At 37.6% G+C, this 72,089-nt stretch overlaps 6 protein-coding genes and 1 long non-coding RNA gene across 7 annotated transcripts; 3 read left to right on the top strand and 4 right to left on the bottom strand.

Moving 5' to 3' along the window:
- Nucleotides 1-9,271: 9,271 nt before the first annotated feature.
- LOC141648573 (uncharacterized) lies at nt 9,272-10,681 on the bottom strand. Its single transcript, XM_074457302.1, has one exon. It carries the CDS (start codon nt 10,679-10,681, stop codon nt 9,272-9,274), a length of 1,410 nt encoding a protein of 469 aa, XP_074313403.1.
- A 3,217-nt stretch (nt 10,682-13,898) lies between these two features.
- Nucleotides 13,899-18,037, top strand: LOC141646930 ((-)-drimenol synthase-like). Its single transcript, XM_074454935.1, has 7 exons — nt 13,899-14,112; nt 14,588-14,855; nt 15,656-16,028; nt 16,266-16,478; nt 16,728-16,869; nt 16,977-17,231; nt 17,325-18,037. Exons 1-7 carry the CDS (start codon nt 14,011-14,013, stop codon nt 17,619-17,621), a joined length of 1,650 nt encoding a protein of 549 aa, XP_074311036.1. The 5' UTR covers nt 13,899-14,010; the 3' UTR covers nt 17,622-18,037.
- A 13,415-nt stretch (nt 18,038-31,452) lies between these two features.
- Nucleotides 31,453-36,482, top strand: LOC141646929 (indole-3-acetic acid-amido synthetase GH3.6-like). The gene is made up of 3 exons (XM_074454934.1): nt 31,453-31,919; nt 33,867-34,798; nt 35,427-36,482. Exons 1-3 carry the CDS (start codon nt 31,600-31,602, stop codon nt 36,020-36,022), a joined length of 1,848 nt encoding a protein of 615 aa, XP_074311035.1. The 5' UTR covers nt 31,453-31,599; the 3' UTR covers nt 36,023-36,482.
- Nucleotides 36,483-40,721: 4,239 nt separating this feature from the next.
- LOC141646931 (uncharacterized) lies at nt 40,722-45,051 on the bottom strand. Its single transcript, XM_074454936.1, has 4 exons — nt 44,580-45,051; nt 42,834-42,981; nt 41,338-41,431; nt 40,722-41,264 (listed from the first exon to the last, which is right to left on the bottom strand). The coding sequence occupies exons 1-4, from the start codon at nt 44,954-44,956 to the stop codon at nt 40,960-40,962; spliced, it is 924 nt and encodes a 307-aa protein (XP_074311037.1). The 5' UTR covers nt 44,957-45,051; the 3' UTR covers nt 40,722-40,959.
- An 887-nt stretch (nt 45,052-45,938) lies between these two features.
- Nucleotides 45,939-51,913, bottom strand: LOC141646928 (mRNA cap guanine-N(7) methyltransferase 1). The gene is made up of 14 exons (XM_074454933.1): nt 51,770-51,913; nt 50,737-50,807; nt 50,463-50,602; nt 50,312-50,380; nt 50,145-50,216; nt 49,883-49,984; nt 49,721-49,777; nt 48,806-48,944; nt 48,647-48,711; nt 48,511-48,561; nt 47,800-47,862; nt 47,054-47,177; nt 46,546-46,607; nt 45,939-46,425 (listed from the first exon to the last, which is right to left on the bottom strand). The coding sequence occupies exons 2-14, from the start codon at nt 50,801-50,803 to the stop codon at nt 46,333-46,335; spliced, it is 1,104 nt and encodes a 367-aa protein (XP_074311034.1). The 5' UTR covers nt 50,804-50,807; nt 51,770-51,913; the 3' UTR covers nt 45,939-46,332.
- An 8,307-nt stretch (nt 51,914-60,220) lies between these two features.
- Nucleotides 60,221-63,227, top strand: LOC141646927 (uncharacterized). Its single transcript, XR_012545649.1, has 2 exons — nt 60,221-60,813; nt 62,819-63,227. It is a non-coding gene; the product is annotated as an uncharacterized LOC141646927 (long non-coding RNA).
- Nucleotides 63,228-63,860: 633 nt separating this feature from the next.
- LOC141646926 (chitin-inducible gibberellin-responsive protein 1-like) lies at nt 63,861-67,725 on the bottom strand. Its single transcript, XM_074454932.1, has 2 exons — nt 67,380-67,725; nt 63,861-65,950 (listed from the first exon to the last, which is right to left on the bottom strand). Exon 2 carries the CDS (start codon nt 65,875-65,877, stop codon nt 64,153-64,155), a length of 1,725 nt encoding a protein of 574 aa, XP_074311033.1. The 5' UTR covers nt 65,878-65,950; nt 67,380-67,725; the 3' UTR covers nt 63,861-64,152.
- Nucleotides 67,726-72,089: the final 4,364 nt, after the last annotated feature.

Here is a 72,089-nt window from a genome sequence, read left to right as displayed (position 1 = left end):
TGTAGAGTTGTTATGAGTATCTTGAGATCCTTCCTGATCTCTCATTCAGCTATGCAGAATTGTTAACAACTATACAATAATTGTACCCGAGAACAAGAGTTAAATGAAGTGGTAAAAGCTCTCTTACACCAACCAGAAAGTTGGTGATTCAATTCTCACCTGCGATATAGTGCGCTCATTTAAGATAAATAAAAAAAATTATCGTACGAAGTATTTGTATATTGATACTCCGTAATCTACCAGCTAGCACCAAAAAAAAAACAATACTAATACTCCACTGATAATTTTGGCATTAAAGCAAGGTCAAGGCCCAAAGACGAGGAAAACGAGAATAGATCGAGTTCCGTAAAGGTTTTCATGGTGTATTCCATATATCAAGTAATATGTATATCGGTTTTTCTAAAGTTTTCTTAGGGCACACGTCAATTTCTGATCCTAGTTTCTTGAAAATCCTTTTCTAATTAGCTTCTTATCGTGATTGTGTGCTACACGTTTGAAAAAACACATATATACTGTTAGAAACAGAAAGAGAACATATTGTTTGGAAATATTTTGTGGTCATTTTATTAGATCAATAAGCTGCCAATTTATAATACAAGCAATGGCCTAACAAATAGCTAAAACGTAGGACTAAATCAAGGAGCATATTCTAATTAAGGAATACAATAATTGACTAAATCAATTTAACAAATTAACAGCTGATTTGTAGGCTCGAGTATCTCGCCTAACACCCCCCCTCAAACTGGAGCATGAAGATCAAGAATGCCCAGTTTGCGGAGTAAGTAGGTAAATTGTCGTGCTCCCAAAGGCTTGGTAAACATATCGGCTATTTGTTCATTGGTGGACACATGAAAAGGCTGAACAAGTCCGTCTGTAATAGTGTCACGAACAAAGTGACAGTCAATGTCAACATGTTTAGTCCGCTCGTGAAAGACCGGATTTTGTGACAACTGGATTGCGGACTTGCTATCACAGTATAACTTCATAGGAGAGGTGAGTTCAACATCCAAACATGCCAGCAACCCTTTGAACCATTTAAGCTCACACACAATCGCGGCCATCGATCGATATTCGGCCTCAGCCGAGGATAACGAAACCGTTTGCTGCTTCTTCGTTTTCCAAGATACGGGCGAGTCACCCAAGAAAACGAACCATCCAGAGACTGACCGACGTGACAAGGGACATTTTCCCCAATCGGAATCACACCATCCAGATACGGTAAGCTGGCTGTCGGAGCGTAAGAAAATTCCCTGTCCCGGACAACCTTTTAAATAACGAACTACTCGCATAGCTGCCTCCATATGAGCTTCACGTGGTCCCTTAAGAAATTGGGAAAGCACATGGACAGAGAAAGCAACATCTGGCCGTGTTACACCAAGATAAACAAGTCTACCAACAAGACGTCGATAGCGCTCGGGGTCCGTCAAGTAAGGGCTCTCGGTTGTAGCTAGCTGATGATCAATTTCCATGGGCGTTGGACTTGGTTTAGCACCCAATAAGCCAACTTCACTGATAATATCAAGTGTATATTTACGTTGGCTAAGGCAAATACCATCACTATTTCGCGCAACTTCAATGCCAAGAAAATATTTTAATGGACCCAAATCTTTCATCTTAAAACATCGGTTCAAATAAGCTTTAAATTCACCAATGGCCGAATTATCATTACCCGCAATAACAAGATCGTCTACACTCTACATAAATTAAAACATGTAATCGTACCTTGTTATGAGAGTAAGAAAATAGTGAATAATCGGAATAAGAGTGATTAAAGCCATATTTTTTGAGTGCCCCGGCTAGCTTGGCAAACCAACACCGTGGTGCTTGACGGAGACCATATAGCGACTTTTTGAGGCGACAAACTTTACCATCCCGGCCATGACTGAAACCCGGGGGAAGTTTCATATAGACTTCTTCCTCCAAATCCCCGTGTAAAAAAGCATTGTGTACGTCCATTTGGTGTAATTCCCACTTCTTGATAGAGGCAACGGCAAGAAGAGTACGGATAGTAACCATTTTGACGACGGGAGCAAAAGTCTCACCATAGTCAATGCCTTCAACCTGATGATTCCCAAAGACAACCAGACGAGCTTTCAAACGCTCAATAGACCCATCAGATTTATGTTTAATCTTGTAAACCCAACGACAACCAAGAGCCTTTTTATCGGGAGGCAACTCAACCAACTCCCAAGTGCCGTTATCCTCAAGAGCGTTAATTTCATCTTGCATGGCCCGACACCATCCATCGTCGCGAACAGCAAATTTAAAAGATGGGGGTTCAACACCCGCTGTTATGGCTGCCAAAAAAGAACGATGCCGACGAGAAAATTTATCACAAGCTACATAATTAGCTAAAGAGTAGGGTGTACCTTCGGACGAAGACGAAGAGACCGGTGAACTTAGGGAAGATGGACTGTTTATTGTATCAAGAACATAGCCATTCAAACGGGAATTGGGAAATTTGAGCCGTTGTCCCCTACCAAGATCAGGAGGAGGGTCAACAACGGAGGTAGTGGCGTCGTCATCCGCGGGAGAAGAAGCATCAGTAGCGGCAGCGGCGGCTGAATCTGGGACAGAAGTGGATGCAGTAGGAGTCGAAACAGAGGAGCCAGAAGACCCATTAGGAACAGGGGTCGAAACAGTAGCTGGTGAGTCCGCATCAGACGCACATAAGTCATCAGTAATTAAAGGAGGAGAGGTCGAATCATCCTTGAGGGCCGTGTCAGCAAAAGGAAAAGAGTCCTCATAAAAAACAACATCACGAGAAATAAATATCTGCTTAGTTTCGAGATCGTAAACCCGCCATCCTTTCGTATTATGTGGGTAACCCAAAAATAGGCATTTTCGACTGCGGGGTTCCATTTTATCGCCCCGAGTTTTCTGATTGTGAGCAAAACAAAGGCAACCAAATACCCGTAAATTTGAATAAGATGGGGAAGTTCCAAATAAAATGTCATACGGAGTTTTATGATCCAAAATTGGTGAGGGCAAACGATTAATTAAGTGGGCAGCAGTAAGTACGCATTCGCCCCAAAACTGCTTAGGAAGACGGCCCTGAAAAAGCAAAGCGCGGGCCACATTAAGTATGTGACGATGTTTGCGCTCGACCCGCCCATTTTGTTGGGGCGTGCCTACACATGAGGTCTGAAATTGAATCCCATTCTGCAAAAAATAGTCAGCCATATGATGGAATTCACTACCATTGTCGCTCCGAACAATTTTCACCTGTTTAGAGAATTGAGTCCGAACCATGGACAAAAAATGCATAAAGAGATCTGTAACTTCAGTTTTAGCAAGCATGAGGTATACCCAAACAGACCTTGAACAATCATCAACGATAGTTAGGAAATATTTCGCACCACAAGTAGAAGGGGTACGATAAGGGCCCCAAAGATCGCAATGTATCAATTGAAAAAGTTCAGAAGCAATTTTATCACTAGTATGAAAACTAGATCGAGTTTGTTTGGCAAGAGGACATACATCACACACCATATTTTTATTAAAACAGATTGTTCGAGCTAAAGAAGTAAATTTGACCGCATTATCCCCCGGATGTCCAAGTCGACGGTGCCACAAATCATAATTCCCAGCCGTGCCAACTGTGTTCACCAAAGAGAGCGGCGTAGACGAAAGCAAAAATAGTCCATCATTGAGTTCACCAGCTCCAATCGTCGTCCTCATAGACCGGTCCTGAATAAGACACAAATCCTTAGTAAATTGAAATATATAATCATAATCAGCCGATAATTGGGAGACAGAGAGCAGATTGCAAGTTAAGTGAGGAACAAATAAAACCCGGCGAAGAGTTATTTTGTCGTCAATCCGAATAGTACCCATCTTGGAGGCTAAAACTTGTTTCCCATTCGGCAATCCCACTGGTCGTGGAGGAATCACCATGGTGTCGGAAAACAAAGAAAGATCACCTGTGACATGATTAGAAGCACCAGTGTCTATTATCCAAGAAGTATACGTACCAGACAACCGATCCGAAGGAGGCGTGTAAGCCACATTAGCATGAACTATAGGATCACCCCGAGAAGCAGACCCGGATGCATTAGTACTCGGTCCTGCCCCGCCCCTCTTGCTGCGACGAAGCTCCTCTAAGGTGCGAGGTCGACTACCCCACCAGTCCGGAAATTTGTTAGTTTTTATAAAGCAATTGTTGACTTCATGACCATTTACTTCACAATGAGTGCAAAACAGTTTATGTCTTCCCAATTTTTCATTTTCACGGATTGCTTTCCAATCAGTAGGGGTTCGGGAAGCCCCGGGGACAGCAAACGCCATGATAGTAGTAACATCAGAAGGGGTAGCATCGCCTTGAAGAAGGCGTTCAGATTGCAAAGCTGCGTGGTAACCTCGATTGAGGGTAGGCAGCGGTTCTAACTGAAATTGCTGGTTTCGAAGGTTGCCATATAAACTATGATCGAGACCCATGAAGAACTGATGGAGTCTCTCGTTATCAAGTCTTTTAGTCGATTGAGACGCTATATCACAAATACAGCGGCCACACTTACACGCAAAAGGAGGCTCGTGAATGGTTAAAGCATCCCAAAGAGTCTTTAATTTACCGTAGTATTCGGTGATAGACATACCTTTGAGTTGTTTGCAGTTTGCTAGATCCGTCTTAAGAGAATGGATGGAAGTTCCGTCAACAACCGCAAAACGTTCTTCCAAATCCCGCCAAAGTACTGCTGCATCTTCGACAAATGGAACACTGGCAATGACCGATGGATCAATCATGTTACGAATCCATCGAACAATTGTACAGTGTACCACTTCCCATTGCTCAAGCAAATTATTTTCAGTAGGTTTTTTAATAGTGCCATCGCAAAATCCGAATTTACGACGAGATTTTAGCGACATACGAATATCACGGCTCCAATCCTCATAATTAGAATGAGTTAGAGTAATGCTAGAAATTTTGATGCTCGGAATATCATGAGATCCGAGATAGAAAGGTGATAAAGGATCAATTTTGAAGGGAGAAGGAGGGTCGACGACTGTGTCATTTCCAGTCATGTCGATTGTAGGTGATGAAAAAAAAATTTGCTAGGGTTTGAGAGAATTAGCTTGGCTCGATACCATGTTAGAAACAGAAAGAGAACATATTGTTTGGAAATATTTTGTGGTCATTTTATTAGATCAATAAGCTGCCAATTTATAATACAAGCAATGGCCTAACAAATAGCTAAAACGTAGGACTAAATCAAGGAGCATATTCTAATTAAGGAATACAATAATTGACTAAATCAATTTAACAAATTAACAGCTGATTTGTAGGCTCGAGTATCTCGCCTAACATATACACAGTAGGAAATATCAAAAATATAGGGATAATATTACACATCACCTAAACAAAAGTTTTTTTATAAAAAACGGCTGGGAAACCGCAAATCCCGAAGATATCGTCATATGTACGAGTATTTATTAGGGAGTAATCAAAGCACATGCTAGAGGAATCATGCATAACTCTGATTTCGTTAAAAGCAGGGGCGGCCAATGAATTCGGGAGGTCCTGTTCCGAATATTAAGTTGAGGCCCCAAAATAAAAATTAAATAACCATTTATCCGAGTTCCTAAATGAAAATTATTGATCACCGTTCACTGAACTCATAGTAATTGATCATCATCGTACATTTATACGAGGTAAACGAATAAAAAAATTGAAAAAAGAAAATGCTAAGATTATTTAGGCATAAGTAAAATACAAATTATAAAATAAGGCGGTCTTACACTATGAAAGTATGAAACGGTACGATAGTAAGTACACTCTGTATTTATAATTGACCGTTTATAGGGAATTAGGCATTGGGCTCAAAATTTTGGGCCCTTTTTTGCCTTGGGCCCCGGTGCAGAGAGCTGAAATGCTCACTTCTTTGACCGCCCCTGGTTAAAAGGAGAAGTGATGAGACCCATGATGAGACACGGAATAGAACATAGGATCTGTACTGTAATTTACCAATTATTTGTGATAGAGGATCTGTACAGTAATTTATCAATTATTACACAATTGTAACATTTGAGAACGGAGTCGTTTGATTTGATCCATCTCTTAAACCTTATAGACAAGATCTATATTTACAGTAGTTGTGATGGCTTAGATAAACCATATAGACAAGATCCATATTTATAGTTGTGATGGCGTAGAGGGCAATCTAAAATAATATTCTAGAATATACTCCCTCCATACCACACCAATGGTAACATTGACTTTTTCACATTTGTCGAGACACGTTTTGCAACATAAATATCTTTTATTACACATTATTAAAAATTATAAAATTTTGATATTCTTATAACATTCATGACGATAAATCAAACAAGATCTCACATGACTATATTTTGTCTTATAGATTAAGAATAATATCGAAGATTACCTACGACCATGAATAGTGGCAAAACGTTTAATGTTACCATTGGTCTGGTATGGAGGGAGTATAAGATATCGTAAATACCAAAATATTAAATTTTATAAGGAATTGTCAGATCATGAGATTCCTAGGTTACAAGAATTTTTTTTCTTTGGTTTTTAATAGATTCGTTTTCGATTTTTCTTTTTTTTTTTGAAATAAACCCGCAAGGGCTTAATTTATAATATTATCAGAATCAGCACGAACTACATCAGAAATATCCACCGGAACGGACGCCAACCACCTACGAGAACCTATTGACCATGGTCTTAGATGAGCGAGCTCATGAGCGACCTTATTAGCATTCTTACGCGACCAATTAAACGTAACGTTGTCAAAAGAATTACATACAACAAAAATGCCATTGTAAATTAAATAAATACTACTGCGCCCCTTCCTTTTCTGCTGTAGATCTTGGATAATATTCAAGCAATCACCTTCCAGGATAACTCTTTGATTATTCATCCGACGTGCCTCTTTGAGACCAAACAAGATAGCAGCTGCTTCCGCTTCTTCTGGGTCCATTACCACCGTCCCTTGCTCCACACCACACCACACAACTTCCCCCCTGTCATCTCGACATACGGCCCCCACACCCACACCCTCCACAACTGCTGTATCCACGTTCACCTTTAGCACTCCACCTCCCGGCTTCCGCCATCCACCACCTCCATCCTCCCCCACCTCCCGAATCTCCCTAACCGTGTCCAAGCTCCCCCTCCCTGCCATCTCACATACCAAGTCCCTAACCCGTCTAATAACAAGGTCCGCCCTCCATTCCCCATCTTCAAAGATCGCCTTATTTCTCCTCTCCCAGATAGCCCAACAACCAGTCATAAATATCACCTGCTCTTGTACATCCAACTCTTTAAAAGTAACTTCAACCCAGTCCCTAACCCTCGCATACCCTGAGCATGACGGCACCTCAACATCCAACCCCTCCCAAACACCACCGACCCATCCACATCCACATACCAAATGTAAGCAAGTCTCCTCACAATCCCCACACCGAACACACTCATTACCAACCGACCCCAATCTCAACGAGATATTCCCTCTAGTAGCAATCGCCTTATTACACAGCTGCCAGAAAAACACTTTAATCCTTGGTAGGACAGGGGCTTTCCATACCTTATTCCACAACCAACTATCAGAAGCAACACTCGACGACCCCTCCATATCCTCATCCTGCTTCCCCATAAGCCTGTAAGCTGAACGAACTGAGTATACCCCATCCCTTTCCCCACTCCAATACCATTCGTCCTGAATCAGTTGATCACAAATCCGCATCCTAAGAATTCTCTCACACTCAAACGGAAGAAATAACGACTCAACCAACTCAGTATCCCATTCCCTGCCCCCATCCTTCATTAGGTCCACCACTCGCAAATCCGGATCAGACACCCCACGAGGCGAGATAATCTTCCTCGAATGAGCACCCCCCACCCACGGGTCCCGCCACACCGCCGTGCTCAATCCATCCCCCACCCTACGCCGAAGACCCAACAAAATCACCGACCGAGCTTCCCATATACTCCTCCACGAATAACTCGGATTATTCCCCACACTCGCCTCCAAAAAGGAAGTAAACGGAAAATATTTACCTTTCAGCAGACGTGTCATCAAGCTTTCCTCATCAGTAAGAAGTCTCCAGGCCTGCTTTCCCAACATCGCACTATTAAACTTCATAAAATCACGAAACCCGAGTCCCCCTCTGCATTTCGGCAAACAAAGCTTCTTCCACGCTACCCAAGGGATCTTCCTTCTACCATTCTCCGTACCCCACCAGAACCTCGAAACAAGAGACCGCATCTCGTCACAGAAACTAGCCGGAATTCTAAAAACACTCATCGCATAAGTTGGTATAGCTTGGGCCACTGCCTTTATAAGCACCTCCTTACGCGCTTTACTGAGTAACGAACCCTTCCATCCCTGCAACCTTTTGCTTAACTTGTCCCTAATCAGGTCAGTGAGACCCTTCTTAGATCTCCCCAAAACAGTAGGCAACCCCAGATACTTCTCCTGACACAGAACCTGTCTCACACCTAGCACCCCACTGATCAGCTGCCTCCGACCCGGACTCGTACCACGGCTAAACGATACAGAAGTCTTCGGCATACTCACCAACTGCCCCGACGCCTGCTGGTATCGATCAAGAATACGCATAACCTCCCTAGCCTCAGCCTCCTTAGCCTTAACAAAGATTATACTATCGTCTGCAAAGAATAAATGAGATACACTAGGAGCATGGGGAGCGATCTTAACCCCATTAATTGAACCCACCTCGGCCGCCCTTCTCAGCATCCCTGACAGCACTTCCGCACATAATATAAACAAGTATGGTGACAACGGATCACCTTGACGCAGACCTCGACCTGGCAAGAAAGAAACGGACCGTCGCCCATTTATAAGAACTGAATAACTTACTGACCGAACACACCTCATCACCGTACTCACCCACCTCTCATGAAAGCCCATCCGAACCAGCACAGCCTCCAAAAAATTCCACTCAACCCGATCGTACGCCTTCGCCATATCAAGCTTCAACGCCAAATGACCTCCCCTACTTCTCGTATTCTTCATGTGATGAAACAGCTCAAAAGCAACCAGAATATTATCACTAATTAATCTACCAGGGGTAAAAGCACTCTGATTCTCGGACACAATCTTACCCAAAAACCTCTTCGCCCTATTAGCTAGCACCTTAGAAACCAATTTATAAATCACATTGCACAAACTAATCGACCGAAAATCTACCATTTTATCAGGCGCCTTCTTCTTTGGTATTAGCACAATATTAGTCTCATTCAAGCTAGGTGGAAATGGGGCACCATTAAGAATATTTAACACTAACCTGATCACCGCAGGACCAACAATATGCCAATAAGTTTGTAAAAAAAACCATTCATACCGTCTGGACCCGACGCCTTTAGCGGATGCATCTGACTTAGCGCAACAACAACCTCCTCACCCGAATAATCTGCCGCCAACCCCTCATTCATCTCCCCCGTGACCTTCCCTTCCACCACAGCCAACAAATCTCCAAAACCCTCCGGTGCCCCCGACCCGAACAGCTCCCTAAAGTAATCCACATCACACCTTGAAACAGCCTCCGTACCCTCATACACCCTCCCCTGCTCATCACTAACCTTCGAGATAAAGTTTTTCTGCTTCCGCTCACTAGCAACCCTATGAAAGAACTTTGAATTCCTATCTCCATCCCGCAACCAAATAGCGCGAGAACGTTGTCTCCAGAACTTCTCTTCCTGGCGCAAAAGAGAAGCAATCTCCAACACCACCTTCTTCCTCTCTTGAACCCGCCTTGCACTCCTATCCCCCTCATTAAGCTCCTTCAACCTCTCCCGCTTCTTAGCAAGACACTTAAGAATCTTCCCTATACTAACCCCCTTCCACTCAAGCAGCTCCCTCGCACACCGCGCAAGACTCTCCGTGAAATCACCCCCCCCCATCGTTCCACCCACGCCGTATAGCCTCCTCACACCCATCCTCCCCCCCCCCCCCCATATATGCTCAAACCGGAACAATTTATCCCCCCGACCATCATGTCCCACTCTCCTATCCTCAATAACTTTGATCGGACAATGATCCGACCATTCCCTATTAAGATGAAGCAATCTAGCATAAGGATAAAGCTCAAACCATGCCTCATTAGCCATAGCCCTATCAATACGGGATTGCCTATTATCCTCACCAACTTGCCCATTATCAAAAGTAAACTCATAACCTTCCATCGGAATATCCCGAATACCAGCCTCATCCACAGCATCTCGAAAATTATTCATCTGCCACTGCGCCCTTGATCCCCCTTTCATCTCAGTAGAATACAGAATTTCATTAAAGTCGCCAATACACAACCACGGGCCACTTTCTTCTCCTGCCAACATCCTCAGCAGCCGCCATGATAAACGCCTATCTTGAACAGCCGGCCACCCATAAAACCCAGTAAAACGCCACTTCAACCCATCCAACTCAATATCAAAATCCATACAGTGGACCATTGCAGCCCGCAACACACACGACATCCCTTCCTTCCATAAAAAAGCAAGACCGCCTGAACGACCTACACTATCTACAGCCACACCAGTATAACCATCTACTCTATTTATAATCCTACTCATATCACGACTACTCAATTTCGTTTCACATAGAAAGATCATAGCCGGGGCCTCCCGTCGGATTAGGTTCCGTAGCCCGCCTACTGCATCGGGGTTGCCCAGCCCCCTGCAGTTAAGGCTCAAGCAACTCATTGGGCCCGGCGGGGTTGATTATTATCAACCTCCGCCTCAGATATCAACACATCCCTGTGTAAAGCAACCTTCTTAGTTATCATAGCACAAAACCGCTTATTAAATTCATTAAGCACTGGCTCCCCTCGAATTGAAGAATCAACCTTACATCCTCCCGCAACCTCACGGTCTAGCCGCGTCCACCTTTTACTTCCTCTCGCCCCCCCAACACCCCCTTGCACCCTCGAATTCACCACTGAATCAACTACATTACCCACACCTTGCCCCACAACCATACAACTCAACCCCTCAACAGTCAGCTCAGTGACCTCCCTCCTCTCTTGAACCACCTCTACAGCTTCCTGTCCCTCCTCGACATTCTGGGAATGCTGCCCAATCCCACAATTCTCCATAATACAGCCCCCCCCCCCCCCCAATCTCGCCTCCCTCATCCTCCTCCAACACACTCCTAACACCCACCACCTTGTTCCCCAACGTGGTCTTCACCTTACTAGCTAGGGCGAACCTCTGCAGCTTCTCGATCAACGCCTGCTCATCCCTCAAAAACTCCTCTTCAAATAATGGACGCAAATCCCTCGCCGTTCTCCTTCCCTCAGCCACCCCCACTCTACTCCCCTTACGAGGTGATGCCCTTAACCCGTCACCATACTGCAAATCATCCTCATCGTATGGACCACACTCACATTCCTTAACCCCATGCCCCAATATCCCACACCCATAGCAAAACAAAGGCAATCGCTCATACTTCACAGTGAACTTATCCACCCTTCCACTCGGCATTCGAATTTCCACCGCAGGTTTAAGGGCCTTCCGAACATCATGCAGTATACGTATACGAACCATACTCTCCAACTCAGGGACCGCAACCTCATCCCTCGCAACAAAATTCCCCAATTGCGCCCCAAGCTTGCTCAAATTCGCCAAGTTCGAACGCCCTTTCATGGGGAGATCATAAATACACGCCCACAAAGGTAGATGGTATAAAGGAGTATCCGTTATCTTACCTTCATCTTGCGGCTCATTAAAACACCAGACGAACTTATCGAAGTGCCATGGTTGTCCCTCCATAACCTTAGCCTTGTCTCGAATATCCTCGAACTTAAACATAAACAGCTTCTCCCTCGCATCCACCACACTCCCAATAATTATACCTTTCGGGTTCCATAATCTGAGCATCGTATCAACAGCAGCGCGGCCATTAATCACCTTCGATGCCCAAACCTTGCCCACCAAGATAAGGTCAGTCTTTACCGCATCATCCTCCGCTCCCCCGACCTCCCAATCGAACACCGTGCTACCCCTACTGCTCCCCTCATCCACCACTTCCTTACCCTTCCTACTCCCCATGTTACCACAAGAAAAACACCACGGATCGCTATAACCCCAGCTCGACAAAACCAGCCGTGCACAAACCCTAACCAAGAACCCTACACACCAAACGAAGCAAAAGACGAGAGAAAGGAAAGAAAACCGACCTACGAACACCACCGTAGAAGGATACCTTGAGCGGGAAGGAAAAGACAGAGATTAACCTAAGACGGGACTCACACAGGGAAACCCTAGAGAGACGTTTTTTGTCCAATAAGAAGTCTTTAGATTCGTTTTCGATTATAGTTATTCTTTGTAGGTGCCGAATGACATTCTATTAATGAAATTATTCTTCTATTTCAAAAAAGAAATAAGATAAAATTTTGGTGTCTACATCGAGACTAGTTGTATAGACTTTGATGTCAGTTGCAACTTGGTCTCGAACCCGTTCTTTTGAATTAAATATTTCATAATATCTTAAGATATTATCACAATTTTTTTTTCCAATAATTTTCTCATAATTTTAACAATACCATATATTAAATAGAAGCTAAAATATAAAATGATGCTAAAACGGAGTAAAATTTTAGTGTCTACAATTATAAGTTAAAACTTAAGGAGCTACTATTTCTACTCCTTGTTGATTTTAGGATACAACCTTTTTTAGATTTGTGAAATGAATTTCCTCTCCTAATTAGCGTGCGTTAGCCTATACATGTGTCCAGGGCCGGCCCTGGGCACGTGCAAGCGGTGCGGCCGCACATGGCCCCCGGATTTAAGGGGCCCAATTGCATGACATATCTGTAGTAGATAATAATTAATTTAGCGTGTTTATTAGCATAATACTCACCGTGGCTCAGTGGTAAGAGTTGGCAGAATATATCATCAAAGGTCTAGTGTTCGATTCTTGATCCTTGTTAACATTTTCTTAAATTTTAATTTTCGACAAAACAAAGCTATGAGGAATCGAACCTGGGTCTTCCAGCTTCTGTATTGTTAACCTAGACACTAAACCACTTAACTGTTGCTGCTCATTAAGAAGGCATTTGTATTTATATATCTGATTTCTTTTAGAAATGAAAAATAAGCTAAATTATAAACAATTCCTCTTTTAAGATTTGTTTTTTTTTATTTTTCCCAATTTTTTTTAAAATGATACGGGGCCTCTCTTGAAGATTTCGCACAGGGCCCCCAAAACTACAGGGACGGCCCTGCATGTGTCTAAGAAGAAAACTGAATTTTGCTAGACAATATTATTTGTACAATAATTCGCCATCAATCAATCTACCATTTCAAAATTCACAAAAAAATTGACCTTTCACTTTTACATTCCCAATAAATTTAAAAATGTTCTTATATCGACAGATAAAATCCACCTTATATAAAAAAACCTTTTACAAGAAAATATATAGAGATAATAATAACAATTATCTAACCATAAAACAAAACAATCAAATGTTAGCAACTACTCCATATTAAATTCATATTTGAAAGTGATTATTATCATTATCATTGAGTAAGCCTTGTGAGAGACAGTCTCTTAATAAGTCTATTAAGAAACTATTTTACAATTTTAAGAAAAAAATGGTAGTAGAGATAATAAATCAAGTACAAATCATGATTAATGATAAAATTGATACATTTATTATGCAAATAGGTATGAAATTACTATGTCACGATTAACAATAATAGAGCCACAAAAAATAAATAACCGGGATAAGATTGGTCTTAATAACTTAGTGAGAGATCGTCCCTCCCAAGTTTTGATGTATATCATCATCATTGTCTTGATGATAAGATTTTAATTGCTAGTGTCTTCTTACCAATAACATGGGGCCATATTTATTGCTTAAAAGAATACGAGACCTTTAATTCTTTAAATTAAATTTGTAACCCATACTTATGTTTCATGTGGTCTACGGATTCCTATATAAGGAATGGTGCACTTGGGAGCAAAATACAACTTCAACAAGCAAATAAAAAAAAAAAAATTAATTAACAAATACTAAGGTTGAACGACAATGGCTAATCAATCTTCAATAAATCAAAATTCTCGTAACATTGCCGGGTTTCACCCATGCCATTGGGGTGACCATTTCCTCAATATCACTCACCATGATGAAGTAATCTCGCTCTCATCCTTCCTCCAATACCGTTAATTTATTAATTGTAATTTTGTTAATTACGGAGTAGTTGTTATCGTTTTAATAAATGGAACCCGAATAACCTTGTACGTAATTTACTTAGGTGAAAAAGTTAAATGGTAAAATTTGACCTTTGAGTAAAAAATAGACATAATATATACTCCCTCCATACCACACCAATGGTAACATACTATAAATTGGTTGTTGTTTTTTTCAATAATACCCTTTTATCCTTCTTATATTTACACAAATACTCAGTAGTGGATCTCTCACCAACCCAACATTAATCCTTCTTATATTCAGCTTACTTTCCATATTTGCCCTTTCTTTTACCCTTTTTTTCTTAAAAACCCAATTTTTTACTATGTTACCATTGGTTTGGTATGAAGTGAGTATTTATCTATAGAAAATTGTTTAATTAATTTTTTTTTTCTCAATTCGATTTATTATTTAGGAAGTTCTCATGGAAAAGGAGAAAGAAATCTATCTACTTAAGGTGGAAGTTGGGAAGCTTCTAGAAGCGGCTCAGGCGTCACAAGAGGAGTTCACATTTATCGACACGCTTGAACGTCTAGGCGTGTCGTATCATTTTGAAAAAGAAATTGAGCAAGCTTTAGAGCAAGCCTATGAGAGATTTCATGGTGATTGTGAGAATGCTGATCTCAATCACGTATCCCTTCGATTTCGTATCTTTAGGCAACATGGTTTCCATGTCCCTTGTGGTAAGTCTAACATCAATTATAACTTACGTATATTTTTCCTAATCATGATGCACTATGTTAAGCTAGGGATCGGATAGAATAATTTAAAGATCGTTTTGAGTCCTCTAGACCCCGTTAATTTGATTCGATAAGAAAAAGTGGTACGAAGATTGTATTTTCAAATATTTGTATATGCTCGGAACTTCTAATCTTTAATCAGATCCTAATTGGACTCAGATCTAGACCGTACATCCATATTCTATTGGGATTCATCACGTCTGAATTATCTACACCTAGACCAAGAATCTTTATCTACAGTTGCCAAAAAAAAAAAAAAAAAAAAAAGAGGAATATTTTTTTTTTTTTTTTGGGTGTTGACGAGGAATATCCCCTACCGACAGCTGGGGCAATCTCCTTCGGGGTACTGGAGGCAATTTAATGGGTTGACCCCTTCCAAGTTTGGCTTTTTCATTCGCAAGAGTCAGAAATCGAACCCATGACCACTTGTTTAAGAGATGAGAGCTCTTACCACTCACACCAGCCAACTTTGGTAAAAAAAAAAAAAAAAAAAAAGAGAGAGGAATATTAACCACACCCATATGGGCCATATCCAACTCAAATCCGGCGGGGTAGGACGAATTTATGTTATATATCCAAGTTGATAATAAGGCTATTAAATGTAATGAATTGATTGAATTCTATAGGGCCCATAAGATCGGTTTTATACTCTAACAAAATATATTGGGTATGATCTAAATATCCGTCCTAAATCCCGCTGATTGATAACAAGGTTAACGAATGTTATGAGTTCATTATAACAGATGTTTTCAACAAGTTCAAGGACGGAAACGGATTATTCAAGGAGTCACTGATTAGTGATGTACAAGGAATGTTAAGCTTGTATGAGGCCTCACATGTTAGAGTTGATGATGACAAGATACTAGACGAAGCCCTCGCCTTCACAACCGCTCATCTTACTGCTGTGGCTAGCAACTTAAGCTCGCCGCTTGCTGAACAAGTGACTCATGCCCTCCATCAACCTCTCCACTTGGGCATGCCTCGAGTCGAGGCTCGATTTTACATCTCCATTTATGAGAAAGATCCTTCACATAACAAACTTGTTCTTCAATTTGCCAAGCTGGATTTCAATTTCCTACAATCATTGCACCAAAGGGAGCTGAAAGATCTAAAAAGGTAGTAGTAATATATAACTTGTTCTCTTGCATCTTATTTTCACATAAATTATAGAATAAGTTTTACCGTGTGAGACAGTCCTTTTATATACAAATCACTTATTCATTTGATGATGATAGAATAAGACTGTTTTACACAATAATTATCGTAAATTTAATATGTAGTTGTGAGCTGTATTTTAATATTTTGAGGTTATATATTAAAATAAAAATGTTATACTCTTATGTGGCATTGTAGTTGGTGGAAAGGACTACATTTGAAGGCATCATTCAGCAGAGACAGGATTACAGAGGCTTATTTTTGGATTGTAGGAGTCTATTTCGAACCTCAATTTTCTCTTGCAAGAAAGCTTTTTGGAAAAGTTTTCAAGTCAACAACACTAACAGATGATACATATGATGCTTATGGAACCCTCGAAGAACTTAGGGTCCTTACGGAAGCGTTTCAAAGGTATAAATTGATACTCGATAACGTAATTATATTAAATGGAAATGAGATAACGTTATCAGGTGGTACCGAACTGAGATAACTGAATCTTGGTACATACCACCCTGTCACATTCAATTATATGTAGGATCTATTAAAATATGGACCCTACATAAGAACATGTGAAGGAGCGGTATCAAGTGTCGGTAAGTATTACCTGGTGACAACCTATCGAATATGAAGTGTAACAATAACCAAGTAAATGAATTTCAGGCCATGGAATAAGGATTTTGCGGAAGAACTTCCGGAACATGTCAAGTGGGGTTACTATGCTTTTGTGGAAACATGTGAGGAGGTTGAGGAAGAACTTGCCAAGGAAGGAAGAGCCTTTTGCGCTGACTACCTTAGACAACATGTACAGTTTTAACTAGTTAATTCAAAAAGTATTTCGTTTAAGGTTCTGTTTGGTAAAACCATTTATTATTTCATTTTTGAGTGTCATGTAAAATTGTTCTGTTATAGGTGAAAGCGTTATCTAAGGAATATATGCAAGAAGCGGAATGGTGCCACCAAAATTATGTTCCGACATATGAGGAGTATATGAAGAATGCCATCGTAACATCTCCGTATCCTTTAGGAACAGTTGCCTCTTTCCTTGGCATGGGAGAGATTGCTTCCAAGGAGTGCTTTGAATGGGCAACTCAAAACCCTATCCCAGACGTTATAAAAGCCGCGTCCACAATATTACGACTCATGAATGACATGGGTGGTCATGAGGTAACTTGTTACAAAAACATAAAACTAACTTTTGGCAGCTGTAAAAAGAAAATGTGACCAGTTTATAATAAAACGATTTCTTTTCCCTCTCAGTTTGAGCAGAGTAGGAATCATGTTGCATCATCTGTACAATGTTTGATGGAGCATAACAAGGTGACGGAGAATGAAGCAAATGAGATCCTAAGCAAGCATGTCGAAGATGCATGGAAAGTTATAAACAAAGCAATGTTACCACCTTACGTCATACCAAGGCCATTAATAACTCGGATCCTTAACTTGGCTCGTTCCGCTCATGTCATTTACCATGGCACTGCTGATGGTTTTACTAATGTTAATCAAGTTCTCAAGGATAAAATCGATTTAGTCTTTGCTCGCCCCATCTCTATGTAAACCCTACAATCGGGTATCAGATCTGGATCGGATATGGGTATACATTTGCATGCATTTGGTTTTTATATTTCGTGTGTGTTATTATTATCGCGTTTTCTAAATAAGGACCAACCTGGAAACACTGGACCTCGGGTGAATTTAGCTTACAAGTCATATGTATGGATTTGTCTACTCTGATACAGGTTAGTCAGGTCTGGTCAACTCAGGTTGGCTCAATTAGATTGAGTTGATTTGTGAGTCTATCTCTAGATATTTTATTTCATTCCGGTTTCAAGTATTATGTTAATTGATTTGTGTATTTTATATACTTTCACTTGCTGTAGTGAAAGAAAAGTAATTGATTTTATGTTGTTGTTTGTTAGTTGATCAATTGATATTTAATAAAACTTCATTATTTAAATAAGTTCGAGAAAATATCTTTCATGTTTTCTAATTCACTATTGAACTATTTTTCATTTTGTAGTTGTGGTTTTGTTCTTTTTTCATCAATTGATTGCAGTGTGTTTGATTATTTTTGTATCTACTTTTTTTTTTGGTGAAAGAGGAACCCGCAGCCGCTACCTTTGGTGCGCACTTGGTAAAACAGGTAAGTCACCCAAGGGTGATAGGCTCGAAATCTATTAGGCATGGACTCAGGCCAATAATGTTTCACAAGATTTTTGCCTTCGGTGCGCACTGGGTAAAGTCTATTAGGTATAGATTCGGGCCAAGAATGCTCCACAAGATTTTTGCTCTTGGGGAGGCTTGAACCTGAGTCACCTGGAAATTTTACCCAAGTTTTAATCATTAGCCTCCACCCTTGCGGACAAATTTTGTCATACCCAAGTTTTATCAACTTTTTGTCTCAACGATATCTAATAATTTATAATTTATCGTCGACGATATTTAATAATTTGCCGTTGATGTATATCAATTGGGTAAAGGAATATGGGAGTGTTGGAGTCACTATTTTTAGGGAGTAACACGCTCAGTTGATGGTCATAGGCCCATTTCAAAAGTCCATCTTTTTGTATCATGCGAGCCCATATGAGTCTCAGTCCAATATCACACTGTCATGCAATGTGTCACGGTCCGCTACTTTTGCCGGACCGTGGCGCGCACCTTTGCCCCTTCTCTAGGCAAGATGCAAGCGACAAGGCTCTTCGTACTAGTGAGGGATCGCCCACTAGCACAATACTCGGGTCTCGGGGTGTGAGTCGGGATCCTAGTGTCGATCCCACAAACACGGCTTGTTAGTAAAGTGAAGGCTAAGAGTCGTTCACAACAAAGCAACAACAAGCAATACGAAGGCACAAGGTAGGAAGTAGATTTTCATTCACTAGTACTCCCTAAAGAGGGAAATTTGATATTTACATCCTGGTAGCAGGAAACATTGATTTTACAAGTTTAGTTCAGAATAGCGATATACCTATTTATGGAAACCTATTCTAAAACTACTAAGAAAATACTTACTACAAATGTACAAGGAAAATGAAATTACATAAGCATAAAATAAATCTAAGGGCTCAAGTGTGCGGATCGTCACACAATGTCACAGGCCCGTTAATAATAACAGCCACTTACCGAAAAAATAGCTTTCGGTGAATATATGAAAGTGCCGGTAAATGGAAATGGCGCATGCATGGTTCACGGCCCATTGGTGTGCAATGACACCGTCGTGTCTGAACAATTTCTCCACTTCGGTTTTAATTCTTTGTATTTTAGGCGTGTTAAGTGTGTAATATCGTGCTTAGGCTAGGTGTCACGGTCCGCTACTTTTGTCGGACCGTGGCGCGCACCCTTGCCCGTCTCAAGGCAAGATGCAAGCGGCAAGGATCTTCGTACTAGTGAGGGATCGCCCACTAGCACGATACTCGGGTCTCGGGGTGTGAGTCGGGATCCTAGTGTCGATCCCACAAACACGGCTTGTTAGTAAAGTGAAGGCTAAGAGTCGTTCACAACAAAGCAACAACAAGCAATACGAAGGCACAAGGTAGGAAGTAGATTTTCATTCACTAGTACTCCCTAAAGAGGGAAATATGATAGTTACATCCTGGTAGCAGGAAACATTGATTTTACAAGTTTAGTTCAGAATAGCTATATACCTATTTATGGAAACCTATTCTACAACTACTAAGAAAATACTTACTACAAATGTACAAGGGAAATGAAATTACATAAGCATAAATAAATCTAAGGGTTCAAGTGTGCGGATCGTCACACTCTCCCCCACCTAATCTGTTGCCGCCCTCGGCAACACAAAAAATCTTGAATGGTGCTTCAGTGAGACATCCTCGGTGAGCTCTGACTGTTCATGCAGTGTTGGGGATTGGCTTGTACAACTCGGCTTGAATGTGCGCTTCGTCCCAAACAATGACTGGTCTCTTCGTCCCCTCAAGGATAGGCTGGAGTTCCTTGACATAGAAGCTGCCGAACATCATGTTCTCCAAGTTCACCACGTGCTCCTTGTCTCTCGGGAACGTCCACTTTGCCGCTGCTTGAAAAGTCCTCTCTCGGGATTCCTTCAAGTACTGGCCCCAACGGACCTTCATATTGTCTCTCGTCACTTCAGCACCTGCATTCAAGGGAATGTGAGATCTCCAGGACGCCGAATCAGCATTTCGGCGCGGCCCCCTGATGGTACGAGGCCTTCTCTCTTGGGTCGAATGATCCGCAAACCAGGACGTTGATTCAGTACATCGACGCGGCCCCCTGATGGTACGAGGCCTTATCTCCTGGGTCGACTGACCCGCAAACCAGGACGTCGATTCAGCACATCGACGCGGCCCCCTGATGGTACGAGGCCTACTTCTTTGGGCATCTCGGCCCTCATTGTCTACTCCTCGGTGTGGGGGTAGACTCTTCTTTCGTCCCCCAGGCCACTTAGCATCGTAGTTATCCTGGGTCTTGTTCGCCCTCGGCTCCACCGAACCTTTAGGCATTCTCCAAGGTCGCATCCCTTGTTTCGGCGTCGGTATCACCCTCATAGCCGAAATTCGATGCTGCCCCTTGTCTTCGTCGCTATCTACCGTTTTCACTACGATAGACCCCATTAGTAGCATCGATCCGTCACTCGGTTTCAATACTACCAAGGCTTTCTGAAAGAACTGCATCCCGAGTACTAACTTGAAGTCATCCAGCGGAACGGTGGTGAAGTCGAGCTCCCCTGCCCACTCACCCACCTGGACCGCGACCTTCTTAGCCACTCCTTGGACGCGTCTCATTTTCCCATTGACCGGCTTCAGGCAGCCGTTAGCATCCCGCAGAACTAGCCCCAACCGATCCGCTTCCTCTTTCGTAACAAAGTTATGGGAGGCGCCCGAGTCGATCAAGGCTCGTGCTTGCTTCCCATTCACCATCAAGTCCACGTACATGAGCCCGTTGGATTTCTTGGTGGAGGAATCTTCGTACTTCCCCATCGCGCTGATCCTTTGAAGTGAGCCCATCCGTGGTTGGTCTTCACCATCACTCGAGTCTTCGTTACACTCTTGGTGATAGTCGGCCAACGCCCCATCAAGACGTTCTTGAGCCCCTTTCGGCATCTTCTTGAACATGGCATTGAACTCCGCGTTGTTCGGACAATCGACCATCTTGTGAGGACCCTTGCACACAAAACACGCGAATGGTCTCTTCGTTGTGGAAGCAGTAGAGTTTCCCGCCTTCGAAGACGAGCTTGAGGGCGAGTTTGTAGTGCTCGCCGATTGGGCTTGACTTCCTTGCGAGCGGAACCGACTGTTCCCAACTGAAATGGCGCTGTTTTGTGGCCTTTGTCCATTGTACCCACTTTGTGACACACCAGTATTCCCCGTTGGTGCCACAACTCTTGGTGCCTCTCGCTCCCCGTGAAAGTCGAGCAGGCGCTCCGCAGCCGATATGGCCGAAGACGAGTTTTGGGATTACGCCTCATGACCTCTGTTGTGCCCACCTCTTCAACCCATCAATGAATTCGAATGTCCTGTCCGTCTCGGACATTTCGGTAATCTCGAGCATGCACGCTGAGAATTCCCTCACATATTCCCGGATTGATTTGGTGTGCTTGATTTCCTTCAACTTCTTCCGAGCAACAAACTCCGTGTTCTCAGGGTAGAAGTGATCCTTCAAGATCTTCTTGAAGTCGGCCCACGATGTCACCGCAATCGTGCCCGCATCGATTTCCTTGTACCTAGCCCTCCACCACATCTTGGCATCGTCGACTAGATACATGCTTGCCGTGACAACTTCCGCGTCTTCGTCGAGCCCACTTACTCGGAAGTATTGCTCCATATCGAAGATAAAGTTATCGACCGCTTTCGAATCCCTCGCCCCATCGTAGGCACGAGGTGGAGGTGCCTTCACCTTATGGCTCCCCACAGATTTCCCGTCATTGGCCACCGCTTTCACGAGCGTGGCGCAAGTGTTCTCTAACATCTCGACCTTTCGATGCAGATGATTGATCTCTTCCTCCCGATCGTCGGGGATCGCACCACTGATCGCTTGGATACGGGTGTCCATCCCGTCCACCTTCGTCTCAAGGTCACAAACCGTCTTTTGCAACTCCTCGAGGCTTGCGGCCATCCGCATAACGATGTCCTCGAGTTTGGGAAGCTTGACGTCGATTGCGTCCTCTAAGGCATCCACTCGGTCCTCGATCTTTTCGCCCATTTTCTCGATCTCGATAAACAAATGCGGCTTGCAGACGCCCGTCCGAAGACCGGGCTCTGATACCAAATGTCACGGTCCGCTACTTTTGCCGGACCGTGGCGCGCACCCTTGCCCGTCTCAAGGCAAGATGCAAGCGGCAAGGATCTTCGTACTAGTGAGGGATCGCCCACTAGCACGATACTCGGGTCTCGGGATGTGAGTCGGGATCCTAGTGTCGATCCCACAAACACGGCTTGTTAGTAAAGTGAAGGCTAAGAGTCGTTCACAACAAAGCAACAACAAGCAATACGAAGGCACAAGGTAGGAAGTAGATTTTCATTCACTAGTACTCCCTAAAGAGGGAAATATGATAGTTACATCCTGGTAGCAGGAAACATTGATTTTACAAGTTTAGTTCAGAATAGCGATATACCTATTTATAGAAACCTATTCTACAACTACTAAGAAAATACTTACTACAAATGTACAAGGGAAATGAAATTACATAAGCATAAATAAATCTAAGGGTTCAAGTGTGCGGATCGTCACACTAGGCACGGTCTTCTCTCTCAAACTTCAGCCCATGGGCATGTTGTACTGTGTTGGGTCGTGTCAATCCTATGTCACGCTTAAATAGGACAGAGTCTTTTATGAGTGGGATTAAGACGCACTAGGAGGCACCAAACCAAAAAAAAAAAAAAACACACAAATTCTCATTTAAGACGGACAGTATTTGTCTTAAGGTTAAGACGGGTCAAATACATACCAAATTACATGACAAGTTGTCTAGGATATGTCAAAATATTTATCTTCATTACTCTCTATGTGATAGTATTAGATCCGTTTTTAAGATTTAGAACATATACTCCGTTTTAAGCCAGACAAAAAAAAAAGAGGGAGTATAGGCAAGAGCACACAAATCTAACTATCAAATGCTTAATCCTTCAATAATGGCACTCTTGATGGGGAGACGTTCAGACGGCCAGTGGTGGAGCTAGGGCGAGGGGGGGGGGGGGGGGTTAGCAGGGGCGGTCGTCCCCCCTGGCGGATGAAATTTTCGAAATTTTTAGTTAAATTTTTCGAAATTTTTTTGGGGTGCCTTATGAAATTAGTCGTTCGCCCCCTCTAAAATTTTTCGCCCCCCCTAAGTTCAAATCCTGGCTCCGCCAATCAGACCTAATTTCAGGGTCAAACACCTACAAATATGTAGAAATGGACCACAATACCATCAAAATTATAAAAATTGTGATTTAGCATGAATACAATATTCTCAGTCCATACTACTGTCTTTGTGTTATTTTATATATAGATGAATAAATAAAATAAAATAAAGGTGCATATGTACTCTAACAATTGAAGAATGATACACAATGATCTTGATTATATTTAAAGTTAATTTTAAATAGTTTAAATTGTATAAAATATATTTGATTTTTTCTCCTGTTATGACTATTTGACAGAGCGCATTTTAGCTAGCTTATTTAACTACGTGACTTATTTTAACCAATATTTTAGCTAACTTGTCATATTGTGGTTTAACTTTTACCGTTGATTAATTACCATGATAATAAGAACAACTAGTATTGGTGTCCGGCCCTATCAACGCTACCTCTATCTAGCATTAAAATTTATTTTTAATTAAATAAAATTACTTTAAAATTTCATAACTCATAAATTTTTATTATTATATTTTTCTATGACATATGTTAGCGATGAAATTAATTATGAGACAAATTCACTACTCCCGCTATTAATATTTTACTTAAATCGAGTGGTTAGCTAATTGTTCATATATATATTTTGTTTTGTTGTTAGTATTTGTTGCTTTTATCACATTCGTTATTACTATTGTTACTTTCACTACTTCCGCAGTATCGCATTAATATTAATAATTTAACTACTCTCGTTTTTACTTCTTTTACTTTCACTATATTTTTTGGAAATCTAGCTTGATTTATTTACTTTTTAATAGTTTCCAAAATATTACATACTTATATATATTTGTATATGTTAAATAATTATCATCTTTATACTAGCTAATACCATAAGTGGGGCATGTTTATTTGTTTATTTTAAGGAAATCAATGGTGTTCTCTAAATTTATATTTCAACCAAACTATATAATATTTACATTGAAATCCCTTAATCAGGTCTATCACACAACACTATCTATAAAAACTATATAGTATAATTAATTTGTATATATTTATTTAATTACATTAAAGTCTCTCGATTTCCGGATTATATATATATATATATATATATATATATATATATATATATATATATAATATTGATTGATGTACTTGTAAATTATTTTAGAGGTGATTTTACCAAACATTTTAGAGTTAATAAGTTATCTTATTAACTTTCATTTCCCATCTACATTTCCAACTATCTTTTTTTTCTTTTTACCAAACAAAACCAGTAGGTGGATTATACATCTGATGTATTACCACCAATTCTATAGTTTTTGAGTATTATTATAAAAATTTTGGAGTTTTGTTTTAAAAATTATGAGTTTTACTATAAAGTTTCTGAGTTTATTCACTTAAACATGAAGCTCTAAAAAATTACAATAAAATTCAAAAACATTACATATAAATTTATTAAAATTTGAGTTTTGATGGAAAAAAATTAAAATCTAATTTATAAATTTTAATAAGCTCAAAGAAAATATAAATATACTTAAAAACAAATATAGTTTGAGGTAAAAAGCTCAAAAAATATACATATATGCTCAAAAATAAAAAAAGTTGGAGGTAGTAATCCGATGTATGTTCCTTTTTCTCAAACAAAACCTATGATATTCTCTATGTTCTTATATGTCATTATCAATCAATACTACATATTAAATCAAGAAAACAAGGGACTTCAATGTAATTAAAGAAAGTTATACAAATTAATTATACTATATAGTTTTAAATCACTAGCACCATGTAATGGACCCGATTAAGGGATCTCAATGCAAATATTATATAGTTTGAGTTAAAGTTAAATTATATAGAAGCTTGGTAATTTTCCTAAACATTTGTAAGAGACTAAAACATGGTCAATTTCCTTAAAATAAAATAATTAATTAAGATGATCAATTTTCTTAAAATAAAATAAATAATTAAGATGTTCAATTTCAAGGAGACTGAAAGAAAAAAGATGCTTGGTAATTTTCCGAAATATTTATAGAAGATGATCAATTTCCTTAAAATAAAATAATTAATTAGTATATATGCACACTTATGGTATTAATTATCATCATCATAAAATTATATATTAAATTTAAAATCTATGCAATTTTATTAAACTTTATAGTTGATTAGATGTATAGAGATGTTAATTATTTAACATACAAAAATATAATATAAGTAGGTTATAAATATTTCAAGTTAGATTCTATAATATATAATATTGCATAATTCTTTCGATTTGATTTAATGTATATATGTAATATATTTATATAAATATATAATCCTCTTAAAATTGCATGCCTAAGTAGTAAAAATAATATTATAAGAATTGTAGTAACATTGGATATAGTTATATGATAGTAATAATCACTCATTTGAATAGTAAAAGTAACAATATTATTAGCGAGATTAGTGAAAGTGATAGAAACAACAACGGGAGTAATGAAATAATCAATATTAATGCGGCAATAGTGAAAGTAACAATAATTACGGCGGGAGCACTACTACAGATACAGGTTATAACAACGGTTAAAAACCGTTGTTATATAAAAAAGCGGACGTTGTTAAAGCGTCCGTTGTTAAAGGTTTTTAACAACGGTTGTTTTTTCTAAGTAACCCGTTGTGAAAACTATTAACAACGGTTTAAAGTAGAAAAAACCGTTGTGGAAAGTGTGAATAAATTTTGGTGGAAAAGTTATAACAACGGTTACAGTAGAAAAAACCGTTGTTATAACTAAAGACAACTAACGGTTTTTTTTTAAAAAACCGTTGTTGTTGATTTGTTTTTTTAAAAAAAAAAATTAAATTATATATTACTAGATGCATGCATTATTATTGCCAAATCTCTGCATATGAAAGGACAATATATGGAATGAGAAGGGTTTTAAGATTTGAAGCAGATATGATGGCACAACTTCCTAAACATATATTAATTAAAAAACAACTCAAACGACACATTACTAAGTATAAATTCATGCATTATCTCAATAACCATTCCATTATCTCACTATCTTCACGTCCTAAACTGCTCCAAACCCTAAATCTTTAAAACAAACTCCAAAGTTCCTTCAACAATGAATGATATCATCCGTAATACATGCATTATGACCGAGTACAACAAGAGTTTCATCCGCCGGTTGCTGGACATCGAGGGCAGGTTCAGGAGCTACCTTGAGGAAGCTAGGACCACACTCAAGGACGCCAAAAAAAAATGGCTTGACAGAGCAACAGATGTTGCAGCTATATGACGATATAGCAACTGCGGAACGAAACCTCCAAATAGCAAAGGAGGAGAGGATGGATATCATAGAAAAGAATAAGACTCTCTATGCATATCTAAGAATTGCATTTTTAGCAATGTAATTCGTTTTTTATGTATTTATATATTAGTTAATTAAGTTTATTATGCATTCCTCTCCATCACCTTCTTCTTTGTTTTATTTTATTTAATTTGTTTTACAAGCTAATAAACGCAGAAAAACAACAGTGACAAAGCTAATTAAGCGAATAATACTTAGATAAAGAACAATAATGATCGATAAAAACACATGCAAATGAAATAATTAGAGAAAGAAAATAATGATTGAGATGACAAAACCTAAAACCATGCATATAAAGCGATACCTGATAATTAGAGAAAGTAAGAGACGATGACAACAACAGTGACGGAGATGATAAAGCGACGATGAGAAAGAGAGAAAGAGACGATGAGAAAGTGTGTGTTTGTGTATGTTTGTGTTTGTGTTAGGTTTGTGTTTGTGGCTGTAGCTGATCTGTGTTTGTGTGGTTTATATTGTGGAAAGTATTGACAACGGTTTTTACACATAAACCCGTTGTCATTAGAGAATATATTAACAACGGGTCCTTAGAAAACCGTTGTTAAAAAGTATTAACAACGGGTTTATATATAACCGTTGTAATTACTTTCCACTAACTTTGCGCCAAATTATTAACTACGGTTATAATGTATTACAGAGTAAACTGTTGTTATTAGTTTTTATATTAACAACGGTTGTGCAAGTTTGACCCGTTGTTAAAACCTATAACAACGGTTATCAACACATAACCGTTGTAATTAAGTTCAGTAAAATTCGCGTCATCCATTCTACAACGTCTTATGGTGATTTTCGTGAATAAGCGTTGTTAAAGGGGCGTTGTAGTTGCCTGGATTTGTAGTAGTGGAGTAGTGAAATTATCAATATTAATGCGGCATTAGTGACAATAACAATTATTACGGCGGGAGTACTGATAGTAAAAATGATTACGGGCAAGTAGTGAAATGTTATTACTATTGTTTCATTAATAAAAGTGAAATAATAATAGCAGGAGTATTGAATTTGTCTCAAAATTTATTTTTATCGTAATTTTAGGATATGTCATAGAAAAATATATTAATGATAAATTTATGGGTTATGCAACTTTAAGTAATTTTATTTAATGAAAAAAAATTAATGATAAGTAGAGGTAGCCCGGGCGAAGTCGGGCACCAATACTAGTTGCTTTTAAAATAAGTTATTTACATATGTTTTTTCTCACCCTAATTCAGGTGAAGTTACAAAATTTACGAATGAAACTAAAGTACTTATGTTAAAACAAATTATTTATTTTCCTCTTTTAAAAGAGTATTACTATATCGTCCGACTAGACTTAGCCACAGGCCGGGCCGGACCTATAAACTCAAGCCTTGAACTGGCACGTCCCTTAGCATGGGCTGAGTCGGGCCAGGCTGACTTACGTTAGCCTTAACCCGACTGAGAAGCCTTTATTTTTATTTTTATTTTGTTTTAGTAGGCCTAGGCGAGTCGAGCCTCATATTGGAGACCTGGTTGAAGCCTGAAGATTTTACCACGGGATGCACTAGGATCTATGGCGGGTCGGGTGGGTCTTTGAATGTTCGTGCGGGCGCCAGACCAGGCTGATCCGTTTTGTTGGCCAACAATACATCCTGCTTTAGCCTTGTTCTTTTGGGTTGAAGCTAAGGAAGGTAAGTTGAATTGAATTGAGTTAAAGTGAGCTAAACTGAATTGAAATAAGCTGAATGAAGCTGATGTGAATCAAAATTTGTTGAGAAGAATAGAGCTGAACTAAGATGAGTTGAATGAGAGTTAAAAATAAGCCGAATAAAAGGGGGCTTTTATGAGGGAAATTAAGAATATTAAGGTGCACGAGAGGGGACAACCAAACCAAAAGAAAAGGACAAGTGCATACACATTCAACAAACCAAAACTTCATCTTTCAATAATGTGACTGTTGATAGGGAGAAGTTTACACATAAATTAAGGGTCATACACATAAATATATGTAGAAATGGACCACATAATCATCTTGTTACAAATTTACATGCTAATGCAAACTATAATTCTAGTATAATGTAATTGGCTACATTATCTAAGGGCTAGAGCCATTTAGCATTAGTGTAAACTCCACGAGTTGAGGAAAAAGTAGGATAATGGGAGACAAGATAGATAAAGGCTACGGATTTTGTTCATTATTTTAGTTAATAGTCCAATGCACTTCTTGTAACCTCATCTTAGTTTGTTAATTAATTATACTATAGTAAATGGGTTAGAACAATGAGCATTATTAGTGGTTAATTAATTATACTATATAGGAAATGGGTTAGAACAATGAGCACTATTTGGTTAATTAATTATAATTATACTATAGTGAATGGGAAATAACTCGGATATTTTATCAAATTTTTAGAATTAAGTAATTTTTCTAGTATAAATATAAGTGGAAACTGTTTCATATCTTACAGAAACGTCTTATATATCAAGTATATGACTAATTATGGACTTTATTCATTAGTTTAAACTTTTAATTGAAACTAGTCTTCTCATATTATATATAATCACACAAGAGCACTTATTTGAGCATGTCTTTGAATCAGTAAAACTCGTGCATTTTGCATATTACTACGGAGTATATTAGAGATGTAATGATCGTATATACCCGGTGTGACTTTAGCATCTATTGTGATGCTCTTCCACTTTTCTTAGTTATCAAATTTATGTTTTAAATATCAACCCTTTTTGTTTACCTAAACTTCAATGATTTTAAAACTTTCGAAATGAAAAAAATGTGTTATTTATTTTTCATAAACTATACCCATCTTCAAAAGTCTCTAATTTTCGAATTTATATATGTTAACTTTATAAAAAAAAAAAAAAAAACTATTATAAACACCGAAATTTTATATTTTGGTAGTTACTTATTAGATGGTATATTATTATTTAGAGATAATTATCATTAAAGATTGTGATACCTTAATATAGTTGTAGACACCGAAATTTTAAGTATGTGCCTTATGTATAAAACGAGCCAAATACTACTATTATAAGGGTAAATGAAACAAAAGCTTGTCTTTTTCTCGACATTTTATCTTTGTCTCATTCATTGTCTTTGTTTCATTTATTTGTTGACATATATTACTATTTAAGACTGATATATACGTCTTTTAAAAAATTGGGTGGATTCAGAATTCAGGCAAGTTCAACAAGAAATAAGAAGTGAGGATAGAATATGTCAATGGTCAAAGATTTGCCTTACTGTCTTTGTCTCCTACACAATGTACACATGCACTATGCGCATACTACACGCACAACATTCTTGCGTTCAACATTCCAATATTTATTGAGAGTAGAATTGCAATTAGGGAGAAGTAATAACAAATTCCGGTAAATATATGAATTAATTACAACTCCACAAATAAACTATAAAATCAATAATTCCTAGATCACGGATAATGTCTATAGTTCCACTTGTTTGTGGTCCTGTTCCACAAATATTTATTTCGTAATAAATTTATGAACGACTCTTTCGCTTTACCTAAGATATTTTAAAATGTAAAAAAAAAACATGACTATTAATGATTTAATCTTTATACTCCCTCACTTAAATGTCTTTTTGCTTGAAAATATATTATCGAATAATAGACAAGCCCCGCCACCTATATAGCTATATCATATTACCATGTACTAAAATTTTATATTATTTGTAAGACTTTGGATACTTTCAATATCTGAGCGTAAGCTGCCAAAAAAAAAAAAAAAAAAATATCTGAGCATAGAATCTAAAGATCATCATGTTCTGATACATTCTGAAAAGACCGTTTTAGTTGCAAATTTAAGTTTATGGTTGACTTCAAAAAATAGACATTAAGATAAAAAAAACTTAATATAAAACCAATGTCATAAGAGTAAATAACTTGATTCTCAAAGTTGATATCTAACAAACATCATCATATTGTCTAGCAAATTTAAGTACAATATATGGAGTGCTTTAGTACTTAACCTTTCTATGTTGGGTAATCATATTGCATAACATGTTAGACAAATGATAACTAATACACCATAAACTCTATTCTCTAAGAGTAATTGTAGGTTTGACCTTAATTAAAAGAGCATGGAACATACATGTGTTTGCCGGCCAAGTAAGCTAAGCCCCCTCATTATCACTTGTAAAAAGCTAGCTCTCATTCACAAACCACAAATATGAAAAAAAAAAAAAAAATAAAAAAAAAAAAAAAAGATTTCCTTAACTTAAAAATTAATTCTTAAATTATTATGCTAGTTTTTTTTTATGAAACGGATTTTCAGTTATTATCTGACTTCTTATGTGTTTTTATCAACCATTAATTCTATCGATAGAAAACCACTCGTACTAGTGACTATTTTATATCATTGGTGACTATTTTCCGACCTTTAATTTTTTATACACCTATAATTATGAAATAATTGCACACAAGCTTACTATAAACATGTTTTACAATAAATCTACTCAAATTATTGTACTTTAATTTCTCTTTTCATCATTTAGATTCATGGCATTTTCTTTTCAAGATATTCAAGTCACTATTTCTTCATTTTAGACAAAAAAATACTTCATATATCTGTTTCATTTATTTGTTTATAATTTTTAATTTTTATAAATAGTATTGAATGAAAGGCGTAATTAATTCAAGCAGGAATGCCACTAGCGCGGATATAGGGATACCACCTAAATTTTCTCTCATATATAAGCATTTCCTATGATATTTGTATCATATTCTATTTACATTTTTTACCTTTTTACCCTTTTCTTTCTTCCTATATAAACACACTTACTCCCTACCTTTTTCTTCATCAAAAACACCTCTCTTTATTTCTTTCTTTTACCTCTAATTTTTTCCCTCAATTTCCCAAGCAAAAAAAATGCCCGAGGCTCCGAAAAAAGCACCAAATGAACAAAACAATCTCTTTGAAAAGAACAAGAGGGCACTTGAGTTCATTGAAGAAGTAACACAAAATGTAGATGAAGTTCAAAATCGGATTCTTTCTGAAATCTTGACCCGTAATGCAAACGTCGAATATTTACAAAGGCATGGCCTTAATGGTGTCACTGACCGCGAAACCTTCAAGAAAACCATCCCTGTTAGTAAGTATGAAGACCTTGTACCCGACATTAATCGCATCGCGAATGGTGATCAATCTCGTATTCTTAGTTCTCATCCCATCTCTGAATTCCTTACAAGGTGAGTACTTCCTTTATAATAAGCTACATTTTCTTATAATATTTTTATGTGTATTTCGTAACTTTTTTTTTTTATTATTATTAAGATCATATTACTATACCCATATAATAAAGGGTTATGCTCTTTCATAGATATGATTTACTCAATTATAGACATAAATGACCATTATACCCTTGTAATTTCTACACTCTTATTTACCCTCTTATTTCAATCCAATAAAAATCTCTTAATTACTCTTTACAATCCCAACTTACATGATGTTCACATTCCCATAATGGCATAATCAGATTCAACACCAAGTGAATCCAAATCTCTTCTTTACACTAAAATTTGTCCCACATTTGTTCTAGCCCAGAAGATACTTTTGTAAATTTGTGTTTTATACTCCCTCCTATTCTAGATAAACCTCCCTATTCATGGAGGCACTAGAATTAAGGAGAGAGATTAAAATAAGGTAAAGTATTGTAGTGGGGTTTGATAATTGGAGAGAGGGAAGGTATTGTGGGGTATTATTGTGGGTGAAATGATTAAAATAATTATTATTGTGGGGTAAGTTGATTAAAATAAGTATTGTTGTGGGGTGAGGTGGGGTATTGTTGTGGGGTAAGTTGATTAAAATAAGTATTATTGTGGGGTGAGGTGGGGTATTGTTGTGGGATAAGGTGATTAAAATAAATATAAAAATTTATTAAATAAGAAAATAGGGAAGGTATTGTGAATAGATGAAAAAGGAAAGAGGGAAGTTTATGTAGAATAGGAGGGAGTACTTGTTTTCGTTTTGCAGTCAAATGAAAGGAGGAATTGGGTGATTCATTACAATACAACCAGTATACCGCCACCATTGTCCCCCTCCCCCGCCACCCTAGCCACCCCTTCCCCCATAAACCCTAATTTTAAAAATCTTAATTTTATCTAACCCTAATTTAATCACTGCATGATTATTTACATCTAATTTAATACACATAATGAATGATTAAAGTAATGGTGAAATAAGAATCATTATTTGATTATGAGAAGTGAGATTAATAATAGAGTAATTTGATGATAATTTGGTTAATTTTAAAAGATAAAAAAAGAGTGTTTTTTTGTTCATTAGAGTAAAAGGGTAAGATATGGAAACATTATGGCAAAAAGTCCACGGAAGAGTAAAACTCGTCCATGAATAAGCAACTACAATAATAAATACAGCCTTAAAGGATTGTAGTATATAGTTAAGGATTTAATAAATACACAAAAACTCTGAAGAGACGGTCTCTCAATAGCGTTATTGAGAGACCTCTCACATAATGAGGTGAGGGACCCGCTGAATTTCTTTTTTTCCTATTATGTCTCCCACTAAATTAGTGGGAGACGGTCTCTCATGAGACCTACTGTAATAAATATATATGATAAATTCACAATTATACTTGTGTAATCAATGTCTGATTAAGTTATTATTTTTTCTTTTAGATCGTTATATGTAGTTTTAAGGGCTGTATTTATCATTATCCTATAATTAAACGATGAATGTAAGAGATTTTATAAGAATTTGAGTTGGTCATACACTAAAACTGTCTTAATTACCAAAGACTTATTTGTAAGAAATATCCATCTAGGGTTAGGTTCTAACTCTTTTTCCACTATATACTACCTCCATTTTGATCAATACACAATAGTTCATGTTTGTTTTTATTTAATTTTGTTCTCCTAAAATAAAATGAACGTAAACTATTGACTATAACAGAGGAAACATTAAGCTGAATTGTTATGTCCTCATATATGTTTGTAAAATTTTTCCCTAGACAAAATGGCCTAGTGTTTGGTAAATTATGAGTAAAAGAATATAAAAATAATTAAAGTGGTAAAAGTCTATAATTTTACTATTTAATTAGATAAGGTAGCATATTATATAAAGTAATTTTCTATATTATAAATTTATAATGACCTTTTTATTTGATGTTGATGTAGTTCGGGTACATCCGGAGGAGAAAGGAAATTGATGCCGACAATTGAAGAGGATTTAGAAAGGAGGTCCTTGTTATATAGTTTACTTATGCCTGTTATGAGCCAATTCGTACCGGGTCTCGAAAAAGGCAAAGGCATGTACTTCTTATTTACAAAATCCGAGGCTAAGACACCAGGCGGGCTGGTAGCCCGCCCTGTCTTGACCAGTTACTACAAAAGCTCACATTTCAAGAATAGACCATATGACCCTTACACTAACTACACTAGTCCAAATGAGACCATCCTTTGTGTTGACTCTTACCAATCAATGTACTCTCAAATGTTATGTGGCCTATGCCAACACAAAGAAGTCCTCCGGGTCGGAGCGGTCTTCGCCTCGGGCTTCATCCGGGCGATTAAGTTTCTCGAGAAACACTGGCCCGACCTGGCTCACGACATCCGATCTGGCACCCTCAACGAGCAAATCACTGACCCCTCAGTCCGATCCTCTGTAATGCAGATCCTAAAACCCGACACAGAGTTAGCGGATTTTATCGAGGCCGAATGTGGGAAAAAGTCATGGAAAGGGATAATTACTAGGGTATGGCCTAACACAAAATATGTTGATGTTATAGTAACGGGTACTATGGCACAATATATACCAACCCTAGACTATTATAGCAATGGACTACCCTTAGTTTGTACTATGTATGCATCATCCGAGTGTTATTTTGGTGTTAATCTTAATCCATTATGCAAACCAAGTGAAGTTTCCTATACTATTATTCCGAGCATGGGTTACTTCGAGTTTTTACCGGTTCAACGTAACGTAAATGGTGTTACAAATTCAATCTCCATGCCTAAGGCTCTTACTGAGAAGGAACAAGAAGAGCTTGTTGATCTTGTTGATGTTAAGCTTGGCCAAGAATATGAACTAATAATCACCACCTATTCCGGTAATTTTTACTTTTTTAACGTTTTACTCTTTCTGTCTCATTCATTTGTTTACTTTAAATTAAAATACTTCTTGATCAAAAAAAAAAATCGTATGAAAGGTAAATAAATGTTGGAGACGGAGGAAGTATAGTCAATGTTAATTTGTTTACCTAGATATATAATTTTGTTTAAAATGGTTCTAATATTGCACATTTTAAATAATAAGTTTATTATCAAACCAAATCAAACCAAATAACATAATGTTAGTGAATGACTAGTAGTTAGTTGAGTTATTTTAATAATTTGTTCTTCAACGTGGTAGACTGTTTTACAAGAGACTTATGATACTTTTGCGTGATTAAGAAAGTGATTATAAATAACGAAGATGTGATTTTTAAGGAATAGAGAAAGTTGGTTAAATAGATGGAGGCCATTATTATTATTAAAAAGCTATCCATTCATTCTAAAGCAAAGCAAATTAAACCACTTTTAGCAAACTAAGTCAATGACCATCATAATTCATCATCTATTACTAAATTAAGTAAATTTATTGTGTTATTATAATCTACTCAAGATTAATGTACACGTATCGATTTTAGGATGCAACCTAGCTTATACAATTATACTTATCAATTGTTTATTTTACAGGATTGTACAGATACAGAGTTGGCGATATACTAAAAGTAGCTGGGTTTAAGAACAAGGCACCACAATTCAACTTCATATGTCGGAAAAACGTGGTTCTAAGCATAGACTCCGACAAGACGGACGAGGTGGAGCTCCAAAACGCGGTAAAAAATGCAATAACCCATTTACAACCGTTCGAAGCAACCCTCCTAGAGTACACAAGTTATGCTGAGACAACCAATATACCAGGACATTATGTACTCTTTTGGGAACTTAGCTTAAATGGTTCAACCTTCATACCACACTCAATCTTTGAGGATTGTTGTCTAGCCATTGAAGACTCCTTGAATAGTGTGTATCGACAAGGCCGGGTTTCCGACAAGTCGATTGGGCCATTGGAGATTAAGGTTGTGGAGAATGGGACATTTGATAAACTTATGGATTATGCAATTAGTTTAGGAGCATCTATTAATCAGTATAAGACTCCTAGGTGTGTCAAGTTTGCACCTATAATTGAGTTGATGAACTCTAGGGTTGTGTCTAGTTATTTTAGTCCTAAGTGTCCTAAGTGGGTCCCGGGTCATAAGCAATGGTGCAATGATAATGAAGAGAAATGAGAGAAAATTATTAAGGAATTAAGAGTATGATTAGAAATTGTTATGATTGTTCAAGCTAAGGTGGGATGGTAATGATTAATGAAGAAGGGTTAGTCGTTGGAGGACCTTAGTTATGTCGGGAGGGGAGCCGGTTCTCGCTGATTTTTCATATTTCTGTAAAAGTTTATTATCTGGCCCCCTTATCTCAATGACAGAGCTGGTAGATCGACTGTTTTCATCTTTTCGACCATATTTTCGTTTTTCACTTACCAAGTGATAATCGAAAAACGGTCCAAGTTAAATGGAGCCTCCTATGAGGTTTAGTTAATTTTCTTTTTCTTTTTTGTTTTTGACGTGTTTTAATGTACGTAGTTATTGTAAAACTTGTTCAGAAATGGCTAGGAAATGTTGAAACTAGTCTTCTTTTGTACAAAATTAGTTTTTTTTCCCTAATGAAAAATGTATTTCCGGTATTGTTTCAGATTTTTCATACATTCACATTATTGATTTTAGGGTAAATTGATAACTTATACCGATTATAACACAATTTTTCAAATTTTATACCTAAGATAATTTTCTTTCAAAACTTATACCAAAAATCCTATTTTTTCACAAACTCGATACCAAGTCTAAAAAAAGGTAATAATTGACGGTTTTACCCTTATTATTCAACCAATTACCACCCTTTTCCCACACCATTAATCCTTAATATCTCTCATCCACACATACACCCCCACCACCACCACCACCACCACCACGACCCACCTCCTCCCCTACCGAAACCACCGCCGCAATCCCCTGCCATAAACCCCTGCCGGCGAACCCTCCTAGTGTCTCCCAATTAAACACCTATAACTCAGGGAGACACTAGGAGGGTTCGCCGGCAGAGGAGTGGGCCGTGGGGTGGTCCGGTGGTCTGGCCATGTAGGGGAGGCAGCAGTGGAGGACAGCTGGTGGTTTGTTGGTGGAGGCCGATTGATAATTTGAGAGAATTTGTTAATAATGAAACAAAATGAAAAATTAGGGTGTAGAAATGGTAAGGGTATAATTGTCATTTATGTCTATGATTGAGTAAATCATGTCCATGATTGAGCATGACCCTAATTATAAATAGAAAGTAAAAGGTACTGAAATAACCAATATTTATATAGTAGTAAATATTAGACCTGGTAAATGGGTCATTCGGGTCGGGTCACATCGGATCGGGTCATTTTGGGGTCAATAACTTATTGGGTTAGTTTTGGGTCGGGTCATTTTTGGGTCGGATCATTTTAGGCCGGGTCAATCTGGGTCGTTTGGGTCATTTCGGATCATGATTTTGCCTTAATTAAGTCATTTTGGGTGTCAGGTCACTTTGGGTCGGGTCACTTTCGGGTGATACATTTCGGGTCATTTTCGGGTCTCGGATCAGCCTTATCGGGTCGGGTCAGCTTTGTCAGGTCTAACTAATAATATCTAAAGGGTTGAACTATATAAAACTGAAAAAAACTTAGAAACTATAACTAAAAGTTTCAATTTTTTCATTCAAGAACCGCACCTACTAACCTACTAATTAACCATTGATTTTTTATTTTCTCGCTAAAACGGTGGTTTGAGTTACCAATAGACATGGCAAACCGATCAATCCAAATAACCCGACCCGACACCAAAACTGCGGACCCGAGCATGACTCCTAATCAGAATTGACCCGAATCAATATGATCAAACACGAATGTTTATTGTTGCAAGCAGAACATTATGCATGAAGAACTTGGACACAAACTTGAAATGACCTGACTCAACGGATCTAACCTGAATTCTTATGACCCAAAAATAACCTGACCTAAACCTGGCCTGATTGACCCATTTGCCAATCTAGTTTTTTTTTGGTCTAAACCATCCGGTAATCCGAACCACATTGGGCCGACTAATCCGGATTTCGGGGCGTGTCCAAGGATTACGGTATTTAAACCCCTCCCAATCGCAGTTGTAGGGGATCGATCCGCAAACCTCCCTACCAAGTGCAGCCCCATGCTACCACTGTGCCAACCAACGATTGGTATTTGTCAGTCTAGTTGCCCTGAACAGAAAACTCTCATTTCATGGGACAAGGGCCACTTTTTCCTAAAACAGTTAAGCAAAGGTGTTCCTAAAAAGATCCTAAATTGTTTATCTTAGGCTAAACATTTCCAGTTTCCAAAAGACAATCAACTTTTATTTATGCATAATAAATTAAGCACTTCACTTTACTCGTACAATAATGCTGCTAACTGAATCTTTAACATCGGTTTTAAGCTCCTTTTTATGCAAATATTGCCTTAAAATCTGCTAAAAAGTAGTCATGCAACATGCGACTTTAGCTATTCATGACCACCAAAAGCTAGCTTTGCGTCTTTCATCTACGTCCCAAATACATACAAAAAGACCCGTGATTACTAGTTTATCTACAGGACACATAATAAAAAAAGCTTTATCGTCTTATCGACATGACCCGCTTCAAACCTAGTTAAGTCAGCTCATTACCAGTTGCCGAAAAAAGCATGTATTTAAGTTACCTGATAATAACGAAATGCAAGAAAACCTAAACCCAAACACAAATTCTTATTTCAGACGGACACTTTTCGTCTTATTTTTCAGACGGGCGTATGTGACCATTTTATAGTTAAATGTAATCACAATGGTATAGGCAGTGTTATAGCTTATGGTAACTGGTTTTCAATAGTGGTCACATTTAACTATAAAATGGTTACAAAATACCGTCTTATGATTTCAGACCAAAAAAGCCCGTTTGAAGCAAGACGCATTACCAAACACAAATTAGAACAACACGATTTTAACCCAGCTGAATTATTAGTTTGATTGTTCAGCTTAAACATTTTAAGGCCAAAAGAACAGGCCCCGATTAAATTTTAGATAGAACTCTGCTAAACTCTAACTCGTTTACACCTTATCAGTCATCGCCAACGTACAAATCAATAATTTGAACTGTACGAAATTGGCATAAACATCATAAGTGCACACATTCATGTTTGAGACGGGTTTATTCAAACAGGATAAATGGGACAAAAGCAGAATGCCTAGGAACTAAAACAAAAAGTTTTTTACATCTATCCAAGTAGAATGCTTCGACATGTTTTAATCTTAAAATGAATATGCTCGTCTTAGGAGAGAACCGCTTTTACAACAAAGTTGCTCCAAGAACAAATTCAAGTGTGTGTGAACAAATACTGTCTGAATGGATGTAATTATCCTGCAGTAACTCAACAGTAGAAATAACTGATCACTGTGCCCACCTTCCCGGAAGATGGGACCAGGTACCAGAATCCGAGGAAACCGGTCAAAATAAGAGATGATCACACCATAAAATGTTTCCACCAAATAACACAGTACTTTATGTCTTCAAGCTTTAAGTGGAGTAACATTTACCAGACAAACTGCTGAGCAGGTAATAGTGTTTCAGAGTTTAGTAAAGCTCTGAAAATTTGTTGCTCCATTATTAGCAGTTACTCAAATTCAGCTTTTTTCCCAATATTTTGACATCTGGTAATCTTGATAAGGTTACTGTTTATGGGTTTGGAGTTGTGTTGCTCTGGTGCATCAATTCATCAGCAAGATACCAGAATATTCTTGGCCCGATCGAAGTGATCGATGTTGAGAGATGAATCATGACTGAGATATTCTGAGGTGTTGGGTAGAGGAGGGGTGTTTAAAATAAACCGAACTGCAATAAATGAACCGAAAAACCGTGCATTTTTTAGGTTCGGTTAATCGAACCGTTTAGACAAGGCGGTTCGGTGAACCGAACCGTTAAATATGTCACGGAAACGGTTCGGTTTAGGTTTACTAGTTTAGAAAACCGGTTAACCGAATCGAACTGTTTGACTAAAAATTAAGCAAAAAATGAAAATACTATATAGAAAATTTGTTGTCTTGGTTTCATTTTCTTAGTGCATTCAAACTCATAAATTGATTAATAGTAAAGGTATATCTACCTAATTTTATGACTAGGTATAATATATATTGAAAATTTAATTAAATCACTTGAAAAAGTAAACGGAAATTGAAAAAAAAAAGTATACATAGAACGATTATCGGTTAAACCATTAACCGGACCGCTAATAACCGTTCAAAGCGGTTAACCGAACCGCTTATAACCACTAGAAACGGTGAGGTTTAGGCTCGAAGTTTGACTGAACCGAACCGCGCCCGAACCGAATTAAACTAGCGGTCGGTGAACCGAACCGCGAATAAACACCCCTAGTGGGGGGACGGGGAGTACGATCAACCTTATTCAAATGATGAGACTCTGGTCGACTCAATACGTGTTCACAAAATGACAAAAACCCAAATTGACTGAACTCGATTGAACAGAACTTTCTTGGTGCGCGCTTAACCATACCCTTAAATGGTTCGATAGTAACACGTTTAAACATTCTCAAACTCAACATGACCACAACCCAAATGTAGACATACACTGAAACAGCCTAAATCTGAACTAATCAGACCCATACTTAATCCGACCCAAAAGACAATATTAATGGTAACGACTCACGACTCACAAGTCATGACAGCTGGCTACAGTAAAATAGAAGGACGGGTTAGTTGTGGTTAACTTTGCCGGTAGTGTAGTTGAAGTTTAGTGACAAACTGGCAAACTTACTACTCCGTATCATTTCGTCTGTCCAATCCTTCATTCAATCTCAGCTTTAACGAAAGAAATCGATCGAACATAACAATATCATTGACGAGGTTAAGAGGCTATGGCATTTTAAACATTTATTCATCCCAAAAGTTTCACCAGTCTTCTTTCAAAATGACAAAGGTCTCACACTCTATATACAAAACCTTCAGTCATTCACTACACAAGAAAAACTTGGAACACGTCGAAAGATCTAAAATAACCACACTAAAGTGCTTGACACCCTATCTAAAGGTTTTCGAGTTTGAAGAGTCGACAAATTAAACAACTAGCATGGCATTTAGTTACGCTTCATTAGCACAATCATGATCACCATCATTGCCAAGGCCATGAACGTACCTCCCGCGAAAAAGGTTTTAGAGGAATCATGACAAGTTTCGTCTTTTTTCTCGACATCTGGGACGTTAAACAAGCTCTCAACAAAGCTCGACAGTCGACTAACCATATCCACTACAGTTACCTTCACATCTTGTAGTAAACCCATGAAACCATCCGATTTTCCTTGTTCTTCGGCAGCATCAATGTTTATAGAGCTCTTAGATGACGTGGCATCTACGGGAGTCTTGAAGGGTTCTTGAGTCCCATCTGTCACAATGAGCTTTGAATTAGGCTTGGAGCAAAGATGAGGAGAAAATGTGAATAAACCAAAGGTTCTTACACTTTTTCTCTGACTCCAAAAACTCCATTAAAGTTGGGTTTTGCAATACAGCAGTCCACACATTAGGATCACTTGCAATTGAAGCAACCACGGTCTGGAAGGGAGAAAGAAAAAGAAAAACAGCGGGTGATATTTTCACTTTGATGACAAAAAGTGTTGACATAAGTAAAAAATTATCACACAGACAAATAATTTACGCATATGAACTAGTGATTGTTTGCAAATTTATGGGAAAAGTCGTCTGAATAAGTACTATAATGTTTATATCAGCACTTTAACAAGTGAAAAACATCATTAATTAGAATAAAACTTGGCTGTTTCATATCGGAGGTTACCAAATTGAAAAACAGAAAAAATAACACTTCAGATCACCGAAATGAGAAATAGCCCAACCTCATGGCAACAAAGTAAAATAGTCAAACCTCGGGTCACGAAAGCGTGGCCTAAACATTAGGACACCAACGTGAAAAATTATTTTCCTATTATTTTAAGGAGAGAACATCTAAAATGCTGTCCTACACAAGATACATCCTTAGGCCTGAGTGGGGGCATCTGTCTGTCTAGTTGATCAAACCTCACGGCAACAGAAGAGAAAGGCAACTATTGAGCCAATGATACACCCCCTTTGGTCTTCGACTCTTTCCTACTTGAAAACCAAAATCACGCTCAGAGAAATGAGTGCAAGGGCCAGTAGCAGTCAATCCCTAAGAAACTGAAAATTGCAGAGCTCAATCTTGTTTTAATACAGCATAGCCTTACTAATTATATTTGGCAAAATTAAACCGATGTGATTGATGGAGCCCAAACCCAAATAGGACAAACCCAACATAACCCTGGATCCAGATTGACTAAAAAATGACCAACGCAAAGCTTTACAGGCACGACTGAACGAACAAAAAATAACTCGGTTGGCACGACTGAAAACTGAAATGAACAAAAAACAACTCGGTTGGCACAATTGAAACGACTAAAAAATAACTCGGTTGGCACAAGTTGTAAGTTGTAACAACTCAACTGAAAATAACCTGAACCTCCAAACCCGACTCCGTTTACCCTAAATTAAAAATAAAAATAGAAGGTTCCATTAGTCCATTACACAAGCAAGAAGTCCGACTGACTGAGCCACAGTTCAACAGTATCATGGGTCCCCGGCTATTCAGCACGTATTTTTTAAAGAATCATTCTAGAGCAGGGCATGGCAGTTCCTAGTACATACCATCACAGCTGATGGAGGAAGTAAGTAATAAACACTACTCTAGCCCAATTTACAGTTATAAAAGAGCTTTACAGTTCAACCACAACATTAGAAAACGATTTAAGTATGAGCATCAAGTAACTGGACTAGGATTCAGGAGACTGAAGATACAAAAACAGATAGTATATAAATAGATTAACAATAAAACCATGCATAACAGTTGCAACAACATATAGCCAACACTAAAGTTCATATCAACCATTCAAAGACGTGACATATTATAAGATACAGGAGCGTATACCTGAGCAGCAGGGTTTTCTTTGAGTAACATAAAAGCTTGGAGTGCTCCTTTTGAAGCAGAAGACTCGTGGGTGATGCAAGCTTTGGTTTCAGGAACTGAAGAAAGTGATCCCACACTTCCAGAAGATTTTGGTGAAGAGAGGTACACCCTGCGCATATCAAATCACCATTTGGTGAATATCTAGTTAATACACACAAAGTAACGTGTATATCTAAAGTTGACGACACCTCAGTTCAATTACAGAAACAAAATCTACCAACATTCAGAAGATTTATGAACGTATCAATTTTAAATAAACATAGCTCTCAAATTTCCCAAGATCAGCAGCCAACTGAAACTCTATTGGCACGGCACTACCTTCCTGAATGGAATCATGGTCGAGTATTTTGAAACTTCTCTGTAGCTACCTAACGTGTGTCTAATGCCCAAACAATCCAACTCAACATGATACTCCATCACTACATTTTAGTACAAAAGCATGAAGCTTTTTTCACAAAATAGCCATGTCCAACATCGACATTGTCGCGTAAGACACTTGTAGCTGAGCCAAAATGGTGCGCAAACAACCACATAAGGCCGTGGTTATAGCTTTCAGATACTACTCAGAAATTAGAGTGTTAAGACACATCGCCTTCAATAGCTACCATCACAACAACAAATTAGTCCCAAAATAAATTTGGATTGGCTAGCTCATATAGTAGATTGATTGAATCAAGTTTTAGTATATATTCACGGAATCCAGAAAGCCTTTCACCTGATGATTCGATTAACGATTAAATTTAAAAGAATAACAATGTGACAAATTCAGTTAGCTTAAAAGTGAATACCATAAGTCCAACACTTAAGCATGAAGTTCAACTAATCCGATCGAAGCATAAAGTTCAAAACTTCAGACCACAAAAACCAAATTTGCCAACAACAACATCAGAAGCCTGATCCCAAAACGATTTCTGATCAGCTTACATGAATCATCCCTTGTTACTGTCACTAACCTGTTGCACACCTAAAAATATATCTAAACAAGGAAGAAAAAGGGAATGGAAAAACGAAAAAAGCTTTTCTTCTAATAGGTATAAAACCAAATTTCAAACGTAGTGAATTACTACTCCCCCCTTTTCACTATCATCTACCAAATTTCAAACATGATCGCTCGATTAGAAAACAAATTTCAAATCTTTCTGATAAAAAAAACCCCGAGCACAAAACTACCAAACTAACAACAATCTCCACAGAATCTTACTACTCCATTCTTTCGGTCTACTTCACTACATAACATGATCTCTTGATTAGTACTCCCTCCTTTTCACTATCATCTACTTTAACTTCCTAATTGACATTTTTGCAATCCTTAAGACGACTTTTTGACCTTATATCTGTTCTCTCGGACTTAATTTTAATTCACTCTCGTTCAATTCAGGTCAAATCATACAAGTTCAATTCAATTCATTTCTACGTTTCACTTCACTTCCGTTCATGTCCTATAAATAAGCCGAGAGAGTTCAAGTTCAAAAGAACGGGGCCTTATCTAATCATCATCCTTACAACCACAAAACCACAATCAAAACCACAAAACCTAATTCAAATAATTCACAATCAAATCAAACAAATTAACAAAAGAACACAAATATAAAAGAAAAAATCAAAGAATTACATTTCAACAGCATTTTAAGTGAATTAAATAACACAAATAAACGAGCCGACAAAAAAATGAAATAGGTAAACAAATGACGGAGATGGAGGGATTACATTTCAAGAGCATCTTTAAGTTCCAAAGTAGCTTCCTTAGTCTCCTCAAAAGTAGGAACAGGACCAAACACAACCCGATCATATCCATATTTATCCGAAACTAACAGCAATTCTTCGTCTTCGTGTTTCGGCTTTTCATATTGTTGTTGTTCGTTTTCGAAACACGAAGCGATCTCCCAATCGTCGAGTTCCCAAGCCGGCCGGTGCGTCGATTGCTCGAATTTCACTCCGCTGTCGCACACGGTGGCGGAAATTGGTCGCGCCGCCGTGTTGGACGGTGGATTGGTGATGGAAGCGGTGGCGGAGCGGAAGGGAGTGGTAAAGGTTGAGATTCCGGCGAGTTTAGTGGCTGCTCTCATTGCTCCTCCGCCTCCCATTATTATAAAACCGTCTTACACAAGTATTTGAAGAATGATGATGTGGGGGAGGATAGGATAATGTTCTATTTTTGGAGTGATTTATGGAAAATATTTTATTTTAAGTTTGTTTGAGGATTTTACGGAAAATTTTATAAGTTTCTTCGAGGATGGGAAAAGTATGTCGTCAATTCTCAATGGGCCACTTGAAGTCAAAAAAAAAAAAAAAGACGGTTTTATGCTAATATAGTGTAAAATCGAACTTATAATGACAAATACGTCTAGATTAGTAAATATTTAAGGGGTGTTAACGAGCCGAGTCGAACCGAACATAAGCTTAGCCTTGCTCGACTTGTGCTCATAGAGTAAAACTCGAGATCGGCAGCTGAACACGAGCTTAACCTTGCTCGACTAGTGCTCATAGAGTAAAACTCGAACTCGGAGCCGATCTCGAGCTAACCCGAACTTGAAAAAATTGCGCTCGTTATCAAGCTTGCAACCTCGAGCCAAACTCAAGCTCAACTCGAGCCTATATATAAATGTTGAATTTTCAGTCCGAAAATTATATGTGTGATGCAAATATATAATCATGCCAAAATATTTTTATAAAATATAAGTGATATATATCTAATTACACAAGTTCGAGCCGTTTACGAGCTTTTCGAGCGTAGCCAACATTAGTTCGACTTGACTTGTTAAGCTCTCGAGCCGGACCCAAGCCCAGCCAAGCTTTGACCGAGTCGATCTCGAGTTGCTCGCGAGTTATCTCGTCTCATTAACAGCCTATACTAATTTGTTTATCTGTTTAAAATTTAAATGGGATACTCCGTAGGTTTTAATTTCAAGACGAATGTGCCCGTTTCAAGAGAGACCCAGTTGACTACCGTTTTATGGCCACAAAGACGTTGGCCCTAATGTGGGCCGGAGCGAGATTAGACTCCGCTCATTAAGTTCTAATTTATTATCATAATATATACAACTTGCAATCACAAATTGCTCTACATTTACGCCAAAATCGGTCGTTGGACGATCACCCTGATATTATTAGCTTTTACAAGGAGAATCTAATACAAGGTTTACTAGCAGGGAAAAAAAATACAGGAGTTAACTACAAATAGGTCAGTCACCGCCACGGTTAAAACGTACAAAAATGAGCTAATCAATCTTTGCATAAAACATGTAACCCCTGGTATGAACAAGAGTACATTATACTTTCTATAGTCCTCTTCTATCAAGAAGACATTTATCTAATGATACATAATCGAACAACGGGCCTATTTGTGGTGTACTCCGCCAAACATGCATTCGACAGTACGTACAGGTATTGCACTCTAGCAGTGTGAGAGTTCTAATGTAAACAGGCGCAAATCAGGTACCATGGTTGCGATGTGGCACAGTCAACTGCTAATATACACAATATCTTCCTTTTGTATTTGCATCTTGCCTTTGTCCCGTCTCCCACGCTTTTGCGTTTTGTCAGGTTGGCCTCGCTGTAACAACAATAACAACTTAATCAATCTACTTGCTACTATGAGATCTGGTTTTGAAGAGTAAGATACTTGTATTGGACAGCAATAAAAGAACCAGTTGAATGAAGACGGTGTTTTTACCTTCCTTAGCACGAATGTCAAATATAAATAGGCCACTTCCCACTCATCTGGCGAAAGTGTACCTGAAATACGACAGGACGTAGAGTCAAATATATGGACCTAAAGAGGAATAAAATGGGCTCAAATCCCTCCATTTGCACGCAAAGACAGAACACAAACGAGAAGGCCCAGTACAAAATCTCATTTTTCGTGTCCAATTCCAAGCCTTCATCCGTTATTTTAGCCGATGTCCTCCATTTACTAAAATTCATATATTTTCCAATTTAATTAACTTTATTTCTCTTATGTGGCCATTCCCTTTACATGTTTTTATCTCCTTTAAATTCTTGGCAACGTAATGTAATGAATTCAAGTGATTGGAGCGAGTAACATACTATCATCTGTTATGCAGGTTCAAATCCCCATGCACTTTGTATTACCCTCCATCGGCCTTTGTGCCTCCACTCCCACCCACACACGCACACATAAGAGAGAGAAAAGAAAATCTACAGCAGAGCAAGAAACTTACTCAGGTCATCGTTTCCATTACCCAAAGCGCCAAGCCGCCTCATGAGATCAACAAAATCTGGCCTCTTCATATATTCTTCAACAAATTGATGAGAATTCTTCGCAAACACTAGCTCTAAGTCATACTGCAAAATAAAGTTTCATTAATATCACTTAAACTGACACGAGCTTATTAAATTAGAAAATACTCCGAGAGTGTAAAAGATATCTAGCAAGTACTCCCTCCTATCCATTCCAAACTATATTCCGTTGCAAACACTTGCAATATTTTATAATCTTTCTTAATCTTTGTACAGAAAGTGGATGAGTAGTTTCGAATGGACTGGAGAGAGTACTAGTTTACTCCATAGTTTCTATTTGATGTTATCTACCGAAGTTCCTAGGTCAGCTAGAAGTCTACTAGCCTACGGGTCATAGTTTCAATTTGCTGACTAGCTCTAAGTCATACTGCGAAATAGAGTTCCCATAAATTACTCCGTAGAATATACTGCCAGTGTAAAGATATCTAACACCTATACAGCATTACAGCTACACTTATCACTCCATAAAAAGTTACTCGTACTAGTTTCCTACAAACCAATACAAATCCACACTTCACATGAATCACATCACATGCTTTACACCTCAAGCTAGCAAGTTTTTCCTTGGGTAAACAACACAAACCATCTAACAATCTTAAGTTCTTAACGAACAATTCAGTGTAAACATATTAACTGCTAACGGGAAAATATCAGTTGCATACTATACCTCTTCTGCCAGGGCCTTGAACAGATTGAATGGTACTACCCATTCAGGACAATCAACGGCATCCTACAAAAAAAAATTCAGCCATCAAAATTACAACCACCCCAAACTTGAAGATAAGTATATTCCAAACTCAAATTCATAAATGGCAATTTTACTCTAATGTAGGGTTTTCTCACGAGTCATAATCATTATTAGCTCTATTTTTGGGGAAAAAAATATATGTAAGCTAACTTTCAAATAGATACCGTGATAGTTTTAGTACTCCCTCCAATTCACATGGTTCTTTACATTTTTATTTGTGAGAAGTATTTTAATCAAACGAAAAGAATAAAATGAATCGGAGGAAGTATATAAGATGATTGGTAAATAAAGCATAAGAATAACAATATTTTCCTAGTGCCTCAAAGGCTCAAAGACTCCCCATCTATAGCAGGATAACAAAGGTCGGGTGTACACAAAATTTACCATGTGTTTTACGCAGATACAATTCCAAAAAAGACTCGTAACGAAATTGCGTACATGGAAGGAATGCTACTTAACAGTATAAGGAACAAAGATTTTCATCATACACAAATGTCAGGACAATTGATCTTTACAGTACTTTAAAAAAAAAATATTTCAAAATTAAAGCATTTATTTGCTGAACACAATAGTAAACAAAAGGATTTCACTTTCGAAAAAGCAATGACAAGTTGATCATGAAACTCATACCTCTAAGTGAAACGTGTACTGAATACCAAAAGGTCTGGAAGCTTTGAATTTCTGTACCCAAAAAAGAACCTCAGCCATCAACAATAAAATAATTAGGCATACATTTAAAGCAAGAAAAGAGAACTATAGAAGTGACCTTGTCAGCATAATCCTCGTCAAAACGTATCCAGAAGACACTATTTCCAAATTCCAACCCTTCAGCTGCACAAAATACAAGGAAAACAATTTGATTCACCGTAAAGAAGGAAAACACTTTGATTCCTGATTATAAACAGAAGCAAAACTTGGAGAGAACCTTCTCTTAATTTCTTGATGATTACATTGGCATCAGGCATAGTTCCAATCAGGATGCCTCCAGGCCTGAGTAATGCAGATATATTTGATAGAGCTCGTCGCGCGCGTGCCTCAGTAGACCAAGAATAATGCAACGCAAACTGCAAAAGTAAAATGTTTCCAAATATATCACGTAAGAAGCAATTTCTTAAACTACGTTTTAAAATGGTTATGTGATGTAGTAATACTTCTAGATCAAACAGTTAGAAAAATCTCAGCTCCACACAAGAAAGATCCCGCAAAATAGGCTAAAAACACCACATATTGTTAAGAAGAGAAAGGAGAAAAAATTGCCTACCTATGCTAAAACAAAAACTTAGTAGAGATAGTGCAAGTTCAAGTAACATTTTTCATCCTACGAACAAGTAAGCAAATCCAGGGACACCATATAATAATGATACATCCAAAGCCCATGGTAATCCCCCCATGAGGGGGTCGTGACTAATACTGACATAAATAGTACAGAAATTCTTGAGAATTATTGATTAACTCTGTCACAATACTTGAGAATTATTGCAGTTAGATATTTTTTTTATCATTATACTCAATTTATTTATTGATTTATTTTTAAAAGGATTTATAGTTTTATACCCTTTTTGTTTTACAAACCAATTTTGCCGCTCTATTCTCGGTTTCCACGCTTTTTTACAAACAAACTTGTTCTATTTTTTATTTATCTATTATCTTTAACTTGTTTATTCACCCTCGACCGGCGGATTCATGTTAGCCGACCCCAACCTACGTTGGGACTAAGGGTTTGTTGTTGGTGGTGGTGGTGGTTATTGATTAACTCTAGCACAATACTTGATAGGTACCACTAAAGGTGGTTTTACATGCGCTCATGACTTTATCACATCAACCAACATCTTGAACTCACCTGGCAACTACAAAGGTCAAAGGGGGCATCCTCCGCCAACTCTTTGTCCAGACGAACCTGGAAATCATCAACCGTTAGGCTACCTTAAAGTGACTAGGAATACGCAAAATGATTTAGTTAACAGCAATTAATACAAGCACTGCAGTTATAAGTAATAACAACCTCAAAGCAATCTCCGCATAAAAGCCGTGCAGGGAATGAGAACTTCTTACGACGTTGATGCTGATCAGCATCTCCATTATAGCGTGTACGACAATCTTCTATCTGTACAGCGTAACAAAATTGAGCTCCATGAGACCATTATATGATTTAATCATGAAGTGTGGCTATCAAACTTTGTTATCTACAGAATAAATTTTCAAATATATACAGAACGAGATCTGAGAGGACAAAAGAGAAAGTATAGTTCAAGGTCCAGCCATACCGAGCCTTCTGCAATGTCGATTCCAACATAATACCCAACATTTGCCTTGTCCCATTTAATTAGATCCCCGCCCTAAAAGGTGAAGAGGAGAGAACAAGTGTGCCGTCAATGGTAACATTATCAACAGTATTAAAAAGAATTCATTAGCTATTTAAAACAACAAATACCTTTCCGCAGGCAAGATCGAGTACCACATCCCCACGGTGGGCATAGAGCTGAATCAGAACGCTCTTAATCTGCAAAGTAACAGCACATATGTAAGGACCATTCATCAGAAAACGTAAAATGAATTTCATTCATAATTTTGAAAAAGGATACCCAGTTGTTAAGTTTCTTTAAATGTATAATAGGGCTTGCTTCTCGCTCTTCCAAGGTCTGATTAGTTCTTGCACTGTAATGATCAGCCACTTTCCGGGCAAAATTTTTCTTGTTCTCATCATCCAGAAAATATTCATCTCCTAAATTACAAAAAAACTTGGCAGGGTAAGATATGAAATGCAATTCCAACCATATTCAAGATGATTACCAGAATTCTCAAAGAACCAGTACACATTCTCCAACGTTAAAACGCAAGTCAAATCTCAATGTTTACCTTCTGGATTGGGTTTGAGGCGAGATTGAGGTGGCCCTGATGGGGATCCCTGGTACCCGCGTTTCATGACCCTAAAATGATCAAATAATGAAATAAATTTAACCAGATGGAAAGTGGGTAATTGAATGAGTCGAGGTTTTAAGCTCACGTGCGAGAATGATAAAGTCTAGTATATCTAGCCATATCCAAAAATTACTAAAGCAAGCTCGAGATGCTGAACAGTAGACTAACGGATACCGCAGATACAGTTTCTAAAGCAATAATTACAATTAATGTAGCTAGTAAGACTAGATACAAACACGCAGTTTATGCTGGTCTGTAATTTTCAGAACAAAAATAACGTAATCCGATCCCTGCCTAATTTACACCCACAATCAACAACCCTATAGTAACTCTCCTCAGTACGATAAACATCTATCTTTGAAATACGATGAAATTTCAATCCTAAACACGCAGTTGCTGTCAAATTAGATTCAGAAAATTGCAGTTAAAGGGTTTAAACCTTCACAATTTACAATATGAAATTAAATTCAGAAAACTGCAAAAATAGGGTGTAATTCAACATATACAAGTTTCAAATTGTTGGGTTCATAAATTCTTGCAAAAGATTCAATTTTAATAACTTGGGCAATCAAATTAAATCCAGAAAATTGCAAAATTAGGGTTTAATCAAACACCAACTTGTTTCAAATTGTTGGGTCCATATATTCTTGCAAAAAATTCAATTTTAATTACTTGAGCAATCAAATTAAATTCATAAATTTGCAAAATTAGGGTTTTAATTAAACATACAAAAGCTTCAATTTGTTGGGTTCATAAATTCTTGCAAAAAATTCAATGCTGATAACTTGGGCAATCAAATTAAATTCGTTAAACTGCAATATTAGGGTTTGATTAAACATTAACTTGTTTCGTATCGGTTTTGATTGTTAATTGATTATCTACTCTAGCATAATCAAACAAAAAAAATCAACCAGGCAAAATCATAAACAATGTAGTACTCAAATTTGGTAAAAATATAGAAAATATTAACCTGAATTTGCGAAATTTTGGGGTTAATTACAGTAATTGATGAATTAACGGCGGCAGCAGCGGCGGTGGCGAAGGTGGTCGTTACTGTGTGAATGGAGGGGAGTAGAAGAGAGTACAAATTATGGAAAATCCGATATATGCACCCGTCATTCCGTAATACTCCTATTTGTAGTAACATGGAGTCGGATGGAACATTAACTTACCGGTGTCGAGTTCGGATGCGGGCTCGGGTTCAGACTTGTTAGGGTGTTTATTAAGTCGGAATTGAACCGGATTGGACCAGACCTTGTGAACCGAAAACCAAATAAGGATAGAATATTGGATCGTGGATCGGACCATGTTATATTGATTTGGTCATGATCTGGTCGATCTTGGACCGGAAATAATGTGTGGACAAAGCTGCTATTCGACGTCGACAATATGTAATGAACTTCCTAGTTTGCCCCTCACCATATCATCTCCAACATAAACCACGACATTTCAAAATTTTCGAGTAGTTCATGTCCAAGCCTAGGGCCGGATGTGTACTATTCACATCCATTTTTTTTTTTGTCTTTTAAACGGCGAGAAATAATAATTCAATATCGTTTTTCGACATTGTTACTAACTTGATCGATGTTTACGTCATCGTTATGAGCTTGATCATCGTTTACGTCATCGCGAAACTAAATAACATAACAATTGATTTACGATTTGTTTGATTACGTTGTCGTCACGTTTAAAATCGTCTAATTTTGTTTTTTAATAATACAAAAACGTTTTTTTTCCCCTGAAATTTCTAATTTAGGGGGCGTTTGGTTGGAGGTCTATAAGAAAGGGAAAGGGAAACAAAGTTATTGATTCCCTTTGTTGGTGTTTGTTTGACACAAACAAAGAGAATGCAATTCCCTTCCTTGCCTCTCAATCCATCTAATTCCTTACCCCCAGCCCCCAAGGTATGAGATTTCATTACCCTTGTTACTCTTCCATCACCTTATTTACCTACCATCACACTTACGACTCCCACCACACCCGTCACCAACAAGCCACCACTACCACCACAACAACACCGCCAAATCCACCATGACGCCGCCACCACCACTATCATAACCACCACAGCCACCCCACTACCACCACCACCACCACACCCTACCTAAACCACCACCAAAAACCACCCTACCTAAACCACCACCAAAAACCACCGCCACAGCCACTCCACATAAACCACCACCGCAACACCATCTCCATAACCACCATGACGTCGCCACCACCATCACCGCCACCACAGCCACCGCCACCACAAGCACCCACCCCACCCCACCACCACCAACACCACTACCCCACCTAAACCACCACCCGTACATCAAAACAAACGCCCCTTAGGTAATCCCTTACCTTTCCCCCTCTTACCCTTTCTAATTTCCTTTCCCTTTCCCTTTTTCTAACCAAACGCCCCTTAATGTTTTTTTTTTTTTTTTTGTAAGAAAGAGATTGGAGATTGTAAAGTGAAAGGTTATGAAGGGGTAAAGTTGGAAGTTCAATGCTAATTGTCGACGTTATTTGGTAATGTGTTGACATTTACGCATCTACCTAATTTCCCACACATTTTTGCTGTTCTTTAGCCCAATTAACCAGCCCAAACCAATAAACCCCCATGGCCCCATATATTAGTGTCAGAGAAATGCTAAACGTTTGTTTGCGGAGTTGGCGCTTGGTGGAAGCTCCATTCGACTCAAAATGGATATTTGGATTAATTATTTCAATTAAAGATAAATAATAATTAAAATGAACTAAAAATATATATATAATTATTATTTACCCTTTTATCTACCCCTCACAATAAATAAAAAAGGTATTTCTAATTTAACTAGAGGTCTTAGGCTCGAGCTCTGTAAATACGGTGGTTTAAAAACTTAAGATGCAGATATTTACTGTCGTAGTGGTCCTACCTAGCTCTAATCTGAATACGCCACAAAAAAAAAAAAAAAAAGGAAACAAAGTAACAAATAATTAAGACAAAGCGAGTAATCATTTATGAACATTCTTCAAATATACTCCCTCCGTCCCAATTATTTGTTGTCCTGTTTTATTTTGGGTGTCTCAGTCAATTGTTGTCCTTTCTATTTTAGAATTGCATTTGATGAACAATTTGATTCTTCATATTTAATTTGGTCCACTTGTCACCTTATAATTGACCTCTCCTCTTTTTTTTGATCTTTGTCCAAAACCAAAGAATAATAATTGAGCGGGACAAAGTAAGTAACATTGTAATCTTATTATCTTTATTGAACAAAGATGTGATGTGGATGAAAAATACCCTTTCCAAAATGAGATTAAGGGTAATTTTTCTATGAATGTCTCCTTGTCATTTCATATAGGTGTCTTCTTTGCTATGACCTAAGTTGGTTTTCATTTTCATGTCATTTAAGTCATTTTGATGATGTGGCTATCTTAATCAATAGAGAATAAGTGTCATTTTGCATATCCAAAAGACGTCAAAGGCAAAATTATCTTTGTGAATGTCATTGTAACTTAGAATTGTTTGGCCTTTTTTCTTTTATCATTTCCATAACTTACAACTTATAGGTATCTTGTAATTGTTCTAATTTAGTGATTGGAGTATTTACTCATATTTTGACAATTTCTCATATAGGAGACTGAATTATTCGATTTAAAGTGTTTTCGAATACCTAAATGGCAAGTGTTAGTATATTTTAATGACCATTGAGTTATAATTGGTGTGTGGTGGTTTGGGAAAATCATTAGCCGTAACTATAGTCCTCGGCGGGTAGATGTATCTTCGGGGAGCAATGCATTATATAAAACAATCAACCGTGCAAAATGAATGTTTAAACTCTTAGGTTTCCGCTTTCATAAATGGATTTTAAAATACTATCTTTTCTAATATAACCCGTTTAATCGATGGATAAAAGTTAATGAGGTCAATTACTCCTACTCCAATTAAAAGTCAAGGAGTTATATTTCACAATGGATCAAAATAAGGGGGTCTAATCACCACTTCTCCGCATTAAGTTCAACTTCAAAAAGTTTTAAAACACGAAATTTAGCTGTGCTTCCCTTTTTTTTGGGTATAAACTAACTGGTATAGTTTGAAGTCGAGCCAACAACCACAAAGGATGACAAGACTCTACCTCATAAGTTTCTACATTATTGCATTCCGCGGATTCAAACTCAAGACTTTTAATTAAGTTTGAACAATCTGTTACGTATTGAATATTGATCTCTAAGTGCTTACATATACAAATTATACTACGATATTCCTATACCGTGAACACGTGTAAAACACATATAGCTACTACTGTACTAGTTATATTGGTATTGGTTTCATCTAAGGACTATCCAATAACAATGAGGCACCATAGATCACGTTTGGAAGAATGTAGAAGCAATGCTCATAATTAAACAAACTATACATCACAAACTACAAAATGTTCTCAACTTCCAAACTGAAATTGATTGGTTTATTGGTACAAAAAATTGAAAGATTTATTGTGGGCAACAAGAACCCTAATTAAGGCCACTAAAGCGACAACTAGGTTGTATGACATTACATAAAGTACCGTGTTGATAGGGTAACTAATGGCCTTATTATGGGCCCATTAACACATGTATTAGATCAAATTATCCGGATGCACACCTGGGTCTTGGATTCTGGATCCACACAATGGTGTTGGCATCTTTTGACAATGAGATGTATTATTGTATTTGCCTTATTTATGGGGAGATTTGTTACATTTGTGGATTCAATGAGAATTTATTGTACACGAAACTTGCTACCTCTTCTATTTTGTGAATGTGCAAAGGGTACAACGACCGACCTCATAAATGGGTCATTCGGGTTAATTTAGGTCAAGTAGTTTTCGAGTCAGTGAAATAATGGTTATTTTATGATCGGGTACTTTGGATCGAGTCATTTCGGATCGAGCCGTTTTGCTTCATTTCGAGTCAGGATTTTGCTTTACTAAGTCATTTTGGGTCATTCGGGTCTGCTCACTTTGGTCTATCAGGTCACACTTTTCGAGATACTTTAATTTCGGGTCTCGGGTCGGGCCAGTTTTGTTAGTTTATGTGCAACTACGGATTTAAATGACCAGAGTCGGTCCATAGAGTCCTTTAAATCGATTATGCCGGTGCAAAGTCAAATTAAGAGATGATTTGTGAAGAGATGATGTGAACTCAATTGAATAAAGCTGAAAAAACAAATAATTTGTGAAGAGATGAGCTGGATTAAGCTAAACTAATCTGAAGTGAAGTGAACTGAACTGCTTAAAGGTTTAAAGCTAAGCTGGACTAAATTTAGCTGAAATTAAGCCAAAAAGAACAGAGCCTAGAATGAGCTGAGAATTGAGAAGAACTGGATGAAGCTAAAGTAAGCCCCTGTTTCGTTTCGGATGAAAAGAGCTAACCTGAACTGAACTTAATGGAGTTAAACTGAAATAAGAGTTAATTTACGAAGAGATGCGCGGAACTGAATGATGCTAAACTGAAGTGAAATGAGCCAAAATTAAGTAAAAAAAGGCCTAAGGCCTTGTTCTTTCTAGCTTAATTTCTGCTCATTTTAGTTCAGCTCAGCTTTATTCAGTTCAGTTTAGCTCAATTCAGCTCATCTCTTTACAAATTAACTCTCGTTTTAACTAAATGCAGTTCAGAGCTCAACTCCATTTAGCTCAGTTTCGTTCAGTTCAATTCACTTCACTTCACTTCAGCTCAGCTTTTTTCAAGAAAAAAAACAAGGCCTAAGAGTTAATTTATAAAAAGATCGGCTGAATTGAACTAAATGAAGCTGAACTGAACTAAATTGAATTGAAAATAAGTTAGAAATAATAAGGCCTAAGAGTTTATTACTCCCTCTGGCTTTTAATTTTATTTCCATTTCTCTAATATATGTGAGGAGTATTATAATGAAATGGGAAGAAAACAGCAAGCCGGAGGGAGTATTTGTGAATATATGAATTGAATTGAACTGAACTGAATGACACTGAACTAAATTGAGCGGAATAGAACTGAGCTGAACTGAAATGAGTTGAACTTATGTCAAAAAGAATGGAACCTAATTAGCACTGACATCTTATGTACTTGTATGCTTTACTTTTGGGTTAACTACGTACATCATTGCGTGGGAGATTGACGATGATCTCCAACGTTTGATGTATTTTGTATTCACACTATCATATCACTTAAGACTATCACAACTAATTACAATTTCACACTCAATTTTGCACATACTTTTTCCCACCAACATGACAATAAAGAACAAAAGGTCAACCCTCAAATCACAAGAACCATATTTTTTCGTTTTATATAAAAAGATTCCTTTGCTAATATTTAACAAAACTTGTTGTCTAGCTAGTAACCTATTTGTGCATTGCCTAGGTTATTTGGTCAATTCAATAGAGAATCTAGACAACAAGACAAAACGACATCGTTAGAGATCATATGGTCACCTAAGCTCAACTGGAATCCTCCAATACAAACATTCATAACTAATACAATCATCCAAAGCCTATGGAGTTGCCTTCCCGACAAGGCAAGAACACCAAATTAATACTCACATTCTAACAATGAACGTAACTAAACCTAGGATATTTTAACCGGAATAGATTCTCGGGACTTATTCGGAACCACAGAAACCCTGTGAAAGACGGTCTATTACTAATAACTATTGCACAAGTTAAGATCACATATGAATAGATTCTTGGGACTTGTTTAGAAATTAGAACCACCAAAACCTTGTAAAAACGATCTATTAGTAATAACTATATATTGCATAAATTAAGATCACATATGATAATTTTTGCTTAAATAAGGTTGAAATCTAAACTATTTAACAAAATAGAGTCCACGTCATCATTTCTGACATTTTGTTTTTTAAAATTAGGACTTATCGCTGTCCCAAATAGAGCAATTAGTTATTTAAGCAAATAGGCAGAATACAGGCAGAATGTCTATTTTGGGAGTACCTTCTCGCTCGCTGTCTGGGACATCGACTAGTTATTGAAGCTACCATTCATTGTTTGGCATAGCGAGAAGTTGCGTTAATCGTAGTCTGAATTGAGCTTCATTTGTTGAGAATAAGCTTCAATCCATATGAGTTCCACATGTAAGAATACCACATTATTGGAGAATTAAAGATGATTCCACTATAAAGCAATGATTTATTTCCTCAATTGTCAATTGTTTTTAGCCTCTTAAATCTGTATTGTGGACTCTTTTTTCTCTGTTTGGGTGTCCCAAAATCTTGTAACAACATAAGATTTTTATGCTAGTGTACACAAATTATGCTGCAAAAGATCATAAGATTATGTCTTAATTGTGTGTGATGACAGTTTCATTATACGAATTGATAAAAGACAAGTCTACCTAGAGGATTGATTATTTATTTGACACTTTGCTAAAGTCACCACTATTTTCGATTTATTTGCGATATGGGATATCTCTAGACATGAACATTAGAAAAATCGATCGTGATATCGTTGAGATTAGCAAATCCTGTTGGAATCCTTATGATTCAATTCAATTGTACTCAAAATAATTGTTAAGAGATATGTGCCATAATACCGATACGAATAATCGTTTTTATCAAAAATTGTTACATAGGACATACTTACCGTAAAATGACCAAATTATAACTAAAAAAAAGTAGTAATAATTGAATTTTTAATTTTATTTTAATAACCTGGTATTTTATGATTATAACTAACATATTTTAATAGATCGGTTATCGTCATTATATAGTACTCCCTCCGTCCTGATCAATTGTTGTCCTTTCGTTTTGACACAAAGACCAAGGAAAGAGGAGAAGGTCAATAATTAAATGACAAGTGGACCAAATTGAATGAGAATGATCAAATTACTAATCAAGTTCATTCTTAAAATAGAAAGGACAACAAATGACTGAGACACCGCAAAATGAAAAAGGACAACAAATGACCGGAACAGAGGGAGTACTCCTTATCAAGTTGTACAAATAAAACATAAAACTGAATAAATATAAATATCATCTTATATTAAACCACATTTTATAAGACTTTGACTTACCATAAAACCGTCTTATAAAAAAATCATTGTCTATAAATTCATCTTATAACTTCCCTAATCTTCAATTTGTTTTAGTAGTTGCTCATTCATGTACAGGTTTTACTCAATCATGGGCTTTTTTTCATTATTTTTCCATTGTATACCCTTTGCCTAGAAACAGGAACAAAAAACTCTCTCTCATTCTCTCCCTTGCAAAATTAATCAAATCCACAAAATTAATTATGGATGCTAATTGTCGAATCGATCAAGTAATAATTCTAATTCCTAATTCTTAATTTTATTATTTATATAATATCAAATTAAGGAATTTATTTAAACTAATTAAAAATTAGGGTTATTTAACCGTCGTTGGCGTTAAGGTGAGGGACAGTGACCATCGCCCATGTTGGGTAGAGGCAAGTCATCCGTCGGGTGTTGGGTCGATGATGCTGGTGGTGGCAGGGTAGGGGTAGAATGTGTCATCCCAAAATAACCGTTTATTTATAAGGGACGGTTCAATATGCACTACTAATGCTCTCAGTAATGCTTTCTTTATTTTCTGTATACTTCAGGTGGTACTACTTAAATCCTCATATGATTAGGAATTGACATCCCACAATAATGATTTGCTGGTGCTCCTAACTGTAAAATACTAAAATATGACCGTGTTTCTAATTTGTGATGTCAGTTTTGTTTTATCTGATCGTTGCAATGGAAGGTATTTTGAAAGGCATTTACATTTCCAAACCAGAACCAATTATGCAATTGTTATATGTAAATCGTTGATCATTGCAATTTACATGGATGCTTTGATGAGTGAAACAATTAGAGATAATGCCATGTAAAGACTGACTGAAAATGGAATAATCCGATTGGTGTTTGTCAGAGTGGCCGGACTGAGGAGGTAATCAAGACAGGCCGGTGTAGCAAAGGGCGGCGTTGACGATTGTGGATGGTGACTGACGGGACGGGCATTAGTGTGGTGGGCGTTGTCGGTCAAGGGAAGCAAGGGAAGGAAGTGGTGGTTGGCGGCTAGCTGAGGTCGGGAAGGGCAGTGACAAGGTGGTGGCAGGAGTGGAAGAGGGCAACGGTGAAATTCAAGCGGAGATTGAATATAGAGAGAGAAAATTGGAAATTAGGGAGTTAAAATAAAAGGGGTAAAATAGTCATTTACGCCCATGAAAGAGTAAAACTCGTACATGAATGAGCACCACCCTTTGTTTTTTGTCGTCACCCTTATTGCGAAACACAAATTTTCGTTTAACTAAAATAACATTATCCTTCTTAAACTTAATACAAACAGTGTCGTCTTAAGAGACCTACCGATAACGAGAACCTACAATATTGAAACGAATCAACGATTACCTAATGTGGACCCAAACTTAAACACATTCACAAAAAAACTCTATTAAAGCAACACCCAACTCTCCTCTATCAAACAAGTGAACAACTAACCTCCCTTATTAAATCCCAAAAAAAATACACCATCCTTAAAAAATGATCAACCTTCACCAATGGCAACCCTACAAACTCCACCATTAAATAATTTGCAAATTAAACAATTATCGTCGTCTTCTTCTTCTTCTTTTTATTATTATAGTTATTTTCCTCTGTCTCAATAACAGAGGAAAAAGGAGTGGAAACAACAATAAAAATGAGATTTATTTTCGACTACGTGACATGTTGTATGATGAGCTCCCCATGTAACGATAATGAGACGGCCTCGTCCCATCCTCCGTCGACCAGAGCGGAGGATGAGACGAGGTCGCTGGTTAAGACATCGACGACGATGAGTGGCCGGCGCCGGAAAAGAACGGCGACGAGGGGTTCGTCGGTGGATTGGCAACCTTCACTTTTTGTCATTGCGGAAGATAACGCTGTCGCTGCCACACCGGGAAAGACCGTGGAGAAAGTCCACCGTTCGACTGTGGCGACGATGAAACAGCCGTCGTCGTCTCAGAGGAATGTTAAGCGGTGTGTCGCGTCGTCAGGTCGGGTCGGGTCGAGTTCTCGGTCCTATGACTTTAGGTATGGTTATTCTATACTACTCCGTAGTTAGTATTCTCTCCGTCGCGATCAATTGTTTTCTTTTGATTTTGACATAAAAATTAATTACTAAATGATAAGTGGACCAAATCGTGGGTGAATGATCAAATTGTTTTTCAAGTTTAATCTTAAAATAAAAATGATAATAATTGACTGAGACCGCCAAAATAAAACACGATAACAAATAACCGGGTCAAAGGAGTATTTAAAATGAGTTTATGATAATGCATGATTTATTTCTAGTTATTGTTAAGGTTGGAGATGTGCAAAAGATACAAAGTTCTTTAAATTCAAGGCCTAAAAAACTTAGAAAGTACTATTTTGTTCTAAATTAGTTTAATTTGATTGATACGAGTATATAACAAAAAAATACGTTTGTGGAGAAATAGACAGTAATCACTCAAATTTAAAGAAACACAAAATCGTATTGTATTCAATACGGTTTCTTACTAAGATATTGCGAAGTTCATTTTTTTTGTAGTATACGTTTTAGTATACGTTTTAATATTTTCGTATTTTTTCATTATTAATCATAACTTAAATTGACTCTTTATTTAATATCAGCTTTAATACATCTTTAAAAGTTGTAGTTATCATTCTCATTTATAATAAGCGTATTTAACGGCGGTAAGATGTACTCCGGTACTCTCTCTGTCAGTCTATCCTGATCAATTGTTATTCTTTGATTTTGTCATAAAGACTAAGGAAATGAGGAGAAGGCCAATTATAAGATGACAAGTAGATCAAATTGAATATAAATGATCAAATTGTTCATCAAATGTAATTATAAAATAGAAAGGATAATAATTGATTAAAATACCTAAGTGAGGGAGTAGTTGTGGCCTACTAACAGAGAAACAAATTAAATCACGTAGGATTTTAGTTAGGTGAAAGGTAGACGTAGTTGCCGTTCTTATCCTCTTACGTAGCGCCACAACATGTCCTTAATTGTGATTTACTCCTAAAGGGGTCTCAAATCTCAATAATGAGCTTTATTAGAATTTTTATTGGTCTTAAATCTTGATTAATTCTTAAAACATAAACTAATAAACTACCGAAGATATTAGTTTAGTGGTTAAAACGGATGGAACAATAGGTTCCAGGTTCGAATCTCCCCTCCCCTCAAAAGGCATGTTGCTATCTCAAAATTTCTAATGGCACTCTTTTTCATGAGACGGTGGATAATAACATGTCTTTATATTTACCTTGTATTGTAGTGACATTATCATTTTCTTATTTTTGTCGTTGGCAACTATTTCGAAACTTAAGGAATCAAACGTTTTTCGAAAGTTGTCAATTCGTTTAATCTCAAATCATCATCGTCATAATTATTATTTAATACCAAATCAGTAGTCATTATTAAATTTTGGGTGGGAGTTTAGGTAAACCTTATTTCCTCCTTTACTCTGTTTAGTCAAGCAGAGCAGTTGGGAACACTACAAAATTTGTGATCCTTGTTAGGTAGTAATGTTTGTCCCCCAAAGAAAATACTTCATCTTATTCTCAATAAGTGTCCCATTTAGACAATGAAACAAAAATTAAAAAATATAGTTAAAATAATGAAAATTATTGTATAGGGGTAAGAATATATGAGTTAAATAATGAAAAGTATTGAATATGATGGGTTATAGGTGGTTGGGGTGACAAATAAAGAAAAGAACTAAGGGTAGGAAAGTAAAAAACCATGTCCAAATATGGCAAATAGGACAGTTATGTGAATAGACGAAAATGGCAAATGGGACAGTTATTTAGAATAGGAGGGAGTATAATATAGCGGGATGGTGAGTCGAACCCGAGACCCATTATTCAGTATTTCAGTATATCTTTATCGTTAAACTAAGACATCTTTGTTTAATAAAAGTAATGCTTGTGTATTCAACAATTCTGTCACACTCACATTTTTTTTTCTTTATCACATTGTTTTCGAATATAATGACGACAATACCCCTCACAGCTACTAATCGTGTTTGCATTTATATTTTGACAGCCGTGATCCGATTCCAATGGTCGTTCCAACATTCTCGGCGGCACCTTTCATGTTTTGATAACCTCATTTGAAGTCATGGGTAAAATGACGACAATGTCCGTTACCTTCGTACATATTTCGAGGCTTATGACTCGGGTCTTTCGGGAATACGAAAAAATGTAGCAGGAAATGCGTACTCCAGGCAAAAGGTGCCCAATTTGGCAGTTTGTATGTATTTTGGTAGATAAATAAAGCTCTTTAAAGTTTGAAATTGTGCTTTATTTGTAATGCATGGGAAGATATTGGAAAAGATTTCTCACCTTGTGTGACAAAGACCTGGTGATGCTTTTTCTGCTGATGAATCTAGATGGTGTGTTAGGTTTTAAAGCTGAAAGTGATAGAAAAATGAAAAGAGAGATCTTTTGCTTTTGCACATGTGAAAAATTAGATTCGAATCCATCTTTTCGGCGTCGGAATTTTGAGTCGGGTTCATTCAAACCAGGGTTACCTAATTCGCTCAACCAGGCTGCGAATTGCGAATTAATTCGCGCGAATTACGAATTCAAATTACATCGAATTATGGTGTTTGGTTATAATTTTATCGAATTATGCTCAATTTTGAGCGAATTGCGTATTGGTATTACGAATTCGAATTGGTCGTTTTACGAATTAGGCTGAATTTCAAATGGCGCAACTCCGTGCAACGGAGCAAGTATAAGACGGTATTTCAAACAAAAAGCTAGTGTGATCAAAATGCAAATCCACAATTCCACATCTATCACAATTAACTTGATGGATAATAAATAGGCGTCATCGGATTGTACCGAGTTTTGAGACCACCCTCTCACATGCATATGTAGACTCCACATAATAAAGAGAGGAATGTATAGGGACCGCAATGTATATGTGAGAAGGTGGTACACCGTACACCCGACTACTAGTAATTGGACTTGGGTTGGCATAGCCTGCGGACAGCGGCTGTGGGCTGCTTGTATCGAAAATAGCGAGTGGGCCGTAAGGCTTGTTTGAGTGCAAGTTACAAATAGTGAAATGAAGAATACAGTTTCTTTGTGATGTGCAATTGAACTTTATTATTTGTGTAAGAACTCTATATATGTCAAAGAAACATGAACAGATTACAACTAGGTTTCTATCATACATGTAACATGTCTAAGAAACATAAACCACTCCCCATACAACAATCTGAAAAAGAACAAACTAACCTCGGCCAGCGTTCCTGGTTAGAGTACCGCGTCTTTATATGACTATGACTACTTCATTGATTCATTCGATATTCCCCGTTAACTATAGGATTAACGGTCAAATCTCACACGGTGGTGATACCGTGTATATAATCAATGCCATGCAGAAGCTGAGATCAACATTCTGTTTTTCCACCCTAGAAGCATAGCACCATCCTTCTCAACCAAAGTATAGTGTTCAGAGTAGCACCTGAGCAAACCGCTAATCACCGAGTTAACGTAAGAGCTCAAAGGGAATTGTTGGAAACCAGCCATAGTCAACCTTGACTTCCACTTCCCGAGAAGCTCATGTCGCTCGACTCTCTCCTTTCCCTCACATGCAATGACATTAACAATGTCTTTAGCCAAGCAATGTTGCTCTACATTGATCCTCTCCTTCCTATCCCTTGGCAAGGTCACGTCGATCGACTCAAACATTGCTGTGTAGTATTCAAGTGCTTCTATGAACCTTGTGACAAAAGGGGTAGTATTGGTATTTGACTCTTGCTCTACCAAAGTGGTCACCTTGGGGTTGAGTGATCTCACCATCCTTAAAAGGTCGTCCCTCGGGTTGTTCACATCAACGCTCTCGTCCGGAGTGTGGTGGAGTTGCAACGGGAAATTCACCGCTAAAGCTTCCCCGGGCCTAACATCCAGCATTTCCCGAGTGATATCAGCGGCAAAAACGGGCACTGCGTGAAATTCAATGGGTATCTTGCATTTCTCGGAGAGCGCTTTTAAACGCTTACCAACCGCCTCCAAGCTATCACCCCGAGCATACTTCGACATAGGATCGTCTATACCGGTTATTCGGACGTACGGGGCCCCACCGGGTCTTTGTGCCAATGCTTGCAAAAGAGTCAACCATTGTGTTCCCTGTGCAATCTGGAAATCTACTATATGTATCCGATCTTCGTTTCGACAAGCTTCGGCTATAGCTCCGTTTGCAGCCATATACCCGAACTTGAGGTAAGGGCATATTTCATACAGAATGTGCATGTAAGTAAGCAAGTCTTTGCCAAGAGGCTCTTTGCACCTAAGAGCATGATAAATCTTACTTCCGGAAGCCTCCTTTCTCGCTACAAGTCCTTCAATCATATACGCACCAAGTCGTTGTATTGGGTCTCCCGAGATTGATACCTCTTTTCTAGCCTCTTCCACCAACTTCTCAAAATCATCTATTCTATTCTCTGATAGCGCCCTCGCACATTCAATCAGTAACTCTTTCAAATTCCCGTATGGCTTATTACAATGTAGGAGTCCTTCCATTGCCTTGTGGCGTTTCTCGCTTTGTACTTCAACTTTTAACCTAACCACTGGAGCCACTTGCGGTTCCCTGCTCCAGGAACGTGACCTTTGACTCAGGATCTGAGGTGGTTTGCTTTCACCCATAGACGGATCAGAAGAATTTGGCTCATCGCACATAAGTTCAGTCTCTAGCTCCTGCAAGGCATGTTTCATGCTGACTACCCCATAGTCTGCAGTTCTAGAATAGAAATTCCCGTTAGTGGAACCTACAACGGGTCCTTGAGGAGAATCAGTAGAAGGGCTTGAATCTAATCTATTACGGTAACAACTGTTAGTCTCGAGGGGTGAATTGCAAGAAGGGCTTTTTACTGAGAGTGAATCAGTCGAGCTGTGATGCTCTTTGACATCACTCAATGTAGTGAGGGTATCACAATCAAAGTGAGTCGAGAAGGGTGATATTGGTGAATCTCTAAAGTTGAACTCTAACGGTCCAAACATCTTATTTGGAAGTGATGAAGGAGTATATTGAGAAGAAATGTATGCTGAATTTGACCCGGGAAAACCGTATTTATAGACTTGGTGTGAGTCCATGCTTTAGCATCAGCTACACACCGATAAGCAGAAAAACACTGGATTCTTATTTCGCGTTAGCTTGAATGATAACCTGCATAAACAAGGCATTAGGAGTATTAGACAGTAATTCTAGAGATCAATTTCGTATAATCTGAACAATTATTGGATTAATATAAGAAGTATCATTGTCGACGGAAAAATGAGTAACTCTGACATGTACTCGCAACCATAAATACAACACCTAATCACCTTGGTCCACCAACGGAGTCAGGATTTGAAAATTGGGGTGCTAAAACTTTGACCAAAAATTTCCGAGAAGCGAATCAGTAAAGCAATAGAGTAACTTAAGAAAATCGGAGAATTTAACTCTAAAAAGATCAAATTTTTCATTGTCGGAGACAACCCTTACCAGCCCCCTCGGGACGATTTATCTTTCAAAATCTACCAAATCTCAGAAAACAGATTGCCTCCCATCTCCAACTCGAGGTAACAAAAACTCCAAAATATCGAAATACCTTAAGCAAATACTCCAAAAATCAAGGATCAGGCCAAGAAAATTTATCCCCATTTCATCATGAACAATCTCAATTAAAGAAGGCAGCAATTTATGTTCAACCCTCATAAAAAATCATTTGGATTCTCAACGTTTTTTACTAAAAAACCTGAAAATCGCGTCCAACTGTCCAATTCTTGACCGTCTTAAGCTTACAACATAGTCAGTATAACTAGCATGAAAATAAACATATACTCACTTAGCGTGGAAAGATGTCGTCTTTAAGACGGTCTTAAATTAGAATTTGTGTTCAATTGATTGATCAATAGTAATAAAACACAAATATGCATCACATGTTCCTAACAATACTCCACCATTCCAATGCTGAACAATGGAAAATTCAAGATCTTTGGTTAAAATTTTCGAAATAATCCCCCGTCTCATCATTTGTTTCCATTTACCGAAGACATCTTAGTCCAGTGGTTAAGACGGAGGTATTCTGGACAACAGGTCCCAATTCGAATCCCCCTCCCTTCTATTTTAATGCGACTAACTGCGCAAAAAAATCATTTGGTTCCATTTTCCTTAATTAAAATTAAAATACCCAAAAAGAATATACAAGTAAAAGTTAAACAAATGACTGAGACAACGAGAGTATTTTTTAGATTATCTTATTCTATTAAGTAATTCACCCCTAACGACAAATCCCGACTCCGCTACCACCACCATACAACCATCTTTGAAGCATAAGTAACAATTACAATAAATTAACATCAAATACAAACTTTTTTACACCAAAAATTAAACATCTAGAATCAACAACATATAAAAAAAACAATTAGACTCTCTTTAAGTCTCAAGATTAAAACGGACCAAATAGCATCTCACTCGTTTTGTTAATATCTAGGCATTCTGCTTTTGTGTTTTGTATGCTATTTGACCCGTTTGTCTTAAGTTTAAGACGGATACTTCCGTTTTAAACAAGAAATTATGATAAAAACAACAGACTAAAGAGAGTAAAGTGTACCTGGAATTGAATTAGAGATGAATGGAAAAAAAGAGTCAAAATTGGTTGTATATGTAACAAAGTAGTTTAATTTTATAATTAAGATTAATGGGTTTGTTTTTTTATTAATTATTATTATGAACACGAGGGGATTAGATTTAAATTTGGTAAAGTAATTAAAGAATGAAGGAGATATAAAACAAAAGAGAAAGTAACCAAAGTATTGAGATTTATATATAAGTTTGAACTTAGAAGTGAAGAAAGAGATGGAAAGCGGTATGTTTGACGAAGAATAAATGTACGACGGAAAAGGACGTATGTTTTGTTTAACGGTGACGGAAAATGAGACGGGAAAAAGGGGACATATACTGAAACGGTAAAGGTTTAACTGGCTTTGTGGAGAGTAACGGAGAAGATTCTTTGTTACGAGTTACGACCACACGTTGGTGTTACTTGACTACGCGCCTCTTTTTAAGGAACTTACCAGTTACCACCATGCCACCCGCACGCTTGGGTGGAAATGTGGGCTGTATATTAGTACACGGGTCGGGTCGGGTCGGGTCGTGTTGGATCAAACTCTGGCGGGCCAGTCGTTGTCCGACATTAAGGGTATGGAGGAATGGTCCGGTTTGAATCGGGTTAGTCTATGTCGAATACGGAGTATTAATTTGGTCTGTAGACGGGTTGTCGGCGGGTTGGGTTGGGTAAGGGCCAGTCTAATTTTAGGCATTTGCATCATGAAAGGTCAAAACTAGACCTAACAATATGACTCGACTCGTATGCTTATTGTTGCACATTGACCATTATTTCTAAATAACTCAATAAGAACAAACTTGAAATGTATCGAATTCTTGCGAATGTCAAATAAGTTGATAAGAACAAACCCAAAATGGCTCGAATTCTTGCAAATTTGTGAAGAAACCATTTAGGTGGGGCCCAAACCTGTATGCATGATTTAACAGCGAAATGACTCGGCCGAACTAATCATGCCCGAACTCGACCCAATTAACCCGTTGTCTGGTCTAGTCAAGCTAGCAAAGATATGAAATACTCCGTAGAAATTATGGGCTGAGGATTTGGCCGAATTATATTAAGGTCGTTTTAGGTGAAGGTCAGGGTTTAGGGTTTAGGCCGAGTCATAAAAGTTTAACCCTTAACCTGGCCCAAGATGGGGTCGCATAAAACCAGGGTTGGGGGCGGGTTAAACGGATTTGAGGGTCGAAGCAATGTTGTCCATATATGCGCTTGATGAATGGATGGGTTGAGTGCCTAAGACAAATAGACGGGACTGTCCATTAATAACAACTCAAATTTGAGAGTATGTATTTGTTAACTACTCCCTCTTAGTCCGAGTAATGGTTTCCTCTTCCTTTTTCATGCTAGTCGGGTGTTGGTTTCCTTTTCCTTTTTTGGAAAGTTTTACGTGTTTCAAATTCAATTCCATGTGGGGTAGGGTGTTTTATGTGCCCCAAATTCATTTCCTTAATTTTGGTGCCCAAAAGAAAGGAAACTATTGAAGTATATAAGAAGAGTTAGTTAAAGTTAGTTATAATAAAACAGAATTAGTCAAGTATTGACTATAGTTAGTTAATCATGGTTAGTTAGAGAAAGTTAGTGTAGTTAGTTAAACACTATATATATACGTGTAATCATCAAACACAACATATAATTATATGATATGAAAATTATATTACACTCAATCATTCAATAACAATACAAGATTATTGTTTGTTTTACATGGTATCAGATTCTTGATTAATCAAGAATTGATCATACACTTCCGCATAAATCACAACAATATTCATTCATCTTCATCTTTTGTTCATCAAGTTTTCATTTTTTTTTCATCACAGATCATCCTTTTCATTTCTTTTCATCTGTTCTTCTTTCCTAATAACAAAATCATATCCAGAATTCCACTAAATTCATTCGCTGTGATCTTATGGTGCTCAAATGGATTCTCAACCCATTGATAAGCCTCTGCGAGAAAACTTGAAGTATATCAGAACAGCAAGGGAATTATGGGATGAAATAATGGAAAGGTATGGACAATCAAATTTTATTGAGATCTATCAATTAACACAAGAATTGAATTCTGCAATACAGTCTAATGCATCTCTCATTGAGTATTATAGCAAGATTAAAAACTTGTGGGAAACACTTGATAGTATGGATCTTGTTCCAACATGTTCTTGTGGAAAATTGGCTTCTTGCACATGTACTTTACTTAAAAGAATGCATGCTAGAGATCAACAAGCAAAATTGATTAAATTCTTGATGGGGTTAAACTCTGGGTGTGACACTGTGCGTACACAAATTCTTTCAATGGATCCGTTACCTTCTTTGAGTAAAGTCTTGGGTCTGTTACAGAAAAAACAAAAACAAAAACAGCTTACTGATGCTGTTGAAAATCTTTCTGATGTGAGTGCTTATGCGAGTTACAAACTTTCTGATGTATCTCATAAGTTTCACAAATCAGGCAGTCAATCTGATAATCATGATTCACCAAAGTACTGCAGTCACTGTAAAATGAATAATCATAATCTGGCTGATTGTTTTTGGGTCAACAAGTGTGTTTTTTGTGGGAAAACTGGTCATTCAGTTGACAAATGTTTCCATGTTGTTGGGTTTCCTAACAAGAATCCTAAGGGTAAGGGTAAGATGCCTTCCAACAAAAATGGTCATACTTCTAAGAAGTCAGCAAATAATGTGGATATTATTGAAGATTTTTCTCCTCTGGGTAATGATGATGGGGCTGGTACATCTCAAACTCAGTCTGCTCAGTCTATGTCTTTTGATCCTACCATGATTGATGGCTTGGTGACCTCTGTAGTGGATCAAGTTCTACAAAGGATTTCTGATTCCAAGTCTGGACTGTCATCTTCTAATTTTGCAGGTATACTTCAGCATGCTCATTCTGCTACTTCCAATTTGTTCCTTAATGACTAGATAATAGATATTGGCGCATGTGATCATATGACATATAACATAAATTTGATGCATAATAAAACTATTCTGAAAGTTCCTATATTTATTGGTTTGCCTGATGGTTCCACTAAAGTTGTTAAAATTGTGGGTGATGTTAACTTGACACCTGTTATTACTTTGAAGAATGTTTTGCTAATAGCTGATTTTAAGCAAAATCTGTTATCAGTTAGTAAACTGCTTGATAATAACAACTTAACTGCCATTTTCCTGTCTAAATATTGTTCTTTTCAGGACCATTCCAGTAGAAATGTGTTGCAACAGGCAAAAGAGTAGGAGACTTATATAGGTTTCAGACAGCTGTTACTCAAACTCTAGTACAGAAAATTGTTGCTATAGTTTTAAAGTTTTTAGGTTCTTCTGGCATTGATTCCATGTCTGCAAGTTGTAATAAAGTTGTTCAGGATGTCTCTTTATTTCATTCTAGGCTTGGTCGTGTTTCAATAGATAAACTGAAAGTTGTAAATAAGGATTATGCAATAAAATCTGCTAATTTTCATTGTGAAACCTGTATTCTTGCTAAACACCATCAGTTGCCCTTTCCCCTTAGCAATTCCAGAGCTTCTTATTCCTTTGAGTTCCTTCACATGGATGTATGAGGGCCTTATAGGGTACCTGCCTTGTCTGGTGCTAAGTTTTTCCTTACAATACTTGATGATTATACAAGGAACACATGGACCATCTTGTTTCAGACTAAGGACCAAGTACTTGCTCTTATAAGGGATTTTTTTGCTTATGCAGAAAGACAATTTAAGGCTTTAATAAAGACCATTAGGAGTGATAATGGTAGTGAGTTCTTGGACCAGGCCTGTGGTCATTTGTTTAAAGAGAGGGGGGATCATTCATCAGACTAGCATTGTTGGTCGACCACAGCAAAATGGCCGTGTGGAAAGGAAGCACATGCACCTCTTAGATACTGCTAGGTCCTTAAAAATCCATGCTAAATTACCTGTTAAGTTTTGGGGTGATTGTCTTTTGACAGCTACTCATCTAATTAATTTAATGCTTGTTGCTATTATTGACTGAAAATCTCCTTATGAATTGCTCTTTGGTCGTTTGCCTGATTATAGTTCTTTTAAAAGTTTTTGGCTGTTGTTGTTACTCATCCATTCCCCCAACCTATTCAGATAAGTTTGGCACAAGGGCTATAAAGTGTATTTTTCTAGGGTACCCTCATAATCAGAAGGGTTATAGGTTGTTTGACATTAACACAAGAAAGATTTTTGTAGCTAGAGATGTTGTTTTTAAAGAGGATGAATTTCCTTATCATTCTATTTTTGATGTTACATGCACATTCTTTAGTTAATCCAGCATCATCTACTTTACTTATGCCTATTTCATCAACACATGAACTATCTAACACTAATGACCAGTCATCCTTACATTCTGATGCTTCTCCTATCATTACTCAGACACATGAAGTACTTAACACTGACAGTCGAATGGAGACTGATTCTAGACCAATTACTGTAACTAATGTAACACAACCAACAATTAGAAGGTCAGTTAGACCTAGGCAACCTTCTGTGGTTTTGCAACAATACCTTTGCCCATTAAAATTATCAGGACAGTAGTCTACTGCTGGTTCAGGAGCAAGCACTCCTAGTGCACTCCACACATGTATTTTGAAAAATTTGCAGGGTTTTGAAAAACAGTATACAACATCTTTAGCTAAAGTTCTGCAAGAACATGAGACATATACATATACACAAGCTATAAAAGATCCAAGATGGATTGAAGCCATGA

The sequence above is a fragment of the Silene latifolia genome, chromosome 3 (genome assembly GCF_048544455.1).
Source record: "Silene latifolia isolate original U9 population chromosome 3, ASM4854445v1, whole genome shotgun sequence".
NCBI classification, from domain to species: Eukaryota; Viridiplantae; Streptophyta; class Magnoliopsida; order Caryophyllales; family Caryophyllaceae; genus Silene; species Silene latifolia.
This window is presented reverse-complemented; position numbering and strand designations above follow the sequence as displayed.

Bases quoted from the DNA above. Each gene is read 5' to 3' on its own strand.
- LOC141648573 (XM_074457302.1), bottom strand. From the start codon at position 10,681: ATGAGTTGCTTGAGCCTTAACTGCAGGGGGCTGGGCAACCCCGATGCA.
- LOC141646930 (XM_074454935.1), top strand. From the start codon at position 14,011: ATGGCTAATCAATCTTCAATAAATCAAAATTCTCGTAACATTGCCGGG. The intron at 14,113-14,587 runs GTAATCTCGCTC...TTTATTATTTAG, and splicing joins ATATCACTCACCATGATGAA to GAAGTTCTCATGGAAAAGGA. The intron at 16,029-16,265 runs GTAGTAGTAATA...GTGGCATTGTAG, and splicing joins GAGCTGAAAGATCTAAAAAG to TTGGTGGAAAGGACTACATT.
- LOC141646929 (XM_074454934.1), top strand. From the start codon at position 31,600: ATGCCCGAGGCTCCGAAAAAAGCACCAAATGAACAAAACAATCTCTTT. The intron at 31,920-33,866 runs GTGAGTACTTCC...ATGTTGATGTAG, and splicing joins ATCTCTGAATTCCTTACAAG to TTCGGGTACATCCGGAGGAG. The intron at 34,799-35,426 runs GTAATTTTTACT...TTTATTTTACAG, and splicing joins AATAATCACCACCTATTCCG to GATTGTACAGATACAGAGTT.
- LOC141646931 (XM_074454936.1), bottom strand. From the start codon at position 44,956: ATGGGAGGCGGAGGAGCAATGAGAGCAGCCACTAAACTCGCCGGAATC. The intron at 42,982-44,579 runs GTAATCCCTCCA...TGATATGCGCAG, and splicing joins CTTAAAGATGCTCTTGAAAT to GGTGTACCTCTCTTCACCAA. The intron at 41,432-42,833 runs GTATACGCTCCT...TCTCCCTTCCAG, and splicing joins AAGAAAACCCTGCTGCTCAG to ACCGTGGTTGCTTCAATTGC.
- LOC141646928 (XM_074454933.1), bottom strand. From the start codon at position 50,803: ATGAAACGCGGGTACCAGGGATCCCCATCAGGGCCACCTCAATCTCGC. The intron at 50,381-50,462 runs GTATCCTTTTTC...GTTACTTTGCAG, and splicing joins TAAAGAAACTTAACAACTGG to ATTAAGAGCGTTCTGATTCA. The intron at 47,178-47,799 runs GTATAGTATGCA...TTTATTTTGCAG, and splicing joins TCAAGGCCCTGGCAGAAGAG to TATGACTTAGAGCTAGTGTT.
- LOC141646926 (XM_074454932.1), bottom strand. From the start codon at position 65,877: ATGGACTCACACCAAGTCTATAAATACGGTTTTCCCGGGTCAAATTCA.